The following is a 72089-nucleotide window of genomic DNA, read 5'->3' as shown; positions in this document are numbered from 1 at the left end:
CTATATTGGAACATAATTGTAAATAGTGAGCTAAATATAACACAAACTCAATTTTTGTGTTAAACTTAACATAGAGTTTACATTTTACATTAGAGATGACCTTATGTGCTATATTTTGACATTTGTACCATTTTATATGTTATTTTTGTGCAAAGATATTTATTATGTGAATTCTAAATATATTTACTTTTTAATATTCATCCCCATATTTAAAATTTCTAGGTTATCAATGGTAATATGATGCATTTAGATGGTGTTGATTATTAGCTAGGCACCATATATGTTATAAGTGATAATATGAATTGCACTTATAATAATACAGTATGTTATGATACTGACACCTTAAGAGTACAATTGTCAGGTGGGACATAGATTTTATAGATAAACTTGAACCAGAATATTTGAAGACATATTATAAAGCAATGTTGACTTCTTATGAAGAATTTGAAAAAGAGTTTACAAAGGAAGAATTATACAAACATCAATATGCAAAAGAAGAGGTATATATATATATATATGTCAATTAATTCTCTATATTAATTCAGCCAATTATTAATTAATGTGACATTATTCTTCATATATAAAATTTAATTTGTAATTAATGCATATATAAATATTAAATTCGATTTATTTTCTTTTGTTTAAAATTATAAAAATAAAAACAGATAAAAAAATTGATTCGAGCTTATTTAGAAGAAGCTCGATGGTTGAACGATGGATACTTGCCAAGCTTCGATGAGCATTTGAAAGTTTCTTATGTTTCTTGTGCTTACACAACATTAATCGCCACAAGTTATGTAGGAATGCATGATATTGTAACACATGAAACTCTAAATTGGCTCTCCAAAGACCCTAAAATTGTTTCAGCTTCCACTCTCCTTGCTAGGTTCATGGATGATATTGGTTCTCGCAAGGTATATATAATATTTATTAATAATTAAATTAAGCAACATAACTGCGCTTTGTGCGGTGATTATTATACTAATTGATATATATTTTTTTTTAGGTTAATTTATGATTTTTTTGTTTTATAATTTATGATCACTACATCAAGTTATGTCGCAATTATTATTTTATTGTCTTATAAAAAAAATATTAATTGTTGTGTTAATTTTTAAAGTAGTGACGGACAATGATTAATTTGGCCGGATTTAACAATTTTATTAATAATTTTAATTTTTACATTTTTGTCATAAATAGACAAATTAATTTATAAAACTAATGATATTATAATTTTTTGAAATTTAAATAATGAAAAAAAAAATAACAAAAAAAATTATAACTATTCGAAAATAGAAAAGAAGGTATCAATATACTTAGGGGTGCACTATATGACATCTCTGTGGCCTATTATGTTGAGAAGAGATAAAGTATCCAAGATAAATTATACATTTTATTTAGTTAGAGTAATTATTATTTATATATATTAATGATATAACTCATATGTATATATATTTATTTAACAATCATGAAATGATATTTTTGTTGCATTTATGTATAGTTTGAGCAAGAGAGAAATCACATACCATCTACAGTGGAATGTTACATGAAACAATATGGGGTATCAGAAAAAGAGGCAATTGAAGAACTGAATAAAAGAGTGGTCAATTATTGGAAAGAAATTAATGAAGACTTCATTAGGCCAACTGTTATGCCTTTCCCTATCTTAGTTCGTGTTCTTAATGTTACAAAAGTATTGGATCTTCTTTACAAAAATGGTGATGATCAATATACACATGTTGGAAAAGTGTTTAAAGAAAGCATTGCTGCTTTACTTGTAGATCCAATCCCTGTACTATAAAAACCTCATGATGATCAAACTCAACAACCAACTAATCGATGATCGATGGTGGTGATCGTGTCGTGGTGAAGTATTATTGATTTGGTTAGGGATTGCAATGTTTGAGTTTCTATTTAGTGTTTTTTTTTCTTCATGATGTATTATTTTTTTGTTGTTTATTTGTGTTTGTTTGTTTTTTTTTTGTAATAATAATAATGATTAGGACCTTGTCCTATGAGAACCATATTGGTGTGCTTTGTTTTGTGTATCATTTGGGTGGTGTAATTTAAATATTTGATGATTTGTTATGCAATTGTACAATTTTTTTTTACCTTCAATAATCCAAGACCCTATGTTACAACAACGATAAATTGGTAACTCATTTTAATCCGTTTTAGGACTTAAACTCAAAATCGAAAATTTCCCTATCGATAAAACAAGGCAATAACCCAAATATCGAAAAAATACAAAAGCTAAGTGCCCAAAATTAACCTCATCTGAGTAGCCGGATCCCCATCCAATTAACCGGTTTACACTATAGAACAAGAATTCGAGTTTTTGAAACTCATAACTCAACCCACATGCTCCAAACCCAAAACACCATTCCAATTCAACTCAAATAACCAAACTTAACTTATCCAACAACTCAGAACGCACAATTAAGCAATAATCACAAAATCACTGTTAAAGACGATGAAGGTAACTTTAAGAGAAGCTTGATAACCGATGTTTCGGGTTTACTTAGCTTGTATGAGGCTTCACACTTGAGTTATGTTGGAGAAGGCATACTAGATGAAGCACTTGCTTTCACAACCACTCACCTTAAGGCTATTGTGGCAAATAATAAAGATCATCCATTATCACATCAAATATCCATAGCGTTGCATAGGCCTCTAAGAAAGACCATAGAGAGGCTTCATGCTAGGTTTTACATCTCAATCTATGAAAAGGATGCCTCTCATAACAAAGTATTGCTAGAGCTTGCAAAGTTAGACTTCAATCTACTTCAATGTTTCCACAAAAAGGAACTTAGTGAAATTATGAGGTATTTATATATATATATATTTGTTTAATTTTTGTTATATTAGTATATTTTAATTCAATTGATTAAAAAAAAAAGACTAATTAGAATTTAAAAATTTAAAAATTAATCTAATAAATTTTTAACAATATAAAAAAAATCTTATTAGAATTTTAATATCATAACATATATACTAATCATTAAGTCATTATATTAAATTGTCTCTAAAAAATAATGTAATATACTCATATATTATATATATGTGTCCTTATATGAAAGAAAAAAATAGAGATCATATTATAAAAATTTGTAACTTTGTAATATATATACGGTTTGAACCACAATTATTAAATTTAAAACTGCAAACCGCACCGTACCATGCGGTTTGACAAAAATACAAATTACAACTGCATCGCAAAGGATTTCAAATCGCATTTTTTATACGGTACAGGCGGTTTGATGAAACACTCCAAAGATGGATCTCTTTTATTTGTATATCGGTTGTTATTAACTTAAATTGTTCTTAATTAATATATTAGGTGGTGGAAAGAACATGACTTTGCAAACAAATTCCCTTTTGCAAGGGATAGAATGGTGGAATTGTATTTTTGGATATTGGGTGTATATTTTGAGCTGAAATACTCTCGAGCAAGAAAACTTTTAGCCAAAGTCATTGCCTTCGCCTCAATCATTGATGATATTTATGATGCATATGGTACAATTGATGAGCTTGAGCTTCTTACCAAAGCAATTGAAAGGTCTGATCATCTCATCCATCTTTTTCTAATATAATTTTTATTGTCTTTTAAATATTACTTATAATTGATAATAAATATTCCTATTAGCCATTAATACATATAGTACCCAGTAGAAGCTTACAGAGGCTTTATGCATCTAGGGGTGTTCATAAATCGACCCAATCAAATTACAGCTAATAGTCAAACATTAGATATTGATCGGATTAATGGATCGGATGTTAGATGAGCTGTTCAAAAATTCAATAAAATCCAACATTCAATTGAACTAATTAGTATTTTCATTTAATTTGAATAAGTAATTAGATTTTATGTTATTAATTTTACTTAAAATATGTATGTATATATGACAATCACCATTAAAATTTTACTTATATTATGGTCAATTAACACCTATCAAAAATCAAATAAAACAAGAACTGAAGAACTAGAATCCCAATAATGACATTAACTAGAAATAATTACAAAATAAACTAAATGAAATAGAAACAAGATATAACGAGGTTCATTACCCTTTTTATGGTGACTAATCCCTGGGAAGAGATGCCCTTTGGCTGAGCTTTATTCGATCTTCAATAATAGAGGAATACAGAGGAGAATACAAAGTTAATCTCATCAATAATGGTGTCTTGCACCTTACAAATCAACCCACTTGAGAGAGAGATGTGATCAAACACACACATCCACTTTTACAATCCCTTCACTCATTACAAGCATAATTATCATCCAAATTCCTCTCTATATCATCGCCTAAAGAAGTAGTACACAAAACCTTATATAGGTAACTCAATATGAGGGGTACTTTAATTAAAAAAACTAACTTAGGAGCTGACTAGACAAACCTATTCCATCTAACAGGTCACTAGATGACAGTACACCTAGTTACTAAATTCTCCCACAAATTCCACCTATTTTAGTCACGTGGTAAAATATATCATTATATTCATTTAAAACTTTGACTGTTCCACCTGTTGTGCCTCTAAAAAATAGAGGACTTTTAGTGCTCTTCAATATTCAGAAAGTTTAGGCAAATGCTTAAACTTTCTCTTGTTACACTCTTGGTGAACATATTAGTCAGTTTCTCATTGGTGTGAAGCTTATAGACTGAAATATCTTTACTACTAATGATATCTCTTATAAAATGTAGCTTGATGTCTATGTTCTTTAACCGTTCATGAAACATGAGATTCTTCATAAGGTGAATAGTACTTTGATTGTCACAATGAACAATCAGCTCATCTATCTTAATATCAAGTACATTTGTGAATCCTTTAAGCCAAATGACTTCCTTTATGGCCTTTGTTGCTGCCATATTCAATTTCAGTTGATGATAGAGCAACAAATTTTTGAAGGTTAGATTTTTAGCTCACACAATCTCTAAACACTATAAACAGATATCCTGTTAAGGATCTTCTAGTGTCTAGATTAGCAACATAACATTGTCCATCTTTCTTCAATTTGTCTCAGTCTTGGGGGATTGCTCTTCAAACAATTTAAAGGGCTGAGCTAGAGGAGTTTCAACTAGTTTAACATCAGTCATGACAAATGTATCCATTACCTTATTGAGGTTGCTGCCTTGGCTTAACATGATTGTACGGGGTATGTCCCACTTTATCTCAATCCCCAACATATTCTTAGCCTCACCTAGATCATTCATCTCAAACTCACTCTTAAGTTGAGACTTAAACTTATCAATGTTTGTTCTATCTTTACCAACAATTAGTATGTCATCAACATACAATAAGAGGAAAATATGATTATTGAAATACACACAAGTGTCATAATTACTTTAGCCAACTTTCATCATGAATTCATCCAACCTCAGGTTCTATTTTCTTGGAGTCTGCTTCAAACCATACAGAGACTTATTTAAAAGGTAAACATTATATGGATCATCATACTCATAGCCTTCTAGAGTCTCCATGTAGATCTTTTCTTCCGAATTCCCATGAATGAATTTCTTACATCCATTTGATCCACCTCAAGATCAAATTCTGTAGCTAAGGAAAGAATTACTCTTATCGATGTTTGCTTAACCACTAGTGAAAAAATATCGTTGTAGCCAATGCCCTCCTTTTGTATAAATCCTTTTGCAACTAACCTTGCCTTGTACCTTGTTCCTTCCACTCCTGCAATTCCATATTTTTACTTGAAAATCCATTTACATCTTATAAGTCTCTTGTTTGATGGTCTCTTGACTATAATCTAGGTTTTGTGTAAATCTTCTTGAATAACTTGCAGTCATTTTGCACCATCTTTTCTTGTTATGGCTTCTAGGTTATTTTTTAGGTTCTGCACTCTCAAGATTTTCAACTACTGATAGTGAAAATGATGTGAAATCAGCATATCCATACTTATCTAGTGCTTTGGTGATCCATTCTTTTTTTGTCACTAGCCAATTGATAGCCTCTCAGGGCTGTTTGAGCATCTTCTATGGTTGTAGATTCATCTAAATCGTCTTCGGTTTCATCAATTACAGATTTGGACATTAAGTCCACCTCAATCTGAGGTTTGCTACTCCCTACTTCTTGAGCTGAAGTAATATATGTCTTCTTTACCATGATCATTTGTTCTTCATTGATGACGACATCTCTGCTAATAATGCACTTCTTGTAACCAGGTTCTAAACACCACAATTTATACCCCTTCCCACCATCAAGATAGCCTAAAAACAAGCACTTGAGTGCTCTTGTCCTGCCTAATTTGTGCATAGGCAATGCATCCAAACACTCTCATGTGTTCAAGCTTAGGTACTTGACCTGTCCACAATGTGGAGTCCTGAAATTCAATGGGACAGATGGACATATATTCACCGAATAACAAGTTGTTTTTACAGCTTCTCCCTAAAATGATCGTTCAAGACATGTTCCTTTGAGCATGCACCTCACTCTCTATGAGAGTTCTATTCTTCCTCTCAACAAGTCTATTTTCCTGACGTGTGTTTCACACAGTTAAATGCCTAGCTATTCCATGCTCTTTGCAAGATTCATCAAACTGGTTTGAGTAATATTCCCGACTGTTGTCTGTTCTCAACTTCTTAATTAATCTTGCATTTGGTCTGATATTCAATCAGTTTCTTCCATGTGACAAATGTGTTAAAACGCTCATCTTTTCTTATCAACAGAAACACCCACACTTTTCCTGATTAATCATCTATATTACTGATGAAATAGCTAGCACCACCCAAAGTTTTGACTCTGGAAGGACCCCCAAAGATCTGAGTGTATATAGGCCAACCTCTCCTTAGTTGTATGCACACAAGTATTGAATTCAACTCTACAACTCTTCCCATAAACACATTCTTCACAAAATTTAAATTTCCCTTTCAGTCCACCTTGAAACAAGCCTTGTTTTTCCATTTTTATAAGCTCTCACTAACATGTCCAAGCCTCAAATGCCTAGTCTTGATGTTTCCAACATCATCCTTACCAACTGCTGGAGCTGCATCTCCAATCACTACATTTCCAACTAGATAGTACAACCCATTTCTTAACTTCCCCTTAACAAAGATCAAAGAACCCTTTGAAATATTGAGTGTATCATCGTCAATTTTGAGTGTAACCATGATTATCAAACATGCCAATTGATAAAAGATTTCTCTTTAAGTCAGGAACATACCTTACTTGTTTGATAGTTTGACTGACACTATTAACTCCAAAAATTAGCACTCGCTAACCCTTGGGATTAGTCAAGATATACTAGGGAGATTAACAAAGCTCACTTTCAGAGTTAGCCACGACAAGGCCACCCGACATGCTCATTAGCAACCCACTTGGCATGAATGCAATAAGAGTCACTCGACGTGCATGCATCAAGAATCACTCAGCATGCATGCAAAAAGAGCCATTTAGCATGCATGCACCAAGGGTCATTTGACATGCATGCAACAACAACCACTCAGCCACAAGGCCTCTTAGCCACGCGGCCACTAGTCACTCGACATGCATGCAACAAGAGTCACTTGACATGCATGCAACAAGATTCAATAGACATGCATGCACCAAGAGTGACTCGGGACGCAAGCACCAAGAGTCACTTAGCATGCATGCAACAAGAAGCGCTCGGCATGCATGCACCGAGGGCCGCTCGACATGCATGCACCGAGAGGCACTTGGCATGCATGCACCAAGACCCACTCAGCATGCATGCAATAAGGGTCACTCGGCATGCATGCGCTAAGAGTCACTCGACCATGCTACTAGGGTCACTTAACGTGTATGCCTTAATGAAATCATAAATCCTAAAAAGGTTGAGTGTTGCCTAAGAAGCAAAAAGCTCCCTAACATCCAATGAGTAACCGAGAAGAAGTCGAGACTACTCTAAGAGTCAATACTCCCTCCATGAAAAGGTTACACTAGAGAGGAGGTTGAGAAAGCCCAAGTGGCAAAACGCTCCCCCACACAAAATGATAGCTCATAAAAGAGGTCGAGAAAGCTCAAGAGGCTAACATTCCCTCCACATGACAAGTATCTACCATGAAAAGGAATAGAGATAGCTTCTAGAGCCAACACTCTCCCATTAAGGGTCATAGAAAAAAGACCTCAAGGCATAAACACCTAAAGGGGCAGCCACGAAACAGAAAGATGGGAGGAAAGCTCATCGAACTTAGTCTACAAGAACACTTAAAAGAATTCTTATAGACTAGGGGCAAGTGTTAACCCCAAAAATTAGCACTTGCTAACCCTCAGGATCAGTCAAGATTGACTAGGAGATTAATGAATCTCACGTCTAGAGTTAGCCATAACAAGGCCACCTGACATGCTCACGAGCGACCCACTCAGCATGCATGCAACAAGAGTCACGAGTCACTCAGCATGCATGCAGTAAGAGCCACTCGACATGCATGCAACAAGGGTCACTCTCCATGCATGAAACAAGAACCACTTAGCATGAATGCACTAAGGGTCACTCAGCATGCATGCAACAATAACCACTCGACCGACCACTCTGCCATAAGGCCTCTCAGCCACTCGGCCACAACGCCACTCGTCACTTATCATGCATGCAACAAGAGTCATTCGGCATGCATGCAACAAGAGTCACTCGACATGCATGCATGCAACAAGATTCACTCGGCATGCATGCACCAAGAGTCACTCGGTACGCATGCACCAAGAGTCACTCAACATGCATGCAACAAGAAGTGCTCGATATGCATGCAACAAGAGCCACTCAGCACGCATACAATAAAAGCCACTCGACATGCATGCATCGAGAGGCACTTGACATGCTTGCATCGAGATTCGCTCGACATGCATGCACTAAGAGCCACTCGGCATGCATGCAACAAGAGTCACTTGGTATGAATGCACCAAGAGTCACTCGACATGCATTCTACGAGGGCCACTTAGTGTGCATGCCTTACGTTTGATCATTGCAACAACTCCCAAAGTCCCTAACTGAAATGAACAACACTTGGCGAGTAGTTAGACGAAGAATCAAAGGGACAAGGAAAGCATGCAGACGAGTACATATTAAGGTACGTTCACGCCACGTGCAACACCTAAGCGTGAGGAGAGGACGAGTAGTGGAGGCATCTTGCCTGCAAGCTTTGGTGTCTTGACAAGAGATACACTGTAACCATTACTCCTACCCCAAGGACCAGTTGGCACTAGAATATAGTACAAGCCGAGAGACCACATCCTACAGCTGCAACCTGCAGCTTGTAACGTCCTTCTCCTGACACTTGGGGACCACCAAGAAATCAACTTGTATTTTGGAGTCATTAGAGCTCCTTATAAATACCCTTCTCTTCCATTGAAGTGGACGTTGGAAAATCATTTTACACAGAAATACATACAAGCAATATAACATTTATCTTCTTTATAAAATCTCTAAAACTTGTTCATAATTTTTTGAGTTTTAATTTCATTTCTCTTTAAGTCTTTGATTTTCTGGCCATAGTTTTGTTGACGAGTTTTAATCGTCAACAGATGCAATCATGTAGCATCAAATCAATGGAGCCAATTCCTTGAATCTGATATGCCTTGTTGTCTCCAATTAGCCCAGTTGTACCTAGTTTTTCAATGTAGCTGCTGAACAGATTCTTGTTTACTATCATGTGAAATGAGCACCTTGAGTCCAAGATTCATTCTCCATCTAATTCTGAACTAGATGCAATTATAACCCCTACAGATTCATATCCATCTACAATATCGACGTCTCCTTAGTTTTTGTTCTTCCCTTGACTGTTGTCTCGCTTCAATTTAGCCTTCAATGTCAGACATTTATCTTAGAAGTGTCCATCTTTCTTGCAGTAATAACACTTCTTTCTAGGTGGTGCTTTTTATTTTGACATTGGCTTGTACCCATTCTTGAGTTTCTTAAATTCTTTCTTCTTTGTTCTTCCATGAACAAATAGACCATCACCACTAGATGCAAGTTTTTCAACTTTCTTCTGAATTTCCTTTGAATTCAAGGCTACCTTAACTTTAGACATTGTTAGTGTATCTTTCCCATAAAGTATAGTTTTGAAAAAATGTTTATATACCTTACGGAGTGAATTGAGTAGAAGTATGACTTAATCTTCTTCTTTAATTCTGACCCCAATATTGTTCAAGTCCAGAATTAACTTGTTGAAATCTTCTAGATGCCTTTGAAGCTCTTTAGTCTCAATCATCTTCATCGTGTAAAGTCCTTTTTTTTTTCAAATATAATTTATTGGCCAAAGATTTCTTCATGTAAATTGATCCAAGCTTGTTCCATAATTCGAGGGCAGATTCTTCATCAGCTACTTCTCTAAGAACTGCATCTCCTGGACTCAAAAGAATAGCACTATGTGCTCTCATCTCTATCTCTTGAGAAATCTTCTTAACATTTTCTTCTTCCTTAGAACTAGTCACTATGATCCCATTTGCAAGTCCTTGATATGCACAAGGGGTGTTTTCATCTTATTATTCCATAACCCCAAACTCATTAAGACACGTAAACTTATCTACTTCACATATAGTAGTAGCCATTCTAGTTCTTGAATCTTAATGAGTTCTTGAAACTACAAAACTTGATTCTTGAATCCTCAATCTAACCGTGAAGCTCTGATACTATTTGTGGTGAATTAACACCTTTTAAGAATAAAATAAAATAAGAAATGAATAACTAGAATGACAAAATTAAACAATGACATAAAACCAGAATTTATAATTGCAAAATAAAATAAATGAAATAGAATTAAGATATAACGAGATTCATCACCCCTTTTATGGTGACTAATCCTCGGGAGGAATTGCCATTTGGCCAAGCTTTATTCGATTTTCAATAATGGAGAATTATAGAGGAGAATATAGAGTTAATCTCATCAACATTGGTGTCTTGCATCTTACAAATCAACTCACTTGAGAGAGATGTAATCAAACACACACATCCCTTTTTACAACCCTTGTCACTCATTACAAATGTAATTATCATCTAAATTTCTCTCTAGATCGTCACCTAAAGAAGTAGTATACAAGCCTTATATTGGAAACTCAATATGAGAGGCACTCGAGTTAATTAAATGAAAAAACTAACTTACGAGCTGACTAGACAAACTTGCTCCATCTGACAAATCACTAAATGAGACTAGCAGTAGCAATACACCAAGTTACTAAAATCTCCCACATATTAATTATTAATTTTTTCAGGGATTAGATAGATCCAATCCAATCTAATAAATGCTAGATCTGAATTATTAGATGGATCTACTGAGTCTAAACATTAGATAAATCCAAACTAATCTAATAAATTTACATGAAATACATCTAATAGATAGAAGCGTAAATTTACATGAAATACAGCTAATAGATAGAAACGTTCCAATCTAACATCCAGCCAGCTCGGATGACTAAAATTAATTGGATCTAATTTGATTAAACTTAAGAATATTTGATGTGGTCTAATGAACACCCTTAAATTGCACACCTCAAATCAAGTTTTTTTTTTTTAAGTAGTATGTGTTTGTCAATTTAGTCCTTTATGTATATATTTTGACAATTATACCTTTTCACATGTTACAATTTAGTATTTTTCATGTAAATTAATTTTCAAATTAATTTTTGCTCATTCTAATTTTTTGTTTGTATTTATCTTCGGTGATCAAAAGTTTGGATCCACCACTAAGAGCACTCTCACGAGCTTCTCTACTCTATTCTTCAAAATATATCACCAACTCTTATTTTTTCTATTTTACCTCAAGCTTTTATATTACGCTATAGATTAGCTTCTTTAAAATACATCATCAAAACTCTATATTTTTTTTTCTTTTCAATTTTTAATATATTTTATTCATTTTAAATATAAAATATTAATATTTACACATATCCTAATATAAAAATATGTTTTAATGAATACTATTCTATTAATGTAGAGCTAGCATAAATAGTGAATTTTAAAAGAGAGGAAGTTTAGAGCTTCTAATGTTACATGTTTTTATTTTAATTCTTTAATTTTTTTTAGAGAATTATTATAAAGGATCTAATGTGAGTACTCTAATATAATATGACACATTTTGATCAAGTGTTGAAAATTATTAATACATTTTAGTATTACATAATTCATAAAAAAATATCTAACATATTATTTATGTATATTTGTCAGGTGGGATATAAGCTGTATAGATAAACTTGAGCCAGAATATGTGAAAACATATTATAAGGCAATGTTGGAATCTTATGAAGAGTTTGAAAAAGTAGAGCTTAAAAATGAAGAATTATACAAACTTCAATATGCAAAACAAGAGGTATATTTATATGTAGGAAAACTGTATAGAAGCAACATTATTTTTTCTTTTTCAGTAGAACTTCTCTATTTTTAGTATTTATAGAAATTAATTATAACTTAATTTTTTTTTTAATTTAAGCGTTTATATATTACATTATATAACCTGAGACTCGAACTCAAAACCTCCAACACACACGCACTCTTCTATGCCAACTTGAGCATAGCCTCAAGTAGTTATGTAAGATTAGGAAATGGTTGTTGTCTTGAGAAAGGAAGAAGAAAGACTTAAATTTTCTTATATAATTGTGTACTAGTTATAGTAGACATTTCACATATTTAAAAAAAATTTAGAAGAACTTATAGTGTTAAAAATGAATATGTGTGCAACTGAATATTAAAATTTTGTTTTCGACATCATAAATTATTCAAAAATTGATAAGATATATAAAAATTAAGTTATATGGAACAAAATAAGTAGTAGCTATTATGTCTTATATATATTAGTTAATACTCTATATTTCAGCTGATTATATATTGTAATTTGTAATATAAAATTTCCATGCATAATCTATTTTATATATATTTATATATATATGACAGATGAAAAGATTGATTGAATCTCATTTTGAAGAAGCTAAATGGTTGAACCAAAGATATTTCCCAAGCTTTGATGAGCATATGAGAGTATCCTATGTTTCTTGTGGTAACACAATGTTGATATCCACAAGTTTTGTTGGAATGGATAATGATATTGTAACAAATCAAACTCTTCAATGGCTTTCCAATGACCCTAAAATTGTGAAAGCTTCCACTCTCCTTTCCAGATTCATGGATGATATAGGTTCTCGAAAGGTACAAATATAATTAATTAAATTATATATTCTTTATAATTATAATTAATTTATGTAAATTTCTTTAAAAAGTAAAATAGTTTGAATATAACCCTGTTTGTTTTGAATTAATTTAGAAGTATTAAAACAAGGGTAGATACGAGAAGTATTAAAAATATAAATAACTAGGTCACTAATAAAAAAATTGCATCTCGGGCGAGCTTAATTGATCCAAAATTGACCTATCTTGCATTTAACATCATTGGAATACCATTCCGGTCGTATGACCTTTCCATCATTTTAGTGGAATGACTATTCCATTTTGAAATGAAAAGAAAAACCATTCCAATACAAGATTTGAAAATATTTATTAATTTTTTTATGCATTTTAATTTTTATTTCATTCCAATTTTCATTCTCATTCCTATATTTCTATATTTTTATTCCTCCCAACCAAATACTATATCTTGGTGGGACGTCAGTGGTCAACCTATCTGTCGGTCTTTTCAAAGCTCATCAAGATAGGTAGAATTTTAATATATATTTGTGCTCTATATCTCGACATCTTTTGACATCGCATTGAGATTGGTATACCAGATTAGCCATTTTTTGTATTGAGTCGTCCAAAATGTTAATTATTTTATTTCATTAGACTAATTAACTTTTAATATTGTATATATGTAGTTTGAACAAGAAAGAAATCACATACCATCATCAGTGGAATGTTACATTAAGCAATACGAGGTATCAGAAGAAGATGCACTTGAAGAACTCAATAAAAGAGTTGAAAATCATTGGAAAGAAATCAATGAAGATTTTATTAGGCCAACTATTGTGCCTTTTCCTATCTTAGTTCGCGTTCTTAATTTTACAAGGGTAATGGATCTTATCTACAAAGAGGGTGATGATCAATATACAAATGTTGGAAAAGTGATGAAAGAAAGCATTTCTGCTTTGCTTATAGATCCAATCCCATTATAAATTAATTAATATATAAACCATTATCTAATAGTACTTGAGGTAATTAAAATCTGCCCAGTTATATATGTCGAGACAACTTAGTACTTTGTGTGGTTTATTTCATCAATAAACTTATAATGAAATCCTTTTATTTTTAATAAACTTATTTTATTATTATAGTTTGTTTCGATCAATTTTTTTATTATGGTTCAGAAAAGCTAGTTGTGTTCGTAGTTTTCACTTTTAAAAAGTGAACAAATCATAGAAGCAAAAAAGGATTAAGAAGAAATTCTAGAAAGCCAGTCAAAGCAACCCTAATCATTTGTTTAAGGCTTGACTCTTAAAAGTTTTTAATTACCTCTTATTAATGTGTGTTTGTTTGCCCAACACTAAGTTAAAAATGGTTAATTTATTAAAGTAAAATTCAAAGACGATAAAGGTAACTCTAAGGAAAGCTTGATAAAACTTCACATTTGAGTTATGTTGGAGAACACATAGATGAGGCACTTGGCTTCAGGTTGGGCCGAAACGGTTAGAGAAGGGCAATCACTCATTCTTAAAATTAGTATTCTTAAGACCAAGTTACTTTTTTTTTTTGTCCAAGTTTTTTCCCTTTTTGTCTAACTCACTTTCTTTTTTATTTGTGAATTTCGGGAATATCCCCATTCATAGGTCCGAGATCCACATCTATGAATTGAAAGGTTCGAATGATCAACTCTGCCAACAGTTATTAGAAGCAATAGGTCTTCAAATCGTCATTTAAAAAAATGGAAACCCTTTTTATTGGATGATCATGATACTTCCCGAAAATTGAAATTCTTGATCAATGGAGGAACAATATCACAATTTTTGTTCAATAAGATACCAAAGTGGATGATTGACTCATTCCATACTAGAAATAATCACAAGAAATTTTTTGATAACCCAGATTCCTATTTATCAATGATTAACCACTCACCTTAAAGCTGTTGTGGAAAACAGTAAAGATCATCCATTATCACAAGAAATATCCAAAGCATTCGAAAGACCACTAAGAATGACCATAGAGAGGCTTCATGCTAGGTTTTACATTTCAATAACAAAGTATTTGACTAAAAAGAAATGAATGTGCATTCATTATAACAGAAGACAAGAACGATTAGATAAACTACTTTACTAGAAACATGAAACAAGTGTAAATCTCCATGATTCTCAAAATTGTCCAGGACTCCCCAAGGCTATTGAGTAAAGAGAGTTGTTATACTTTCTTCTTAATGTTCTCTATCAACCGGTTCGCCTTTCCAACAACATTTTCAGATGAACCTCTATACATAACTAATTCTCTAGGATCATTACAAGTTTTCAATATAGGTGACATTGCTTCAACTTTTCAAATAATAAAGGATTTCCGCGCACGAGATTCATCTCCATCTTTCTTGTAAGTATCCGGCAATTTCATAGAATGGGGAACAGACGACATCAGACCGCGCACTTTTCGTGCCATCTCAGTAGTTTTGCATTTTTTTAATTCATCAATCAATCTCTGGAAAGTAAGATACTGAGGAACTATTCCCCATTCTAATCATATTCTCGAATTCCAAACTCGCCTCTTCGAATTTTTGCATATCACAGAACAAATGAATTAGCATTGTGCTTGTAGCCAAGTCCATATCGAATCCCCTGCATCTCATTTCATGGATAACTTGAACTGGCAATTCAAGCTTCCCATCTTCAACAACATCAGGTCACACACTTTTCGTGCCATCTCAGTCATTCCGCGTTTCTTTAATTCATCAATCAATCTTTGGAAAGTAAGATACTGAGGAACTGTAATATCTGCTAACTCAGAAGGATATTTTTGTAAATTTTACCACTGAGAGTATTTTGTCATTTTACATATTTATGGATTTAAATATGTATGAGTTTAAATAATAGTTGATTTTATGGGCATGTGCATAATATCTAATAAATATATATATATCTAGATATTAAATAACTGTGTTATTTGTTTGATTTTGGTACATATTATTATTAGTGTGGGTATAATAATAGTAGTAATACGTGTGAGATAATAAAATTGATATTTATCATTTATTTTCAATTATTTTGTATTAATATTGGTAAATATTATTATAGTATTAAATGGTATTATTATTATTATTATTATTATTATTATTATATAATCTGCGTATATATATAATATAATATAACTTAAGTTGATTAACAACTTAACGTACGAGGGAACTGATTTATGAGGAATGAAAAACGTTCTTTTTTGGTTTAAGGCGATCTTTTTGTTCGATTTAAACACGTTAGAGATTGGTTATTGGGTTCAAAATTCGTACGCCAAAAGAGTGAAACATTGAGAGTATACGGTTGATACGATATATCGAGTTTTTCTTCTTTCTTCAAGTGGATTGCAACATGGGTGAAAGTGGATGTTTGAGATAAGTTATGTACGACCTAAGGAAGCCTTTTAACGTTGTATAAGGGTCAGAGGTCACTATTTCGAGTTTCACCATTGTTGAAGCTTCGAAGGTACGTACGACTTGAAACGGACACAAATTCGAACGTGTTTAAGCTTTTTCTTGGGTCAAGGGAGGTTAGATATGAGTGTATGCGACCCTAAGGATTGTTTTTGATGTAAGAAAACGAAACTTTAACGTTCAAAACAAAGGACTAAGATTTTGACTCCATTAAAGACGGTACACCGCCAACGAAGGAGACAACTTCGATCTGCCAACTTGGGCCTCTTTTCTTTGGTTGATCTTGATTGTTTTGAGGTCCTAAGCACCGTGGAGAGCTTCCCCAGTCGAAAGGACGCATCAATAGTAATCGGGGACAAAGTTACACTTTGTCGGCAACGAAACCGACGTGAACGCCGGCGACCACGTTCTGGACAGTTCTGAGGATCTTGTTCACAACAAGGAAATTCGTTGAGGTGCTCGAGGTAGGAAGTGTGGTCTTAGCAACTGAGGTAAGAAGAGTGGGCATCTGTGCACAGGGTGTATGTTTATGCATACAACTCTGTTTGGTTTGTTATTTAATTTGATTATGTGCTTTGATGATTTCCTTACATATTTAGCATCGTTAGCATGAGAATAGTGTTAGGGTCTTACTGCTTGTGTGAGCATAACACTTGCAGGTTATAACTTTAACATGAGTGAGTACAACTTATGGTAAGTGATTGTTAGAATTATTTTACCAGGGTTTAGATTTACTAACAAGTATGTTTCATTAACATCCTAACAGGGCCGTCTCAAGGTGAGAAGAGGCCTGGGGCAAAATTTAAAAATAGGCCTTTTTTTATATAAAAATTAAAGATAAATATTAATTACATTTTTGACACAATATCAATTTTAATTATTTTATGTAATAAATAAATTTTTGCCACATAAGTTCTCGATAAAGTAATATTTAATTAATTATTACGAACATCTCTATTAAAGTGTTATATATTTTCCCATATTTTTTTTTTAAAAAAAAAAATAATATGTCAAAAATTATATAATTTTTTTACATATTTATAAATTTTTTAAAAAGCACATAATAAATATACATTATTTATAGTACTATTAAAAAAAGCAAATATCATGAAGGTGGGAAGAATCGAACCTACAACCTCTCCACTCATAAATAACACCAATTACCAGTCGTGCTATAAGATTCTCATGCAACTAATGGAATAAAATATTTATATATTATAAGTTTTTATATATGTATATATATTATTTAAATTTTTTCGGGGCCTCGAAAATTATGGGGCCTGGGGCGTATGCCCCGGCTGCCCCACCCTCTGGCCGGCCCTGCATCCTAATATGAATTTCTAAAACAATGAAATAAACATATAAAGTTTAAGAAACCTTACAGTGGGTGCAACAGAATTAAATGACTCATTCCATTCATATCTCTAACCCTTGTATCCTTTCTGTAGCAGAGTATCACCAAGATCTAAGCCCGATTCTCCTTCTTGTTGATTAGATTCTTCACAGTCTTACATACTATGATTGAGGACCAACTTGATGTGTGTGGGCACTTACTCAATCACTAATGGCTGAATATTATTTGGTAAAGAAAGACTAAGTGTTTCGAATTGAAGAAGAAAGATGAAGGAAGAGGTATCATCAAAAGCTAGGTTATTAGCTTTGGAGGCATTAGTTTGGATAGACCATAGCCTTCCTTTTATACTATCTTCAATAGGGTTAAGGTTGAATTATTAGGAATAAAAAATTGATAAAAATAGAGTAAAATACACCCCTAATGGCCGGCCACATAGTGGGCCTTATATTAGTTTGGGCTTTGTCATTTTTCTCAACTATTTTATCTATTTTTTCACAAATACTACTCTTTGCACTTTCAATCCTATAAATGCCAAATTTTTTTATTTAATAATTAAAATAACTATCAAATAAAATTGTCATTTAATATATTTATTAATTAGACTTATCAAAGTCTCTTAATTAATAAATAAGACCTAGAATCTCTTTTCTTCACATTTAAGCCCTTGCTTAGTGAAAATTCATAAACTAGACATAGTCTAATTTTAGAATTATAATGATTAACTAAAATTAATTAACTGAGTCTTACAAGCAGTATGGTCTCAACTAGTATGGGGATCATGGGCTTATATAACTGAGCTTCCAATAAGCTGAACTAGAATTTACCAAGTAAAATCACTAACTTATTAATTCCTTGTTGCATCCACTCATAGAACTTGGAATTGCACTCTCAGTTACATAGAACGTTCTATATGTTCCACGATATAGATACGCTATTAATTATCTATTGTTATAATCCCAATAATCAATGATCCTCTATAAATGATCTACATTGCATAGGGATAAAATTACCGTTACACCATTTCAATGTATTTTATCCTCAAAATACTTGGCCACCTATAAATGATATTATAGTGAATTAATATAATCAATAAAATGAGCGCTCTATCATTTATCTCTATTTAGCAAGCTCGAAGGAAATCATCGTTTCACTTCTATGTCGGACAGAAGCTATAGATTCCATATCTATGATTAGCGCTCCCACTCAATTGTACTATCATGTTCCTAAAATGTACGTATCACCCTGACCAAAAAATAGGCTTAACTAACAAATCAAAGAACATGAATAACACTCTTGAGATCGAACTTAACCATGTCAGGATTAAGATCATTTGATCTAGGATCAACTAGGTGATATTGAATTGAATAGGTATTACGGTAAATTTATCATATCTAATCAAAGTTCAATATCGGTCCCTTCCAATTTATACTCCATACATCCAATACTGGTCAACTTTACCAATGCCCTGGAAAGGACATAACACTTATCCAAGGTGTAAGTATACCAATCGCTGATTATCATGCTAGTCTAAATCCAGTGAACTGACAAATCAAAGAATTAAACTCTTTGAACATACAATCATGATTATATTCCACTGTGCTGACAACATTATAATCACGAAGAAATACATATGTTCTGGACTTAATAGAATTTATACATTAAATACAATCATGAAATAAATCATGTGAACCATGCAACACAGAATGTGATTTCTGATCTTTATTAATCAGTAAATCTGATTATATTAAAATGGGTTTTATTTAGGGTACAAAACCCAACAGTTACCTCATGTTTGATAAACATGAGTGTATAGTTGATTATTATATGTAAGTATAATGTGCGGTATGAGACTTTGATTTATGCATGTGAGAACAACATGCATTGTGAATATATTTTATGGAATGTAAATTATTGTTAATTAGTATTAAGAGTAACTTATGTGAAGTATCTAGTTAGAAGGGTTATGTCCTACATAGCTCTTTTTACTAGGCGTTAGCTCACGGGTACTCTGTGTCCAAGTAAGGATAAGGCTAAGCAATGAGATTGAAGAGCTCGAGGCGTGGACTGCATGTTAGGGGGTTGGCGCAGTACTTTAATTTTAATGTTATTAAATGTTAAACATTGTGGAGGTTCCTATTTGTACTATTTTAGAAAATACATGTCTATTTTATCATTTAACAAAACAGAGGATCCAATTGATAACTTTTACAAAACACAGGATCCAAAATAGTATTTATCCTTAATTGCCATTACCATACCCATTCTATTACCATTACTATTATTTTTCCATTACACCTGTAATGCCCATACTTTTTCATAAATTACTAATTTAGTTACAAGTGTTAAAATGTGGAAAAACTGTAATGTCGCTTTTATTTATAAACATAAAATATTTCATATTTGAGCTCAGTTTGGACTTAAAAGACATAATAATTAATAAATAAAAATAACCGCGACATTAATTTAATAACACTTAATATAATAAATGGAGCTTGCCCTAGACCACCCTCAATTATATGGTCCTCAACGAGTACACACACAAGCCTCTAAGGTCTCACTTGCCAGTGGCTTTTTAAGTTTTACAACCTTAATCTGCACATGGTAAGTTTGATGAGGGTGAGCTACTAAACTCAGTAAGAAAATACTTGTCAGTCACATAAAATAAAAGAAAACATATAATTAAAACTTAGATGCACATACTTAGACAAATAGCAATATATATAAGCTTAATCTTGTCACTAGTAATTAATCACTAGTTTCTAAGCTAAGTCACATAATAATGATTACGTCCGAGTCCGACTTTGGCAAATAAACCCGAGCTATTGGACTAAATTGCGCAGGGCTGGGTTCAGTAAAATCGTACCCACTACTAAATGGCCCCCTATCTAACATATAGACCCAAATAGTCAAGTATTTAACCATTATCTTCTCGGTCAAACCATGTCACATAAACTATAATCTATCTAATTTAAATAATGTCAGAAAACTATACATTATTTAAATAACATAACAATCATAACTAAATAATGTGAATCTTAAAAACACACTATTTACATACATACTTAAATAACATGAATTTTATAAACATATTATTCAAATATATATCTTTAGCAATAGCCATGCTCTAATACTGTAAACATATACATAAATAACATGAATCCTATAAACATATTATTTACATATTTATTATACAGTACATTAAATAACAAACAACAAAGAGTCAGGCAGACTTCAGTTAACTTTTCCTTTACTATTCCCACTCTTTCTATGAATGCTATTACATAGAGAACACTTATGTTTTTCTACTTATTTTCCTAATCTCAAATGTGAAGATTAACCTAGCTTGATTGCGATGAAGTGATCCTTGAGAAATAATAATTGTCAAATAGATTTCATACTTAGTAATTAGAATACATAGTAATAGTAATGATATATGTGACTTTGGGTTTGATGTTGACAAAGTGAGAGGGTGATGTGACTGTGGTTATAGATGAGAGTGTAAATGATGAAATAACTAAGATAACAAAATTGCATGAAGGTTTTAGTACGTGACTTTAGAATTGAGAAGAAAGGCCTCCTATTTATAGACTTTAATTATTGGAATTTGAAACTTATTCTAGTTAGTTTAACCATACACCACTCTTGAATTTAAACTAGAATAATACTATTGAACTAATTACTATAATACTTAAATAAATTCCACCTGGCAGCCCTATACATGTTTATACTCAATATACCACTCTTATTATATATAAGATACTTTGAATTTAGTCAAAGTGGAGGGATAAGAAAACCACCTAATAGCTTCAACGATTATCCTATTAATCCTCTAACAATTTCTCAAACATATCTCAACAATTATGTGTTATTCCTATATATTCTTATCCCATTATAATCTTAATTATTTGATGCCACGTGAATAAGACTACTTTTAGCAACCACTAGCTAATCTTCCAATTTAAAAAATAAAAAAATAAAAAAATCAGTTACTACTAATATTCAATATTACCCTTAATTATTTCTTAATAATTAGCTAACTTAATCATACTAACTAACTATAAAACTCCTACTATAAGTGTATAAGTAATTTTCAGCGGATGGAGAAAGAGGATCGGGAGCTGCTGGTGGCCGTTACTTGGGCAATTTGGAATGCTCGAAATGACCGTGTTTGGCAAAATAAATTCAAGTCTCCCGAAAACATTGTTACGTCAGCAAAAAGTTACCTTTCTCAATGGAAACATGCTCACTTTTCTGGTTTTGAGCTCCTGGCTGCTGGTTTAAACCAAGGTGATGGAGCCGAGCATTGGGTGCCTCCAAGTGAAAATAATGTAAAGGTTAACGTTGACGCAGCGATCTTCGAAGGTTCTCAACAGTTTGGAGTTGGTTGGGTAGCAAGAGATCATCGGGGCCTATTCATCCATGGCCATACAAGGTTATTCAATGTTCAATCTACACCAGAACTGGCAGAGGCTGTAGGAATTAGGGAGGCTTTAAGCTGGATTAAAGACAGCGGAATGCAGCAAGTGGTGCTCGAGACGGACTGCTTATCAGTTGTTCAAGCCTTAAGAAGTTCAATTGTTATGATTTCCACGTTTGGTCAAGTGGTTAATGAGTGTAAGGCGTTGCTTAATGTTTTAAAAAATGTTTCTATTTATTTTATTCGTCGATCAGCAAATATGGTGGCTCATGAGTTCGCTCGAGCCTCTGTATCCTTCCCTGATTGTAATTTCAGTATGGACACTGTTCCAACTGTTTTGTTACCTGTTTTGGTAACTGATATGGTTATCTAATAAAGTTAAATTTCCATTCAAAAAAAAAAAAAAAAAAAAAACTCCTACTATTATTTCTTTTATTATCAAATAATACTATACAATTGCACAAGTTTAAGGAATTCTACTATAATGCTACTATTATTTTATAAAACAAGTCAACCCCATATCATACCTAAAAATGTTACTATACCACCATTATTTAAATACTATAATTATGGTACCGTATATAACATCAAGCAGTATCTCATTTACCAAATAAATAACTATCACTAATAGCAATAGTATTACTTCCTAACCCAATATATCTTTAGGCCAAAAAGGACATAACTTTGGGAGCTTTAAAAAAAAGTCTAATATATTCTATGAAATTACTATCTCCACATCGAAATTACTAAAACTATGTACTATATAGCATAATAGTCAATATTTTAGTTATTACAACACCAAACCAAACATCACCTAAATTAAAGAGAGAGAGAGAGTCTTTAGTAGGTATTGTTTTTTACTTGTAACTAAATTTTGATGGAATTTTAATAATTGTATAAATACTGTGTACATTATTGTAATTAAAGGGTAAGTCTGTAATACATCGTCTTAAAAAATATTTTAGTAGACTCTTTATTTATTTCGGTATTTAGGAGAGCTTTTAATTTTTCATGATCGCGTACATTATAATTATTTACTACTACTTGTAAATTTTTAAAAAATTCTGAATAATTTACATTGTTGAAAATAATGTTTAAATATTTTGTTGTATGCGTGACTATTTTTTTATACGCGTGGTAAGTAATTGTTTAAACCTTATTTTCGACATTGTAAACTATTTAAAATTTTCTGAAAAATTTACATGTGGTCCAAAATAGCTACAGCATATACTGAGTATAAGGTTCAAATATTTTGTTTCATATGTGATTTGTTTTATTATCATGGTAAATAATTGTTTAAACTTTATTTTCTACACTGTAAACTATTTAGAATTTTCTAAAAATTGATAACTAGTCTTAAATAACTATAACGTATATGATTATGATAAAAAAATTAGACTCACAAGCTTTGTTAGATGCCAAAACAGATAATAACAAGTATAAAAATGATATTTTTAGAGCCTACAAATTTGTTCTAAAAGATAAATACAATTTTTTTCAAAAATATTAATCTTCCAATTTTTTTGTTATATATATTTTTCCAAATAATGTTTTGCTGATTTTTTTTATACTTTATAAATTTGGGCAAGTTTTCCTTTTATAAGGTATAAGATTATAATACACTTTATAAAATGACTATTTCGGTACACTCTTATTATGGTTCGAAATTCTATAAAGCTTTTTAGTCTAATACTTTTTTTTTATGATTATATACATACTTGTAGTTCTTTAGGACAAAGTAAATTTTTCGAAAATTCTAAATAGTTTATAATGTCGAAAATAAGATTCAAACAATTACATATGTAGGAATTTTACTATTTTAACCTACACCAACAAAATATATATGTTACCAATATTCAAGGTCAAAAATGACCTTTCCTCAGTCTAAGTGAAATAAGACCAAACGACAAAGATTTGAACCCACACGACAACAATCTTTATTTCGTTTAACCCAAGGCTTAAAGACTTTTCAAGAAAAGTCTAGAAGTCCTAACAATCAAACACAACACACACACAACACTCTAATTCGAAAAATAAAAACCCTAGCAGAAGAACTTGCTCGAAGAACTGGCTCGATCCTAAGTAGAAACCTTAGGATCTTCACCTTTACACACAAAACATGTTAGATAAATAAAAAAAATCAGGAGAGAAAAGGAGAGAAAACACCAAAAATATTTTAGAGTTCATCCAAAAATTAGGGCTACGTCTCTGTCAAGCTCATCTTAGAGATCTAGCTTGATATCCACTATCGATAATGGTTATTTACAACTTTGTGGAGCTTTCTGTCACAAAATCGACCAGGTAAGACTCGATTCTTCCTTTTTACAATTTTTGATTTGTTTTTCCTTCTCTATTTATCTCTCGATCAAACTCATCTGTTTCCTGTTTTTGTGCATGTACTTCCTTCCCTTCTATCTCCTCACCACGAGAGCTAACTCTCTGCTTGGTTTTCTTCACTGGATCTTGGAGCAGAAGTCTCGATCTAGGGTTTACTCTTCTCTCTTATCACTTTTTCTGTCCAACTCTATGTTTTGCTTTTAATTTCCTGTGCTTTATAATGCTTGAGTCGGTTGATCAGAGCTGGAAGTTAGTTACAAGAATTAGTTGTAACTAACTCCTGGTTCTTGGTCTTGTAGAGGCAAAGCCACCTAGGATATTGAGTCTTATTTCGTGTTATGTAATTGTTGTTGTGTGCTGATGTGGATATTATGTAAAGGGAATGATTATAAGTGGAATTTATTCAACAACATACTACACATATAAAGAAAAAAATACAACAAAATATTTAAACTTCATTTTAGTACTTTAACTTTTTCGATTTTTCTAAAAAAAAATTATAAGTAGTATGTATTAAATAACAACAACGATCACAAATAATTATGAAAAAAAAAATTAAAAAATTATCTTAGATGTTGCTACAAATAAGATGTGTATTAAACTATAAATTTTTTCTTACTTATATTTTTTAGTACAGTTTATGTTTTTCACTTAGTATATTAATTTTTTTTTTGAATAAACACTTAGTATATTAATAATTATTTACATTTAAGAAACTTATGAGGTCTTTTTTTTTTATTTTGTATTGTTCTTCTTCCTCCATTGGAAAGATACAACATATATGGGGGGTAGATCAACAAATACAAGAACTTAAATTTTTTGTGACCTCAAAACATTTGAAAACAAAAATAGATTCAAAATTTAATATTGTGGTTGAGATCAAAAATTTTGAAAGAAAAACAACTTTGAAAACTGATGGATGCTAGAAATAGAGGGTGAAATGCTTTATTAAACACAAAATATTGAAGAAAAACATTTTGGAAGTAATTGAAGATTTAAAAAGAAAAAAGGAAATAAAATTCTATTACTTAAGGATAGGAAGTAAACATTGGACTGTCAAAAAATATAACAAAAAAAAAATATTAAAATTAATTTCCTAAGTCACGTCGTAACTTATTCTGACACATGCATAGTATAGTTTTTATTACTTTTAGTTTTTATCCATTTAAATCTTTCAATAAAGTAAAATAATATAATAATAAAAAAGAGAATTGCTAAAAGATGTTGGTGTTTAGTATCATTCTCGGTGTTATACTGCTATTGATATAATTAAGTATATCGAATCTCATATAACTTAAGAAAATAACTTTTGACGAATATCGTTAACCAATCGCAACATCTATATAAGGTGCTTGGCACCACTCATGTCCAATAGCAATACTTTAAAAAAAATACAAGTCATTTTTATGAATGAGATGACATAAGCTGCAAATGACATGTGGATAGTTAAAAATTCCATCCACATGGCTCGGGATTAATAGCATTTTTCTTTTTGGAGGGTATTCGATCTTTAATCGGGTTGGAACGACCCAACCCGACCTGAACCAACTGCTGGAAGCTGAAATAAAATAGGGAAAGACTATCTTGTTCTCTGCCTCCATTTTGCGACCAACGATCTCTGTCCTCGACATACCTGTAACTTTTATTGTGAAATTTCTTACCTTTTTCTTATTCAAACGCAACTAACCAAACACCATCGCACATCAAAACCATCCGCCTCTGTAACGCCCTAATGCTAAGGCAAACTACAGTGCTTTTTCAATTATAGTGCAATCTTTGCTAATCAAAGAATCTTCTTGAAAAACGTGTCAAATTAAAACTTTTATATTAATTATTAAACTTTATAATATATTAAAATATTTACAAGTGTCGGGATCCCGTTTTCAAACTTTTAAAAGTTAAAAGTTCCAAAATACACATATTACAGGTCGCACAACGACTACCAAAATATCATCCCCAGATGTCCCGAGACCGAACACTCCAGGTCACGCTGCTTGACATGTACAATCCCATCCGAGCTCAGGTTCACTCCTGTTCAGCTTTCGCCTTTCCTTTACCTACATATGGAAGCAGAACTGTGAGTCGACAAGCTCAGTAAGAAATGCATATAACATATCATATAATTTCCGACTTGTAATTAGCCGCCCATACACCTATTTACAAGGCTTAACAGATGAGCATGAACATTCAATACTAGGGTGCAGCCACTATACCACATATACGTACCTTACTGTACGAGTGTTGGTAGGGTTTGTTTCGTACCCTGAGTACCACTGAGTGATATACCACACACCTTAGTACTTTCCCGAACTTGTGTTGTTATCACTGTGCTGTACTCACAAATAATATTTACTATACCAATGCACTCCATACCATAACCGTACAAGTGTTGGTAGTGCATTTAACAGCTTAAGCATGCATATACACATAACATGTACATACACTCAGATAATCATATCACACATTATATTCAGTTCTTACCTTATTTCCGAATTCAATTGTGCTGGCCGACCTGAACGGAAATCTTGTGCTAGATGGATGCCCTAATCACATTTTAAAACCGGGTAAGTTACATGCTTAAAACCCTAATCCCGGGAAACCCAAAACAAAAACCCTAGGTTCTGTTATACTTTCTATAGGTTATTCTATCTCTGGAAATGGGGAAACACCCAACCAAGGCAACGCAAAGATGAAAATTGAGAAAATGAAAGGCCCGGGGAACCCTGCCAAAACCGGCTAGCCGGTTTTTGATAGCCGGTTTGCATCAGTTTCCCCAAAGCTTTTCACTCTTTGCTCAATTCTCCACCAAATGCAATGAAACCTTCCAGAGTACCTAATAAGGGTATACACAATATATTCCAGCCAGGAAATCACAGAACAAACCATTGAAACTCAACTTGCCATTAATGATCAAAGCTTTGAACTCAAAGCTTAAACTTGCATAAAACCAACATCAAACACTAAAACCAGCTGCTAGGAGCTAAAATCAATCCAAACTAACCCTAAAATTCGAAATCCAAACAACTCTAACCGTAACAGCCCCTAATTTACAATTTCACATACACAAACTAAAGAAAAAGCTAAAAATATAAAACCAATGATCTAGGGTTTACCTCCACTTGAATCTTGCTTGAATCCCTAGCTGAAAACACAGAAATTCAGCAACAAAACCCCCTTGATTCAGTTGGTTTCGAAGAGAGAGAGAAGGAAGGAGAGAGCTTCTTGATTTTTTGGGTATTTCCTCTTTTTTTTTTTTTTTTTTTTTTTAAATGTTACAAAATGAAATAAAACAATTAGGGAAAACCAATTTCCCTTGGCTGAAGCTATAGGCCACGTGCCACACACCTAGGCAGCCACCCAACCCTTATTTAAAATTACAAATTTACCCTTTAGGTTATAACTTAGGTGTTTCTAAAGCTAGGGGTAAAAGGGTCAAGTTCCATAACCCCGCTCAATCTCGATATTTTAATTTCTCTAAAATATTTCCCACTAAGAAATAAGGTTCTAAACTTACCCATGTGATCAAACTAGCCATCCATCGCATTTTTTGTTGTCGCCGAGCAAAAATTACAAAAATTGCATATTTCACATATAAGCTAAATAATACCCCTAGAGTTTAATAAAATTTCCGGAATTGAGAAATTATAACTCTAATATTTATTTCTAAATATTGGGGTCCACAAATAATTAATTACATAAATAATCATAAAATAATAGAAATTAGTGCTAATTGCCTTTACTAACCCAAATTAGTAAAGCTGTCATTACAGCCTCCTCCCCATCCACCAATCTCCTCATCTTCTAAGACAAACCCCACACACTCCTCCTCCAAATCCTTAATAGTACCACTAGACGAAGCCATAGAAGGCAAACTTCCAAGAACAGACAAACGAAAAACACTACTCACCACTCACCATGACTCACCATGTCAAAGGATAAGACAAGATTAAAACAAATATTCATATATATATATATTTTTCTTCTTTCCTATATAATATAATTATTTAGCATGTATGATGTACTCTAATTGTTAATTAATTAACAATTATTTAATGAAATATTATTATAGTAGAACATCTATTTAAGAATACTCTATTCAAGAATAACCTCTAATTTGTTATAAAAAAATGAAGTCCAAATTTGGGTCAGTTATAAATAAGAATAACCTCTATATTGTAATTAATTATACATTTTTTAAGTCCCGTATTAATAAAATATAACTCTATATAAGAATAATTACATCTTAAAAAAATATATACATATATTTTATAAATTTACTTATGTAGAATTAATAATTTTATTTCAAATTATAGTACATGTATAAATATTATATGTACTCAAAAATAATTTTAATATGATATAGTATTAAGAATTGTTTATTGGTATTTTTGTTACATTGATATTTTTTGATATTTTGATTTTTTTTTTTTCAAGTGTAACTCTATTTAGTTATAACCTCTCAATTAGAATATTATTTTCTTAGTCCCAAGTGTATTCTTGGATAGAGGTTCTACTGTATTATTATTAGTTGGCAGATGAAAATATTCATTAAAGGTTATGTTCAGGAAGCTAGATGGTTGAACGAATACTTCCCAAGCTTTGATGGACAGTTAAAAGTTTCTTATTTGACTTCTAGTAATTAATTCTATGTTCATAGCCACAAGTTTGGTTGGACAACATCATATTGTAACAAATCAAACCTATGAGTAGGGATGTTGGTTGTAATTTTTTTTTTCAAACCAAACCATATATGTCAGTTTTTGTAATTTGTCAAATTGCAACATGTACCGCGAGACCTTAAAACTGTAAAAACCACAATGTGAAAATACGGTGTGAGAGGTACAGTTTGAGCGATTTATACTATTATCATTATCAAATATTATAATAATAATTCAAAAATCAATCTAATAAAGTTTTAACAATGTGAAAAAAAATATTAAAATTTTAACATCATAATATTAATATATATACTAATCATCAAGTCATTATATTGATTTGTCTTTAAAAAATAATATAATATACACATATATTACATATATTTGTTCTTATATAAAAAAAAACAAAAATCATATTGTAAAATTAGTAACTTTATAATATACAGTGGGTTGCGGTTTAAATTGCAAACCGCACCGCACCCCATGGTTTGACAAAAATACAAACCACAACCGCACCACACCGGACCGTGATTTAGCTTCTCCCAAAAGAACTTTTAAATTTATTTATTTTTTTTTTAAAAAAAAAAAGACTTTTCATTTTTTTATCCAAACACCTCTAGAGAACTTTTTTAATTTTAAAAGCTTGGAAAAGAGCTTATAGAAGCTAAGTCAAATGAGACCAATTTATTCAGTCCAACAATGAGTACTAAATGAGGTGAAATGAAAATATAGAACTTCGATTCATTGGAAGATTGACACTATCTCGAAAAGTGTATTTTAGAGATTTTTCATGCTTCGAAAAGAAGACCCGTTACCTAGGATACTTGAGCAATATTATTAGACACTAGTGGTACCTAGCACTTCTAAACATGTCTAGATCTATCTATATAACTTTTAGTTTGATATAATAACACTTTTAGCAATTAATATTACTTAATTAATTGCTAAAAGTTATATAGATATTCTACATATATCGTTTTATGATTGACTAGTAATACTCAGAGGCAGACGTATAATATGACATATAGAGGCCATGGACCCCCTAGATATATGCTATGTAGTTAAGTTTATATAAGTTATTTGGTTCTTCTTTTTTGCTTGGTTATGTAATTTAGTTTGTTTTGATAATTAAGTAGTACATGGTGATATCCTTTGACAAAGTCAAACTAAAATTATAAATATGATATGTTTTATATTTACTTTTATTTATTTAATTTTACAAAAATCTATTTTTGTTTTTTTATCTTTTAAGACATTTATTTTTCTTTAATAATATTAGTTTACTTTGCAAGATATGTCATTTTAGATTTTCTCAATTATATATAAAGTGATAATTCTTACTTTTACCCTTTCAGTTTTTATAGCTACCACACAGTCATCTTTTTCAACTACAAATGTAGTGAAGACTACCTTCTCCAACAAGATAGAATAAATTTTTAAGTAATTATTTGCTAATATATATTGAAAGAAAAATTGCCAAAAATTTTAGTATAAATTCACTTATCGGTAACGTTTGTGATATGCAAGAAAGACGTTCTGTATTTTAATTTTAATTATGAATTTAGTTAAGATATTTGCAATGAAACTCCCATAACATTTGCAGTACACATATGATCCTATTAAAAAATAGTGACAAAACTATCTTATCTTACGATATCATTTTGCTATAGTTATACCCTTAATTAAATGCTAACTCAAAAACACATATCGACATATTATTAGACCATGTATTAAATAACTATTACTTATCATTTTTTTAATTAAAAATATATAAATTTGAATAGAAAAATGAAATAAGTTTTTCTTTAGTTAAATAAATAAAAGCTTTTTTTAGTGAAGAAATCGTAAGGTAAATTATTTTTGCTACTACTTTTTTTATTAGGATCATGTGTAATACAAATGTTAAGAAATTTTACCGCAAATATCTCATTTAATAAAGTATTTCTCAAATATTTATTACCTAAATTTATAATATAGTTTGACTCCTCCTAATTTCTCATCCTGGCTTCGCCCTTGACGATACTCTCTAAAAGTTATTACACATCAAACTATATGAGACTCGACATTTAGTTGAACCAATAACGATATTAACATATAAAAAGATACTAGGTAGGTACGCCTTTTAGCATGTTTGAGTTTGGTGTACTCAAACAAAGACACAAAATTACAGTATGTGCATTCTTTAGTTGACAAAATTTTGGCTAGTTTATATAGATGATCTAGAGTAATTAAGTAATATTAATTGCTAAACCCATAATATATAAAACCAGACTATTGGGGAAATAGGGGAGTAACTCTATTTCATTTAGATTACAAAGCTAAAATTACTCCTAACAACTTCACCTAAATTTTTACCTATAGTTATTTTACATTAGCTATTAGAAGTGCTCCCGGTGGTAATATGATATCTAAATAAAATTTGACCTTTTTAAAAAGGTTAAGTAGCATTTATTTATATGAAGTTCAAATCTAAACTGGTATTGATAATTAAATAAAAAAACCTATGAAGTTAATTGAAAATTTACTAAAATCTTATGTTGAATTACATCAAATTTTTCCTGATAGAAAAAGTATAATTAGTATTTTATTCTATTAAACTTTTGGCTAATTAGTAATTCCTCCCCTGAATTTTGACATGTACTAAATCATGCTCTTTGAATTTTTTTTGGCCATTAAAAATTCTCCCTGAACTATTAAGATTGTTAAATTTAAGGACTTTTGTTTAATTTTAGTAAAAAAAATCTAACATGAATGAAAATTCAGGGGGCATAATTTAGTACATATCAAAATTTGAGGGGCATAATTTAGAGATATCAAAGTCTGGGGAGCATGATTTGGTACATAAACAATCACTGAAATAGTAAAATTGAATGAAATTAGACAAAAGTCCATAAAATTTAACAATCTCAATAGTTCAGGGGGAATTTTTAACGGCCAAAAAAGTTCAGGAGAAATTTTTAACGGCCAAAAAAGTTCAAGGAGTATGATTTAGTATATATGTCAAAGTTTGGGGAAAAAAATTGCTAATTAGCCTATATTAGAATATTTTATATATGGAAATTATTTTCTAATTAAGGAAATAATTTTCTATTTAAGGAAATAAATAAATAATTGATTTTCTGATAAATGAATATTTTATATTCATTGAATTTGGACAAAATCAATTATGTAATATTCTATATATGGTCAGATTTCTATATTCATTACCTGATTTGATTTCCTGAATTAATTGTCAAAATATTCTGACAATTAATGTGGCGCGAATCGATGGAGTATCTCACCTATAAATATAGGGTCTCGGTCCCCGAGCTCCTCACTCATTCTGAATCCATTCAGCAAATTCCATCTAAAGAGAGTTGAGAGAGCGAGGAAGCCCGAACTCCAATACCGAAGCTATCGCAGGGATTGAAGCTCAAAGATCAATGGCTGGAGGTACATCGATCCTTTCATTGCATATATTATTGATATGATTAAAGTTTATTTTCCGCATTTCATATCATTGTATATGCTATATTATATACACTATATATATAGTCTAACAGTTGGTATCAGAGCGGATTTATCTCTGCCTTGATTTTATTTGAGTTTCATATATATATATACATACATATACTGTTCATATATACATATTTGTTTCGGTTCTGTATATATATATTTATATTCATACCATTTATATTATATATACATTTTCATCAGTACATATATATATATATATCTTTCATATTGTTCATATATACATATATATTATATACTCATTCATAATTTCATACTCGTACGTGTATATATATATATTTTATATGTATATATGTTTATATATATATATCGTATATTATATATATGTTTTGTCACATAATAATAATCATAATATTCATTTTTTTATTATGTGATATATACATGCATATATATATATACATGCGTATATATAATCACGATCGGTCCATGGTTTTGTTTTTTCCTTTTTTCATTTTTCGGTGTTTATTTTGAATTCTATATACATTACTATATATTCGTATAGTATTATAGATCGATCTAAGCACTGAAAATCCATTGAAAAACTTAAAGATGGAAAAAAAAATTTTCAGTTAAAACTTTTTCGGACCCGATTAGTTTCGTGATATTAAAGTATATATTTTTTCGTGTTTTCGTGCATAAAATCTATGTGGATCTCTTTATTATTTGATTTAGAACATTTTAGATTTGAAAACACGCAATTTGGTCGTCGGAAACGCAATTTCCGATCGGGTTTGGGTCGGGTTCGACGGACCCGCGTGCAGAAAAACGGGTCAAATTCGACCGGTTTGGGTGAAGAAGACGACGCAAACGACATGTCGTTTGCCAAAAAACGACGTGTCGTTTGCCCAAAAACGACGTGTAGTTTTCCAAAAACGACGTGTCGTTTTCCCAAAAACTACGTGTCGTTTGCCCCAAAACGACGTGTCGTTTGTCAAAAACGACGTGTCGTTTGAAAGCCTTCAGTTTAGCTGTCGTTGTTGAAAAACGACATGTCGTTTTTCACATTGTGGAAAACGACATGTCGTTTATAGTTTATGCCTCAAATTTTGCATTGAGTAAAACGACGTGTCGTTTTTCTGTTAGGGAAAACGACGTGTCGTTTTCTTGCATTCATTTTCAGCCCTTCAAATTTTGGAAAAACGACGTGTCGTTTTGCTTTTTGCAAAAACGACATGTCGTTTGGCGGTATGGATTTTTCAAAAAAAAAAAAAAAAAAAAAAAAAGGGAAAAAATTCCGAATTTTTTTTATAAATTTTTATTTATTTGGAATATTAATTATTTTCCCATTTCAGTGTTAATTTAGTCAATAAATTGCATTTAGTTAATTTTCCATTTTTGTTTAATACATATATATAGTATAAATTGAAAATGGAAATTTGTTTAAATTTGGTAATTTATTACATGATTTATTTAGGCATGTAAAAATTGTGCTAATTTGTGCATTTAATTATATATTACCAAATTTATGCAATTTATTGTCTAAATTAATTTTGAAAAATCTGCCATTAATTTCATATTAAGGAATTTGCATTTAATTAATTATCATACATTAATTGTATTATTTTGTAATTATTTGATAAATTTATGTTTAATGCAATTACTTTAGATATGTATGATTTAAATGCTATTCATAAATTCCTTTTATAGTGCTAGATATATATAGAAATATTCAAACATTAAGATAGGTTGAATATTTTATTTAGCAATTAAGTTTCATAAAACTTCACAAAATTATTCATAAAATATTCATAAAACTTTATAAAATGAATAAAATATGAATAAAACGTAAGTAGTTTTGTGGTTTGACATAAGAAAACATGAACTTGGGACAAATGCTCATATCTAGAACGGTTTTTAATGATCTTCGGACGACCACACTAGGAGCACTAATCTCAGTGATTGTCTATTATGTTAATAACGAAATTACTTTTAGGTAGAGCCCAATACCTAATGTCTAAAGTGAAAATATAATTTTTTATAATTAGGGAGTAGCCACAGCATCTTTAATTATATAAAATTATATATTAATTAAAAGTCACCTTAATGGACAAAACTTGTAATTAATTATTTGGATATAATAATTTTACCCCACAGGGATTTTATTATATTTTTATAATTAATTAGGATAATATATTAAGTTAAATTCTCTTAATTTACCCCACAGGGAGTTATGAGGATTTGAATTAATAGTGTTATCACAAATTTCATTAAAGATAGATTTCATTCCTCCATTATTTCTAAATTAAATACTTCATTAAATCTATCATAAAGTTCATCTAATTTTATTAGATTTAAAATTTAGCCCACAGGCAATTTTAGATTTAATAAAATTTTCATCTTCATCATGTTTCTACATTGGTAAAACATGAATTCATTAAAGCCTCAATTCTTTTAACATCTAAATTTTTGTAATCCTATTCTTGCAGCTATTTCATCCACCTCTAAATATGCTGAAATCACTAGTGAAATCCCTGAGCTTAGGAGTGACAACTTCAAAATCTGGAAGGAACGAGTTCTTCTCCACCTTGCTTGCCTTTGACATGGATTATGCAATAAGGAAAGATGAACCATTTGCTATCATCGATACTAGCACCTGCTGCCGAGATTGCACTACGTGAAAAGTGGGAGCAATCTAATCGTCTTTGCATCATGTTCATTATGTCCAGAATTCCTATGGGAATGCGTGGATCGGTGGAGCCACCTGAGAAGGTGAAAGACTTTATCAAAGTTATGGATGAGCAGTTTGACACTTCAGATAAATCCTTGTTCATCAACCTCATTCAAGAGTTCTCGTCCACAAAACTCACCGGTGTTAAAGGAGTTCGAGAACACATTTCTAAAATGAGGGACATCACTGCTCATTTGAAGAAACTCGACGTTATCATTCCTGATACCTTCCTGGTTCATTACATCCTTCACAATCTTCCTCCACAGTATGGGCCTTTCAAAATTTCCTACAACACACATAAAGAAAAATGGACTATCAATGAATTGATGACCATGTGTGTTCAAGAGGAAGCCAGGCTCCTACAGGAGCAAGGAGAAAGTGTTCACCTGACCACTCAACCTAAGAAACGCAAGCCATTCAAGAAGAACAAAGGGAAAAAGCCCATGGCTCCCAAGGTTGCCATAAAGAAAGATTCCATCAAATGTTTCTTTTGTAAACAAAAGGGACATGCTAAAAGGGAGTGCAGCCAGTTCAAGAAATGGATGGATGACAAAGGTAATCCAATTTCCTTAGTATGTTATGAATCTAATATGGCTAATGTTAATCTTAACACATGGTGGATTGATTCGGTTCAACAATTCACATAACAAATTCCTTGCAGGATATTCAAAATCTAAGGAAGCCAGTGGCAAGTGAGCAAAGCATCTTATCTGGAAACAAGATGGGCTCACATGTGGAAGCTATTGGAACATGCAATTTAGTTTTAAGTAATGGTTTTGTTTTAAAGTTAGAAAAGACCTTTTATGTACCAAGTTTCTCTAGAAACTTGATTTCAGTTTCAAGACTTATACCCTTTGGTTTTTCCTTTACATTTTCAGACAAATATTTCAATTTATATTATAAATCTGAATGTGTTGGAAATGGTATTTTGTCTGATGGTCTTTACTGCCTTAATTTACAAAATAATACCACTAATAATGTTATGCATGTTCACGCTGGCACTAAGAGATGTGTTATGAAAGAGGATTCTGTACATTGTGGCACGGAGATTGGGACATATCTCCATTGATAGAATTAAAAGGTTGGTAAAAGATGGGGTACTCAATACCTTAGATTTTGCGACTTTGATACTTGTGTGGATTGCATTAAGGGAAAGCAAACCTCCAAGTCTGTCAAAACTGGGTGTCCATAGGAGTTCTGAAATATTAGAAATCATACATACTGATATATGTAGTCCAGATATGGAGTCACATGGTCAGAAATACTTCATCTCATTCATAGATGATTACTCACGCTACATGTATATCTACTTACTTCATAATAAAAGTGAAGCATTAGATGTCTTTAAGATATTTAAAGCTGAAGTAGAGAAACAATGCAACAAGCAAATTAAGATAGTGAGATCAGATAGAGGAGGTGAGTATTATGGTAGATACACAGAAGATGGACAAGCACCTGGTGCATTTGCGAAGTTTCTTGAAGAAAATGGGATTGTTGCCCATTACACCTTGCCTGGTACACCCGAGCAAAATGGTGTTGCAGAAAGAAGAAACCGAACATTAATGGACATGGTGCGGAGTATGCTTAGTAGCAACTCTAACCTTCCTAAATCCTTGTGGACTGAAGCATTAAAGACATCCGTGTACATATTAAACCGAGTTCCAACAAAGGCAGTCTCAAAAACTCCTTTTGAATTATGGAAAGGTTGGAAACCAAGTTTGAATCATGTACGCATTTGGGGATGTCCATGCGAAGTCGAATATATAATCCACAAGAGAAGAAATTGGACCCAAGGACCATAAGCGGATTCTTTATAGGGTACGTATTTGAAAAGTCTAAAGGTTACAAGTTTTATTGTCCATCTCATAGCACAAGAATTGTGGAATCAAGGAATGCAAAATTTCTTGAGAATGCCTTGATCAGTGGGAGTGATCAATCAAAGGACTTAGGTCCTGAGAAAGATCCTTCAGAACCTTCCACTTCAAAAGCAAGATTGATAATGGTTAACACTCCTATAGTTCAAACGAATGTTGAACAACCATTACCAATCACTGAAGATCCACAAGTTGGTAATGATAATCCAGTAGATCAAAATGTTCAAGAGTTGCACCGCAACCGTTGAACAACCCGCTTGAACTCCGCTTCCGCTCCACAAGAGCCCGTTGGTGAAGTCTTAAGAAGATCTACTAGACCTATCAAACCAAGGATTTATAAAGACTATGTTGTGTATTTATTAGAATCTGATATTGGAATTGGAAATGATCCAGAAACGTTTTTACAAGCTATGAACAGTAGAGAATCAAAATTGTGGTACAATGCTATGGATGATGAAATGAATTCTATGAGGTGCAACAGAGTACGGGAACTTGTAAAGTTGCCTAATGGGGCGAGAGCCATTGGCTGTAAATGGGTCTATAAAACTAAGAAAGACTCATTAGGCAACACTGAGAGGTACAAAGCGAGACTTGTTGCTAAAGGATTCACTCAAGAGGAAGGAATTGACTATACGGAGACTTTTTCTCTGTATCAAAGAAAGATTTCCTCAGAGTCATCTTGGCATTAGTTGCTCAGTTTGATTTAGAGCTGGAGCGAGATGGATGTAAAAGCTTGCTTTTCGAATGGTGATCTAGAGGAGGAGGTATACATGAAACAACCGAAGGATTCTCCTCTAGTGAAGGTCGGGATTTGGTATGCAAGCTCGAAGTCCATCTATGGATTAAAACAAGCATCCCGCCAATGGTATTTAAAATTTCATGATGTCATCTCTTCCTTTGGATTTGAAGAGAATGTCATGGATCAATGCATATACCTGAAGGAAAGTGGGAGTAAAATTTGTTTTCTTGTTTTATATGTGGACGATATTCTTCTTGCATCCAATGATAAAGGGTTGCTACGTGAAGTGAAACAATTTCTTTCAAAGAACTTTGAGATGAAAGACATGGGTGAAGCATCCTATGTCATAGGCATTAAGATTCATAGAGATAGATACCGAGGTATCTTAGGTTTATCTCAAGAAGCCTACATCAACAGAGTTTTAGAAAGATTTCATATGAAAGATTGTTCACCGAGCGTTGCACCAATTATGAAGGGTGATAAATTAAATTTGAGCCAGTGCCCAAAGAATGATTTTGAAAGAGAACAAATGAAGAACATTCCTTATGCTTCTGCTGTTGGAAGCCTAATGTATGCTCAGGTGTGCACAAGACCCGACATTGCTTATTCTGTCGGAATGTTAGGAAGATTTCAGAGTAACCCGGGGATAGACCACTGGAAAGCTGCAAAGAAAGTAATGAGGTATCTTCAGGGTACTAAGGATTACAAACTGATGTTCAAACGAACTGACAATCTAGAAGTAGTTGGCTACTCGGACTCGCATTTATTTGGTTGCACTTTGATTCACGTAAATCTACATCTGGTTACGTGTTTATGTTTGCTGGTGGAGCTGTGTCCTGGAGGAGTAACAAACAAACTTTGACTGCTACTTCTACTATGGAGGCTGAGTTCGTTTCTTGTTTTGAGGCTACATCACATGGTGTATGGCTAAAGAGTTTCATTTCAGGCCTTAGAGTGGTTGATTCCATTGCAAGGCCGCTAAAGATGTTCTGTGACAATTCAGCTGCTGTTTTCATGGCTAAGAACAACAAAAGTGGAAGTCGAAGCAAGCACATCGACATTAAGTACTTAGCTATTAGAGAACGTGTTAAGGAAAATAAAGTGGTCATTCAACACATTAGCATTGAATTGATGATTGCCGATCCTATGACAAAAGGCTTGCCACCTCATAAATTCAAGGATCATGTAGAGAACATGGGACTTGGTTCCCTTATGTAATTTGTACAAATAAAGTTATTATTAATGAAACTCTTATTTTTATTTTCTCATATTTATGCGCATCTTAATTTTACATTTGAGAAAAATTTCAGAGGACCTGAATAAACATAAGGTTTAGGGTTTATTCACTTAAGTACATTGCCACATAAAGTACATTGTTATATAATAAATGTATTGTAATACATGGAAGATAATACTCGATTCATAATGAGGACATGTCGCTATGATTCGTATGTTTATTATATAATGAGGAACGTTGGGTTTGAATATTTTAGTTTAAATGCTGACCAAGTGGGAGAATATTAGAATATTTTATATATGGAAATTATTTTCTAATTAAGGAAATAATTTTCTATTTAAGGAAATAAATAAATAATTGATTTTCTGATAAATGAATATTTTATATTCATTGAATTTGGACAAAATCAATTATGTAATATTCTATATATGGTCAGATTTCTATATTCATTACCTGATTTGATTTCCTGAATTAATTGTCAAAATATTCTGACAATTAATGTGGCGCAGATACTGATGGAGTATCTCACCTATAAATATAGGGTCTCGGTCCCCGAGCTCCTCACTCATTCTGAATCCATTCAGCAAATTCCATCTAAAGAGAGTTGAGAGAGCGAGGAAGCCCGAACTCCAATACCGAAGCTATCGCAGGGATTGAAGCTCAAAGATCAATGGCTGGAGGTACATCGATCCTTTCATTGCATATATTATTGATATGATTAAAGTTTATTTTCCGCATTTCATATCATTGTATATGCTATATTATATACACTATATATATAGTCTAACAGCCTAAACTTTTTACACTATTAATGTACCCCTTATTATATAGGACTTGTAAATATAATATATAATATTTTTAAAAAATATAAGCAACATAATTTTTCAATCATATTGTATTGAATTTATCATAAAATAAGTAAAGTAGTAGATAATTATTTGAATGGGTGATTTTGGAATCTATGCAAAGATAGACACTAATTTTAGAGGGTGTGAAACTTTAATTTATTTTTTAATTATGGGCCAATTGTAAGTATGAAAAATCAAAATTTTCTTCTATTTTTTTAATTTTTTCGTCAAACGATCTGGGAATTAAGCGATTAATTATTTTTGTTCTTTTAATTCCAATTCCAGTCGTGTCTCCAAGGAAAATTACCCATTTGGATTGCAAGTTATTATTTTAACTGATTGTTATTGATAAAAATTTGTCTCTTTGCTAATAATTGCATAAACTTACCACCTCAACTACTTCTTATATTGGTACTATATATATAAATATCATTTTGCTTCCACAAACAAACTATTTTCTTGATCACCCAAAACCAAACCTAAATATTTTGTTCAAAAAAAAAAAAAAAAAGAAAGAATGAAAAAAGAAAAAAACCTAAATATATTAATAATGTCAAATATTCAAGTCTTAGCTTCATCTCAATTAAGTGACAAAATTATTGCTCGTCCAACAACAAATTTTCACCCTTCTATTTGGGGCGATCGATTCCTCCATTACAATGTTTCAGAACAAGACTTGGTACGTAACATCAAATACTACATATATATATATATATTATAATCATAATAAATATGTGCATATGCATGTTTTAATTAATAATAACAATATTTAATTGGTTAACTACTTTATGCAAATTATTAACTTAGGTTTGCAAACAAGAAAGAATTGAAGAATTAATACAAGTTGTAAAGAAAGAGATATTATCTTCAAATCATGATCAATTGAAGTTGATTGACAATCTCCAACGTTTGGGATTATCACATCATTTTGAAAGTAAAATCGAGAAATTATTGGAACAATTAAGTATCGGCACTCATCATCAAAATCATCATGATCTACATGATGCTTCTCTTTGCTTTAGATTATTAAGACAACATGGATTTAATGTTTCATCAAGTAAGCTAATTATTAATTTCAAATATATATTACATTCTATATGTTGTGATGACAATATTTTATATATTATATTAAATATGCAGGTATATTTGAAAAATTCAAAGACGAGAAAGGTAACTTTAAAGGAAGCCTAATAACTGATGTTCCAGGTTTGCTTAGCTTGTATGAGGCTTCGCACTTGAGTTATGTTGGAGAAAGCATACTAGATGAAGCACTTGCTTTCACAACCACTCACCTTAAGGCTATTGTGGCAAATAGTAAAGATCATCCATTATCACATCAAATATCCATAGCCTTGCATAGGCCTCTAAGAAAGACCATAGAGAGGCTTCATGCTAGGTTTTACATCTCAATCTATGAAAAGGATGCCTCTCATAACAAAGTATTGCTAGAGCTTGCAAAGTTAGATTTCAATCTACTTCAATGTTTCCACAAAAAGGAACTTAGTGAAATTATGAGGTACATATATACATAAATATATATATTTGTTTAATTTTGGTTATATTAGCATATTTTAATTCAATTGATTAAAAAAAACTAATTAGAATTTTTACCTTGTGAACTTTGACATATACTAAATTATCCTTCCTGAATTTTTTTAACCGTTAAAAATTCTCCCTAAATTATTATGATTGGTTGATTTAAGGACTTTTGTCCAATTTCATTCAATTTTACTAATTATATAATTGTCCATGTATTAAATTATGCTCCCCAAAGTTTGATATCTACCAAATCACCGCTTCAAATTTTGACATGTATCAAATCATGTCTATTAAACTTTCATCTATGTTAGACTTTCCTTACCAAAATTACACAGAAATCCTTAAATTCAATAATCTCAATAATTCAATGAGATTTTTAACATTTAAGAAGCATAATGTCAAAGTTTGAGGGGCAAAAATTCTAATTAACCTAAAAAAATTTGTCACATATATAATTGTGCGTGGAATTTGTAAATGATTCAGGATATCATTACTTTTGTACTTTTTGTTATTAATTTAATTAGATTGTTGTTAATTAATTATTAGGTGGTGGAAAGAGCATGAGTTTGCAAAGAAATTTCCTTTTGCAAGAGATAGGATGGTGGAACAGTATTTTTGGATATTGGGTGTATATTATGAACCCAAATACTCTCGAGCAAGAAAACTTCTAACCAAAGTCATTGCATTAGCCTCAATCACTGATGATATTTATGATGCATATGGTACTATTGATGAGCTTGAGCTTCTTACAAAAGCAATGCAAAGGTCTGATCAACTCATCATCCATCATATATATTATTTCTAATAATGAAATATTATAATCTTTTTAAATATTAATTCCATTGCTATTTTATAGGAAATTTTTAGAAAGAAGTTAAAAGATATGGAAAAAAAAACAGCATAAGTTATCTGGTTATTCTTTTATGGTAATTACTTACTCTTTTGGTTACTATAAGGGTATTTTTTTTTTTTTTTGAAAAAGTGTTCTTTATTAAATCGAGCAATCGCTCGTAAGAATAGACATCAATTCCGTAGGAACACTATTAATAGAAAACATACGTTCAGCTAAAGAAATAGAGTGCCGGGCAACAAAGTGCGCAGCACAATTCGCAGAACGCTTAACAAACAAAAGCGAAACATTAAACAAACTCTCAAGGATCTTCTTGCAATCTTGCACCACTGAACCGAAAGAAGAAACAAACACCTCTGCACTACGAATGGCTTCTGCACTGTAACGCCCGTATTTTATAATAGTAAAATCCGAAGTCTAATTTTTATAATTAATATATTAATAATTATATGGATCGGGATCCCGAGTATCAAAATACTTGTTAAAAGTGTTTTACTAATATGTACATATACATATTTTTTTTTAAATTTAGCGGACAAGCATTCTCAAAATACAGACTCCAAAATACTAATAAACCGAAACCCTCCAGGTTGCACTGCCGCGATATGTACAATCATGCCGAGTTCCACCTCACTGTTCCTCCAGCTTTGCTTTTCCTTTACCTCGTTCCTTGCTCAAGTGTGCCGGTCAGCCTGAGTGGAAGTGCAGCTCGACGTTTTATAGGGCCCTTAAACAAAGCTTTCAATCACAACTAATTTCCTCTGATTCAATTACACAAATCAAATTCCCAGCTGCTGCCCAAGAGAATCGAAAGAGAGAGAGAGAGAGAGAGATTTCTATCTTTCCTTCCTTTCTTCAAGCTTAAGCAAAGCTTTCTTTCTTCTTCTTTTTTTTCTTTTTCTTATTTTAATTCCTTCACTAACCTATTCACAGCCAAATAATAAGTAGAATAAGACAAAAGAAGTCTTGTAAAAGACCTTCTTGCCCCTCTCCAATAAAAGAAATAACTAAAACATCCCAAGGGTAAATTAGTCATTTTCCAAACCCCGAAAATACCAACACCGCTAAGACTTAACAATGATATCCCGAAAAATATTCTAAACCATATAAAATGCGACTCTCTATAGGCCCAACGTCGCTTCCACAGCTTCCGTACACAATCACAGAAATTAAGAAATTACATAAATAACATAATAAATATATATGAACTCAAATAAATTCCCATAATCGTATTATTTATTAATAATAATATAATCTCATACATGAACCCTAATTATTTAATAATTTAAGGTATTAATCATATGCGGTCTTTACAATTATCCCCCGTTAAAAGGATTTCGCCCCCGAAATCTACCTGAACAATTCAGGATGCTGAGTCCTCATATCAGATTCAAGTTCCCAAGTGGCTTCTTCCACTTTACTATTTCTCCAGAGTACCTTGACTAATGATATGGTTTTGGTTCGGAGAACCTTTTCCTTTTATCCGAATTTGCCTTTGGTTGTTCGTCATATGATAAGTCAGGTTGCAATTCCAATGATTCGAAACTCAGAACGTGCATTGGATCAGACACGTACTTCCTCAGCATGGAAACATGAAACACATTGTGCACTGTTGATAATGCTGGAGGTAAGGCTAACCTATAAGCAACTTGCCCAACTTTTTCCAAAATTTCAAAAGGGCCAATAAACCTAGGGCTCAATTTACCTTTCTTCCCAAAGCGTCTGATTCCCTTCATCGGGGATACTCGTAGAAAAACATGATCACTAGGTTGGAATGTAACATCCCGTCGCTTGGGATCTGCATAACTTTTCTGCCTGCTTTGAGAAGCAAGCATTCGGGCTTTGATCTTGTCTATTGCTTCATTTGTCTTCTGGACTAATTCAGGGCCCAAGTATTTCCGTTCTCCTGTTTCGTCCCAATGAATTGGGGAACGACATTTTCTTCCATAGAGCAGCTCATAGGGAGCCATTCCTATGGTACTTTGATAGCTATTATTATAGGAGAATTCAATCAGAGGCAAATACTTACTCCATGACCCTCCAAAATCCATAACACAAGCTCGTAACAAGTCTTCAAGTATCTGGATGGTTCGTTCAGATTGCCCATCTGTTTGAGGATGAAAGGCGTCTTGAATTTCAAATTAGTTCCCATAGCCTTTTGCAAACTCATCCAAAACTTTGAGGTAAATTTAGGATCCCTATCTGAAACAATTGACTTCGGTACTCCATGAAGACGGACAATTTCTTTCACGTACAAATCAGCATACTGATCCACTGAATAGGTTACCTTAACAGGTAAGAAATGTGCTGACTTTGTAAAACGATCCACCACAACCCAAACTGAGTCATACATTCCTGTGGTTCTAGGCAAGCCAACCACAAAGTCCATGGCAATGTCTTCCCACTTCCATTCTGGAAGTGTTAATGGCTGAAGTAACCCCGCCGGTCGTTGATGCTCAGCTTTGATTTGCTGACAGGTTAAGCATTTAGTGACATAGTCCACTACATCCCTCTTCATCCCATACCACCAGAAAAAGGGCTTCAAATCCTGATACATTTTGGTGGTTCCTGGATGTAATGAGTAAGGGGTAGTATGAGCTTCTTCTAAAATTTCCTTTTTAAGCTCACTGAAATCAGGGACACACACCCGTGCTTTAAACAACAGCATCCCATTGTCAGAAATGGAGAAGTCCTTAGCTTTGCCTGCTAAGACATCTTCTCGAATTTTTACCAATTCTGAATCTTCTAACTGAGCCATTCTGATTCTTTCCAACAAATCTGACTGAAGTGTCAGATTAAATAATTTCTCAGTCACCAACTCAATGTTCGCCCTAGTCATTTCCGAGGCTAGCTGAGAGGAAATCATGACCATATTAGCTATCTGATCAGGTCCTTTTCTACTTAAGGCATCTGCCACAACATTTGCCTTTCCAGGATGATACAAGATTTCACAGTCATAGTCTTTCACCAATTCTAACCACCTTCTCTGTCTCATATTCAAATCTTTCTGAGTAAAGAAATACTTGAGACTCTTGTGGTCAGTATAGATCTCACACCTTTCACCATACAAGTAATGTCGCAAAATTTTCAAGGCGAACACCACTGCTGCAAGTTCTAGGTCGTGAGTTGGGTAGCGCTGCTCATAATCTTTCAATTGTCGAGAAGCATAAGCTATGACTTTATCTGCTTGCATTAACACACAGCCTAAACCCTGCCTTGAAGCGTCCCAATACACCACAAACTTTTCTTGATCAGATGGCAAGGCCAGGACAGGAGCTGTAATCAATCGTTGCTTCAGCTCTTGAAAACTCTTTTCACACTTATCTGACCATATAAATCGCTGATTTTTCCTAGTTAACTCGGATAACGGCATCACAATTTTGGAAAATCCTTCCACAAAACGCCGATAATAACCCGCTAAACCGAGAAAGCTTCGAATTTCAGTGACTGTTTTAGGTCTAGGCCAATTCTTCACCGCTTCAATCTTCCCTGGATCAACCATAATTCTGTCTTTTCCAACAATATGCCCTAGAAAAGACACTTGTGACAGCCAGAACTCACACTTTTTGAACTTTGCATAAAGTTTATGATCTCTAAGCCGCTGCAGAACCATTCGAAGATGTTGTTCATGCTCTGCTTCTGACCGAGAGTACACAAGAATATCATCGATAAATACTATTACAAAATTATCGAGGAAATCCTTGAATACCCTATTCATGAGATCCATAAAAGCTGCCGGTGCATTTGTTAACCCAAAAGACATAACCAGGAATTCATAGTGACCGTATCTGGTTCGGAAAGCTGTCTTCGGGATATCCTCTTCTCGAATTCTCAATTGGTGATATCCAGACCTCAAGTCAATCTTTGAGAATACTGTCTTCCCCTGGAGTTGGTCAAATAAATCATCAATTCTGGGCAGAGGATATTTATTCTTAATGGTTAACTTATTCAGCTCCCGATAATCAATACACATCCGAAGAGTTCCATCTTTCTTTTTCACAAAAAGCACAGGGGCTCCCCAAGGTGACACACTAGGCCGAGTGAACCCTAGATCCAACATCTCTTGGAGTTGTATCTTCAGTTCTTTTAATTCAGCAGGTGCCATTCGATAGGGTGCCTTTGAAACAGGTTCTGCTCCAGGAATTAGATCAATAATAAAATCTATTTCCCGCTGAGGTGGTAATCCGGGCAATTCCTCTGGAAACACATCCAGGAATTCCTTAACCACTTTAACTTCTTCAGGTCCAAGTAACACAGATTTACTGGAATCTACTACCACTGCCAGGAATCCAACACATCCATCTCGTAACAAATCCCTAGCTTTCAACGCTGAGATTCTTGGAACACGAGAACCTTGGACCGAACCAACAAAAACAAAAGGTTCCTCATTTTCCGGTTCAAAAGTCACCATTTTCCGTTTACAATCAATACTAGCAGAGTATTTGGACAAAAAGTCCATACCAAGTATAATATCGAATTCGGCCAATGGTAACTCCACGAGATCAGCACTCAATTCTCTATCTTCAATTCTAATTATTACTGACCTAATCCATTTTCTTGAAATAAATAGTTCTCCATTAGGCAACAGGGTTCCAAACCCCGTCTCAAGAATATCGCTAGGTCTATCAAACTGATCAAGGAGTCTTGATGACACATAAGACCGAGTAGCACCCGAATCAAATAAAACAGTATAAGCAAAACCATTGATTAGAAGGCGACTGTAACTGCGAAGGACCGGCGCGGCATCTGCCTGAGTTATAGCAAAGACACGAGCAGGTGCAGGTACAGGTTTGACCTCGGGCTTCGGTTCCTCTTTCCTCAACTGAGGACAGTCTTTCCTGAGATGTCCCACCGAACCACACTGAAAACAGGCTCTCCGGTTACAAACCCCGGGATGATGCTTCTTGCAACGCGGGCACTCAGGATAAGAATAAGTCTGACGTCCTCCTCTATTCTGGTTTCCTCGAAACCTTTTTCCTTGCCCTGAACTTCCCGAAGATGGAAAAGTTCTTTTCCTCTGTTCAAGGGTAGAACCCCCACTCTCTTTTTCAGGACCCGACATAGGGAGAGTAGTAATCCCACCAACACCAGAAGACTCTCGGGTTTCTTGTAAGAATTTAACTGCTCCTTCAGCTCGAAGAGCCTTATCAACCATTTCTGCATAGGTTGTGGTATCATTTGTTGTAATAACCAGGTCATGTCTGATTTTGGCATTCAGCCCAGCCAAATACTTTTCTTTCTTGCTGAAATCTGTTGGTACGATTCCGGAGGCCAACTTGGCCAAGCGATCAAACTTGGTGGTATATTCGGTCACTGACATACCCTCGCCTTGTACCAACTCAACAAATTCCTTCCGCTCTGCACTGCGGACCGCCTCGTTGTAATACTTGGCATTGAACAATTCCCGGAACTCTTCCCAGGTCATTCTGGTCACATCTCTGGTGAGGGATACCATTTCCCACCAAATCAGGGCATCCTCCTGAAATTGGAACGTGGCACATGCCACCCTATCATTTCCAGCTACTCCCATAAAATTCAATATTTTCTCAATAACAGTCAACCACAGGGGCTGCGGGAACTGCAGGAGCCACAGCAGGCGGTTGCGGGGGAGGCTCAACAGGAGCATCCCGTTGCCTGAGTCGTCGGATCTCTTCTTCTTGTTGCTCAATTCTAGTTTGCATCTCAGCAAACCTTTGTTCCCAATCAACAGGGGCCTGAGGTGGATTCTCCTGTCCACCTCTCGGGACTCGACCGCGGCCTCTACCGCGCCCACGGGGGTTTTGGGGATTTCTACCACCCCGACCACCTCCGGTCTCAACCAATTCACCCTGCCTTCTAACGTTTCGCTGGTCGTCCATTATTTAGGACTTAGCCTGCGAACCCACAAGGCACGTAGGTCAGACAGTGGTCAAAATACTTTCAAGACCGCGATTAAAATTTAAAACATCTTATTTAATCATATATACAACACAACATATCTTAAAATAGTTTGCAAAAGAAATAAAGCTTACGGAACCGTGAGTTAAACTCAACACTGGCCTTAATTGTACATATCTTGACGGTCTTCAGTGGACAACCCAGTGGCTCTGATACCAAACTGTAACGCCCGTATTTTATAATAGTAAAATCCGAAGTCTAATTTTTATAATTAATATATTAATAATTATATGGATCGGGATCCCAAGTATCAAAATACTTGTTAAAAGTGTTTTACTAATATGTACATATACATATTTTTTTTTAAAATTTAGCGGACAAGCATTCTCAAAATACAGACTCCAAAATACTAATAAACCGAAACCCTCCAGGTTGCACTGCCGCGATATGTACAATCATGCCGAGTTCCACCTCACTGTTCCTCCAGCTTTGCTTTTCCTTTACCTCGTTCCTTGCTCAAGTGTGCCGGTCAGCCTGAGTGGAAGTGCAGCTCGACGTTTTATAGGGCCCTTAAACAAAGCTTTCAATCACAACTAATATCCTCTGATTCAATTACACAAATCAAATTCCCAGCTGCTGCCCAAGAGAATCGAAAGAGAGAGAGAGAGAGAGATTTCTATCTTTCCTTCCTTTCTTCAAGCTTAAGCAAAGCTTTCTTTCTTCTTCTTTTTTTTCTTTTTCTTATTTTAATTCCTTCACTAACCTATTCACAGCCAAATAATAACTAGAATAAGACAAAAGAAGTCTTGTAAAAGACCTTCTTGCCCCTCTCCAATAAAAGAAATAACTAAAACATCCCAAGGGTAAATTAGTCATTTTCCAAACCCCGAAAATACCAACACCGCTAAGACTTAACAATGATATCCCGAAAAATATTCTAAACCATATAAAATGCGACTCTCTATAGGCCCAACGTCGCTTCCACAGCTTCCGTACACAATCACAGAAATTAAGAAATTACATAAATAACATAATAAATATATATGAACTCAAATAAATTCCCATAATCGTATTATTTATTAATAATAATATAATCTCATACATGAACCCTAATTATTTAATAATTTAAGGTATTAATCATATGTGGTCTTTACATGCACAAACGAGGCTATCTGTCTCAACAATGGCCTGGGTGTAGGAGTGATTTTTCAGCCAACTCAAAGCTTCCCTTATGCCCATTATTTCGGCCAATTCAGGAGAAACTTTGCCAGGTTTCACACCAGCAAAGGCAGCAATCAAAGTACCATCTGCATTTCGGACAACACACCCGAAACCATGCTTGGAAGAGCGTTCGAAAATGGCTGCATCGACATTGAGTTTGATACCTACACTCGGCTTTAACCAAAGCTCCGAACCATCTCCATCTTTGAGAGGAGACAACGAGGGGATATTACCCTTACCTTGAGCTTTGAACCATTGATCAAGACTCAAATTAGCAAATGTAACCATGTCCTTCACGCTACGGGATCGCTGCTGCCATATGAGGTCATTTCTAGCACACCAAAGGGCCCAACACAACATCACGATGCTGTCGTGGAGATCAGCTTGCAGACGACTAAACATATCGACCAGCCAATGTCCGAGAGAAGAGGCTTCTCGACTTGCAGCAGCCAAACCAGCAAACTCCCAGCAAGCCCAGGCAAAATTGCAGGAAACCAATATGTGCAATTCGGTTTCAGCAAACACTCCACACAAAGGACATGTATTTTCAACCAAAGCCTTCTTAATACAGAGATTGACTTTGGTGGCAAGACAGTTAGAAGCCGCCCTCCAAACAAGATCTTTAGCTTTGGGAAGCACTTTTAGTGACCATAAAGTCTTCCAAATTTCATTAGTTTCTGACAAAATCGAAGGATGCTTCAAACTTTGGAGCAGATTATATGCACTTCGTACTGAGTAGAAGTCATTTTTCTCTGCAACCCAATACCATGTACTATAAGGGTACTTAGTTACCTTTATTTGATTTTCTTATATTTTTCAACTTTTTTTTTTAATTTTTTCATAAGATAACCTTTTTGAAAAAAAAAAAGAAGCCATTTTTACACAAAAAAAAAATATAAAACCCGTAATATTTATAATTTCCTCAAAAAGTTAATTATTTGGCCTTAGTGTTTAAGAATATGTAATATTTTTTAAAAGGAAAATTTTTTTAAGAGCCTCCTCAGCTGAGTGGGTCCTAGGCGTAGGCCTAGCTCATCTTAGCACAAGGTAGGCCTTGGAGTTAATGCATGACACTTGAATGTGTTTTTTTAGGGAAGTTTACAATAATATACATTTCGCATTTAATTTACAATAATAACGTTACTACTATTACTACGTTAGCCAAATCTGACGTTTTTCATATTTTTTTTTTCTTTTCTTGCATTTTTAAAAGTAGTTTTTTGGTTACTAATAGTGTTGATAAAAAACAAATAAGTTATTTTTATATCATATAATTTGAGATATATTTTGGTTACCTTTAAAATTTATTTGTATATATCTTAGTAATTAGTTAATTATTTTTCAGTTATATTATGGTAGATTATAATTTAAAACACATTTAGGTAACCTTAAAAATTATTTTTTGAAACTAATGAGTTACCATTTAATATAACAATTGCTACCATTTTATATACTTTTTTGTTATTTTGAAAGCTAATTAGTTATCATAAAATATAATATAATTCAATTAATATAATTCTAAAATTCATGTTAACTGATTAAGATTTAAAAAATTATAAAACAGTAACTAATCACTATATTAATAATCGAATGGTTTTTTCTGAAAAATAACGAAAAAATATATACTTTTTTACATTTTAAAATGTTCACATTGAAGATCTAGTAGATCACAATTATATTATGTTCACATTGAAGATCTAGTAGATCACAATTATATTTTTTTAAGAGAGAGAGAGAGAGAGAGAGAGAGAGAGAGAGAGAGAAATGTATAAATGAGGGTATATTGAAACATACTTAAACAAATAAAATATTATTGATACTTGAACAAGTCATTTTTAACAATTAGATCAAAAATAAGGTATCAAGTGCAAAATTCTCTTTTTATTATTTACTTAGTGTATATTTTTCAATTCAGTCCTTTATACGCTAATTTTAATATTTATCTCGTTTTATATGTTGCAATTTAGTACTTTTTTTTATACCAATTTGATAATTATGCCCTTTGAAAATTTTGTTCTTAATATTCGGCCCCCTAAATAAAATTTATGGGTTGACAATATGATGCATTTAGATGATATTGAACACTATTAGTATTTTTTTTAGTAATAATACTTGTTATAATATATATCTAGCATATGCATATATGTATAAATATATTTATATATGTATTTGTCAGGTGGGACATAACTTGTATGGATAAACTTGAGCCAGAATATTTAAAGACATATTATAAGGCAATGTTGGATTCTTATGAAGAATTTGAAAAGGAGCTTAAAAAGGAAGAATTATACAAACTTGAGTATGCAAAAGAAGAGGTATATATATATTCATATATACATATATATACCTTATTCACAAAATTTTATAATATAAATATAGAATTATGCATGGTTAATTACTAATTGTACAGATGAAAAGAATTATTGGAGCTTATTTTGAAGAAGCTCGATGGTTGAGTGAAGGATATTTGCCAAGGTTGGATGAGCATTTGAGAGTTTCATATGTTTCTTGTGGTTACGTTTTGTTGATAGCCACAAGTTATGTAGGAATGCATGATATTGTAACACATGAAACTCTAAATTGGCTCTCCAAAGACCCTAAAATTGTTTCAGCTTCCACTCTCCTTGCTAGGTTCATGGATGATATTGGTTCTCGCAAGGTATATATATATATAATTTATTAAAGAGTGATTTGCGGTTAAATCTTCCGAACTCTCAATTCACTTGTAATTAATCCTTGAACCTCAAATTTCGGTAGAAAAACCCTTTAAAGTATTATTATGTTAGCATTTTTAAGGTATTGTCTACAAAACTCCGTTATACCCTTATTTTACCTACGCAACAATGATCACTCAAACATTGGCCAATGTAGTTATATTTACCAAAACTTAAAAACTTATTAATCATTTTCAAATTAAATAAAATTAATAAATTAATATAACATATACAAAAATCATTACAAAAAAACATTTTTATCTTCTTATAACCCGCCACCAACACCATCACCCACCACCACCACCACCACCACCACCATATCCCCCAATCTGTTTTCCATATTCAAATTACACCAGAAAAAAATTAAAACAAAAATCACAATAAATGTTATGCTTTTATATTAACCAGTATGTCATTTTTAGTATTTTATTATTTTATTTTAGTTAACGTGCTCATTTGCATATTAAATGACTTGTATTATTATTATTATTATTATTATTATTATTATTATTATTATTATTATTTTATTATTAAATTTTATATTTATTTTTGTATTATTATTATTTTATATTCTTAATAAATTATTAAGTGAACATTAAATGACATATTAAATTTTGCATCAAGATTTACAATTATGCATTAAAGCATATTAGTAAAAGTTGATTTAAAACTACTTTTTGTGCTAAATATAACTCAAATTTTACATATATTATTGGAGATGGTCTAAGGACTATTGAGATAGGTTGGGAAATTTCAATGGATTTTTTATTTTTTATTCAAAAAAAAAAGTCCATTGAAATTTCCCAACCTATCTCAATAGTCCTTTTGAAATCAGTTGAGACAGGTCAAATTCTTGACATGTTTTAACCACTGAGATTGTATGTCCAATCTCAACGTGCCTAACAAGATCAATATCTTTTAAAATGACTATTATTTAATTTAATTAGAGTAAATGATTTTTTATATGATGATAACTCACATGTCTATATATTTTCTAAAATAATAAACATGAAATAATATTGTGTCTTTTTTTTATGTATATAGTTTGAGCAAAAGAGAAATCACATACCATCTACAGTGGATTGTTACATGAAACAATATGGGGTATCAGAGGAAGAGGCAATTAAAGAACTTAATAAAAGAGTGGACACCCACTGGAAAGAAATTAATGAAGACTTTATTAGGCCAACTGTTGTGCCTTTTCCTATCTTAGTTCGTGTTCTTAATTTTACAAAAACAGTAGATCTTCTTTACAAAGAGGGCGATGATCAATACACAAATGTTGGAAAAGTGCTCAAAGAAAGCATTGCTGCTTTGCTTATAGATTCAATCCCATTATAAATTAAAAACCATTATATAATACTTAACTAAATTACTTAATCTGTCCATTATATTGTGACAACTGAATACTATTATGTTTTTTAATGAATCAGTACTTTTATGGTTTAATAAACTTGTATCTTCTCTTTACTATTGATAAAATTAGTTAATTATTACAATTTGTTTTTAAATTTTTTATTATGGTGATCAAATCTTTATGTAGTTGTTGGGACTAAACTAAATTATTATTGTAAATATTATCTGGTTAAGTATAATTTTAATAAATGTGTTTAATTCAGCTGTTATATCCTGAAGAAAATAAATCTAAAATAGGAGACAATATTTGATATTTCATATAAAGAAAATGTTGATATATGGTATTATTTAATGATTCGATATTTATATTGTGTATATGTATATAGTACGTACTAAGTACTACGTTGATAATGAGTGTAATTTTTGTTGGATTAAAATTCTATGTGGACACATATGTATAATATATATATACTATTATAAAGTGTGATACAAAATTAAGTGCCAATTATGTTATGGGTATCAAAAGGGTATTAAATTGTCATAGAAATAATGTATAGATACCATAAATTAATTTATAATTTGTTGAGGGGCCGAATTAGAAATACCAAAATTACACATTATTTAATGAGCCTATAAAATAGGTAGTAGTCGCTAAGAAATACTAGGGTTTCTGTATTCTCTCCTTCTCCCATCAGAGAAAATACCTAAGAAACAGCGTATTCTTGGAAGATTGGCTTCAAGTTAGTTTTTCCGCTCATCTTTTATCATCATCTTCTTCTTTAATTTAGCAAAAGATTTATGATTTAGGATTTTTTATATTGAAGCACTAAATATGATTAGATCTATGATTATTTATATTTTTGAGTGTTTTATAAATCTTAACAATTTCTATCTTTAAGCTTAAGTGCATATGAGCGTGTTGGACTTCTCTCATTTGAGAGTGTTGGACTTCCAACGGGGCGAGTCTCATATAAAAGCTTGATTCTCTTTTCATATACTGTGAGGTTGCTCCCTCGCTCTGGAATAAACTTTGGAACAGTAAAGTGTTGGAGCACCATAAGATTATGTGGTGGTGTATTCTCTCCAGTTCCCTCCCTGTCAGGTCTATGATCAGGAAAATATTTCATATTAAGGATGTGAGTTGCCCTTCGTGCGGGAGGGAGGATGAATCTTTAGAAAACCTTTTTCTTATTTGTGATGTGGCTTTCCATGCCTGCAATCATCTCCTTGGGGTATTTATCCGGTCTGTGACACCGGAATCCGTATGTGGGAATGGGTCGAATTCATTTGGGACCTTTAACACAAGGAGATTGGTGCGGAGGAGGTTTTCCTATATGCATCTGTTGTGCTTGATACCATCTGGCGCACTCAAAATGACAAGGTACATAATAACTATATTGTTGATGTGAAGAAGTGTATTGACTATATATGTTCTTCCTATGCAGATTTACATGGTACAATTTTCCCTAACCTTAGCCCTTGTTCGAAGGTGAGCTGGTCTCCTCCACCTCAGGATTGGATCAAGCTAAATTGCGATGTTAAAGTGGGGCTTGATAGCATGTGCTCAGCAGTTGTTGTCAAGAACCTTCTTGGTAGGGTGGTTTGGGTTCAGACGTCCTGTGTTGACTTTTCTGATGCTCTTTGTGGAGAAGCGGAGGCCTGCTGTTTGGCCATTTCGACTGCTAAGGATATTGGTGCCAAGTTTGTAATTGTGGAGAGTGACTTGAGGGTAGTTATCAATGCGCTTAATGGGAAGGAGTCTCACTGGGTTATTGGAAACTATGTCTCATTTTGTAATAGTTACTCTCATTTGTTTTCTAGTTGTATTTTCTCTTATATTAGCAGGGACTGTAATTATGCTGCCCAGAATGTGGCTAAGTGGGCGTTTACCCACAAGAGGTTTGGGGTTATCCCGTTAACTTCCATTCCGACAAATACTTTATGTATATAATGACCGTGAGGTCTAACCAGTTATAGCTATTAGAGTACGCTTTTTCTTCAAAAAAAAAAAAGGAGCAGAGAGTCTTTATTGCTTTCATTGTCTCAAGCTTACTCATTTATGATGGAGATAATATGGAGCAAGCAATCATGGATTGGAAAACGTGATTTCAATGGTTGGAACCGATCCAATCCAATACATCTATTGGATCGGATCAGATGATTTAATTCGTTTGGATTGGATCAGATTGCCAAATTCAATATCCATTAAATGATTGGATTGAATCAGTTGGGTCAAAATTCATTATATGTGATCCAATGAACACTCCTTTAGCCTATTGCATTGATATTTCTTGATTTTTGAAGACACGTTCTATCGAAATTGAACGTAAGCAAAAAAGCTTAAAAAAGAAATTCTCGAAAGCCATCCAAAGAAATTCACCAATTGCTTAACCACTCTGTCTATGCCAATTGGGATGTCTCAACTAGAGGCCCTTCTCTTTACTAAGAGCACTCCTAACAGTTTCATTATTTTACCATTTAAAATACATCATCAAAACTCTACTTTTTTTTATTTCACAACACACTTTTACATCATACCATACATCAATTTCTTTATATTTTTTTTTCCATCCATCAATTACTTTATATTTTTTTAATCATTAAATTAATATTATTTTTATTTTCTACACTATTAAAATAATAATTTTTAAACATATATATACACCATACATAAATAAAAATATTATTTATATATTATTAAAATAAGTTTAGAGAATGAATTATTCATTCTACATGTAGAGCAAGTTACATTGGTTTGAGCGCATCATTATTATAAGTATATGTTATAAAGGAGTTGATAGAGACTTTTTTTTTATCACATTTAGCTAAAAAATTTAAAGAATCCCTATTACAAAGAGCTTATTGTGAGTGCTCTAAAGAGCGATTTTTGAGAGACGGTATGACATGTTGATTCTTTCTTAGTAAAATTTAATGTAAACATTTAATGAAACTTTACCAAAAAAAACAAACATCAAAAAAAGATGTAACGAATGAGAGTGAATCAACTAAAGGGCCTTTAGTTTGTTTTTAGAAGAGGGGTTGGAATTTATTTAAAGGATGAGCATGAAGAGAAAAACTTCTTCACTACACTGTAAAGTACTATACAATGTGTAAACCTACATAACAACTTATTCTCTGTTGAGAAAAAAAAGTAAAATATAACACTACATCGATATTTTAGCACACCAATAAAGATGCTCTAAACAGAAGGTTTTGTTACTAATTGTGGTAACATTATGTTGATATAGCCACAAGTTTTGTTGGAATGGATAATTATATTGTAACAAATCAAACTCTTCAATGGCTCTCCGAACACCCTAAAATTGTGAAAGCTTCCACTCTCCTTTCTAGACACATGAATGATATAGCTTCTCGAAAGGTACATACCATAATTTATATTCTTTATTGTAATTTTTTTTTTATGAGCTCGAAGAAGTATTTAGTAAAAGTAGGGTCATTATACTAATGGTTACCCGAGATGAACTTTTTTTTGGCGGTCAATGACCCTGAGATTAAAAAAAAGTACACCAAAATTGCTCAACCTATCTCGAAAGATCTTTTTGAGTCTCGTCAAGATAAGTCAAATTCTGACTCTTTTTTGTCTTATTTCGACAACTTTTCACCGTTGAGATTGTGTCTAATCTCGATGGCCACAAACAAGCTTGCCAAGAAAGGTTCCCCAACCCTTTTTTAATGGTTGTCCAAAATGGTATTTATTATTAGATAACTTATTTTTTTATAAGAAAATTTTCAGTTTTGTGAAAATTATAGTTTTTTTCTCATAAAAAGTTGTTTTATGTAAAAAAAATCAAAAGGAAAAAAAAAAAGAGATTAACAATTAGGAATTACATTATTCTTTACTTAACCTTCAATTAACTAGATAAATAATCAATTACCTTTTTGGGCTTATACTTTCAAAACTTTTTTTTTAAAAAAAAAAAATCCATCAAATAGTTTTTTTTGAAATAAAATTACTTTTGCAAAAGTAATATAAAAATCCACAAAATATTTGATTTTACTTTAAATATGATATATATATTATGTACATAGTTTGAGCAAGAAAGAAACTATACATATATACCATCATCAGTGGAATGTTACATAAAGAAATATGGAGTATCAATGAACTCAATAAAAGAGTTGTCAATTACTGGAAATAAATCAATGAAGATTTTATTAGGCCAACCGATGTGCCTTTTCCTATCTTAGTTCGTATTCTTAATTTTACTAAGGTAGCTAAACTTATTTACAAAGAAGGTGATGATCAATATACACATGTGTTGGAAAAGTGTTGAAAAAAAAGCATTATTATTTCTTTACTTATAGACCCAATCCCATATTTATATAATTAATTATTATTATTATTATTATTATTATTATTATTATTATTATTATTATTATTATTATCTAATACGTACTTAAGTTAATTAATACCTAATAACCAAATTTCTAATCTTCAAAAAAAAAAATAACCAAATTTCTATTTTATTTTTTATTTTGGTATTTAATTTTTTATTTGATTGCTCAAAAATTAAAGTTGATTTAAGCATACAATATGCATCAAATATAACAAAAAGAATCAGAAATTAAAATCAAAGAGGAAAAAAAAAAGAAACAAAGAAAATTAAAGAGATAAAAATGCAATAAAAACCATAAAAGAATAAAAAAACAGTGGAATGTGAGAAACCAGTTAGTAAAATAACTAAAATAAAAATAAATAAATAAAAACTAATTTCCTAAAATGATCAAATAAAAAAATTAAAACTTAAAACTCAATTTATGAATAACAATAAAAAAACAGTTATGAAAACTAGTTACTTAAAAAAAATCAGTTATGAAAATAATAAAATAATATGTGTGTCAGAAACTGATTATTTAAAATAAAATGAAAATTATTGTTCAAATATCATACAATAATAAAATTGATTTTATACAAATTAAAAAATATATAACATCATAAAATGGAGCAACCCCATTACAAAACAGTTAAAACCATGTGAAATGTACCGTTCCCACTTGGTCACCTATCCTGAAATTACCTCAGGTCAAGCACGCTTAACTGTGGAGTTCTTTCGTGATGGGCTACCGAAAAACAAGTTGGATCTTGTTAATATAGGGTAGTACCAATCAATCCATTTAGGACATCTTCAACTGTGTAGTCCCATACCTACACAGTCTCAGAATCAGCCCACTTGACCTTTCCCAGACGATGTGGGATTACACAGCTTACCCAGTATTTTCCCTTACGGATCACGGGACAACTGACTGTCACAATCTCCCCCTTACGGGGTCCGACGTCCTCGTCAACCCACTTTCTGGTTGGATCAAGGCTCTGATACCATGTGTAACGTTCCCATTTCAAGCCTTCAGTGGGCCTTACACCCATGGAATGATGGCTCTTATACACGGGTACGCCACTCTGGCTGCTTCATGGACTGACGACTGGCCCTATAATCTAACACGAGTGTTTTCAATGTGCTTTGTCCTCACTCGCACACTTCTTGAGAAAACTTCCTAAGAGGTCACCCATCCTGAAATTATCCAAGATCAAGCACATTAATAGTTTAGTTCTTTAGTGATGGGCTACCGAAAACCAGATGCACCTTGTTGATATAGGTAATACCAATCAATCCATTTAAGCCCTCTTTAACTGTGTAGTCTCATACCTACATAGTCTCAGAACCATCCCACTTGACCTTCCCCAGGCGATGTGGGATTCACTACAACATTTATTAGAAATAGGGGCGGACACATTACCGGCAGAGCATGTCTGCCCCTATTAATGGGCTTATTACTGGCGGAGTAGAACAAATTATTATTTTTTTAATTAAAATGAACAATAGCGGCGGACAGTAATTATTATCGGCGAAATGTCTCGCCGGTAATGGGCAATGTGGTTTGTGCGGGAAAATTCTCGCTTTTTTTCTACTTTGAAAATAATTAGCGGTGGACTTTTACCAGCGGATTCCGCCGCTAATAGAACAATAATTTTCCTATTTATACTATTACCGGCGGAAGCCACTAATACCGGCGGGTTTCCGCCGGTAATAATTTTATATGTATAAAAAAATCCTTCAAACCGATCACTTCGTCATCTTCTTCTTCTCTCCTTCATCTTTCATCTTCTCACTCCATCTCTTTCTTTCTCTCCATCTCAACTCATGTATAAAAAAAAAATTATATTTAGTTACATTTTTTTATTGGCGGGTTATATTTTTGTCGGATTTTTCGATTTGTATTTTTCGTCGGGTTATCTCGATTTGGTTTGGACGGGTTGGGTAGTTTACAAATTTTATGTACAGCCCTACCAGTTACATTACTGGCAAAAGTCCACTTAACTATATTATGGGCCGCAAAATTACACAGTTTAAAAATAAACTAAAAATTATAACTAATCAAAAGCCCACTTAGCCAAATAGAACTATTCCAATTTTTCATGTTAAAGACTAATTTGTCGAATATCGAAAAGTGTATTTTAGAGATTTACCCTGCCTGAAAAAGAAGATCCGTTACCTTAGCATATTAGAGCATTAATTATTATTGGGCACCAGTGGTGCTCAGCACTTCTAGACATGTCACCTTGTGATTGACTAGCGATATTCTCTAAAAATTGTTATGTCAAACTATATGGGATCTGATACTTAATTAGACAAATAACGATATTAACATATAAAAGGGTACTAACCACCACTAATACCTTTTAGCAGAGTTGCGTGTACTGACACAAAATTACAGTATGTACATTCTTTAGTAGACAAAATTTTGGGTAGTGTATATAAATGACCTAGAGTAATTAAGTAATAGTAATTGCTAAACCCATAAATATATAAAACCAGATTATTGGGGAAAACGTGGAGTAACTCTATTTCATTAAGATTATAAAGCTGAAAATACTTCCCAACAACTTTTTTATTTCATCTTTTAAAATATCTCACTAAAATTTAATTTTTTTTATTTTACTTCACATTTACACTCACATTAATTTACATTATATTATACATTAATTTTTTTTATATTTTCCCTACAATATTTAAATAATATAGTTATAATACAGAAATAATAAAATATTATATATTTTACATAATTTTTATTTAATTTTACACTTACAAATACATGAAAAAACATCATAAAAACAATAAAAAATTATAGCCTAAGCATAAAACTTAGAAACCTATATTTAGCTAAGCACTACTCATGAGGTAAAATTTTGAGCTATTTTAGCTCATTTATTGAATGTGTTTTTTGAAATTTTTTGAACTCTTAGCTAAGGGTGTGTTTGGTAACATTTTTTTAATCATTTTTTTTTTTTTTTAAAATTAGAAAAATTAAAATATTTTTCAAAATATATTCTATAAAACTGTTTTTACTTTCAATTTTTTAATTGAGAATCAAAATTTTGAAAAATTTGAAAACAAAAAAGAAAATCACTTTCAAAATTTTAAACAGTTTTTTATCAATATTTTAGATTCCCACCCCAACCTAGACCTTGGAACCCGAACTCCCCGACCCAGACCCACATCCGGACCCGACTTAAATAAAATTAACAAATTAAAATAAAAATAAAATTTACAGAACACACTTTTATTTAATTTTTTGTTTTTAAACTTAAAAAACAGAAGTAGTTGTTATAAAATACATTTTTTATTTTTCAAAAATAAAATTTAAAAAACAAAAAAAAAATTACTTTTATTTTTGTGATTAAAAATTTTAAAACTAAAAATATTAACAAACTTCACCTAAATTTTTACCTAAATAGTTATTTTACATTAATTATTGGGAGTGTTTCCAGTGGTTATATAATGTCTAAAATTTGACTTTTTAAAAAAGGTTAAGTAGCATTTATCTTTGAAATTAATGCTCCTGAGTTATGAAGTTGGGTAAGGATATTAAGAAACATTTTCCAATTTTTTTTCTCTTAAAAAACTTCTTATTTATGAGGTTCAAATCTAAACTGGCATTGATAATTAAATAAAAAAACCTATATATATTATAATAATGAAGTTGATTGAAAATTTACTAAAATCTTTAGTTGAATTACATCAAAATAATAGGAGTGATTTTGGAATCAATGCAAAGATACACTAATTTTAGAGGGTGCAAAAATTTAGTTTATTTTCTAATTATTGGCCAATTGTAAGCATGAAAAATAAATTTCTCTTTTATTTTTTTAGTTTTTTGGTCAAATGATTTAAGAATTTGGCAGATGATTATTTAACTCGTTCTTTTAATTTCAATTCTGATCGTGTCTCCAACAATAAAAAAAATGTCCCATTTGAATTACAAGTTATTGTGTTAACTAATTGCCATTAATGAAAGGGATTATTTCACAATTACACAAAATCAAAAAAATTACAAAAATACGATTTTACGGAATTGTAAATATTTTTACGATTTTTTAATTTTATTTACAGAAAATACGGTCTTTTTATGTTGTATTCTTATTAATTTGTTGTTGATTGTTTGTTATTTGTATGTTATTTTTTATTATTGTTTTAATAATATTTTCATGTTACTTTTATGTAGTTTTCTTGTTGTTTTCGTGTTGTTTCTAAGGAAAACCGTAAAAATGTAAAAAAAAAAAAAATATCTGTAAACGTAAAAATATATTTTTTTTACAAAAAATAGTGCCTTATGTAATTATCCCTTAATAAAAATCTTACTCTTCGCTAATTGCATAGACCTACCATCTCAACTACTTCTTATATTGGTACTATATATATAGATATCATTTTGCTCTTCATTTGTCCAAACAAGCCATTTTCTAAACCAAGCCTAGATATTTTGTTCAAAAAAGGAAAAAAACCTAAACATATTAATAATGTCAAATATTCAAGTCTTAGCTTCATCTCAATTAAGTGACAAAATTATTGCTCGTCCAACAACAAATTTTCACCCTTCTATTTGGGGCGATCGATTCCTCCATTACAATGTTTCAGAACAAGACTTGGTACGTAACATCAAATACTACATATATATTATAATCATAATAAATATGTGCATATATATATATATATATTCATGTTTTAATTAATAATAACAATATTTTATTGATTAACTACTTTTATTAACTTAGGTTTGCAAACAAGAAAGAATTGAAGAATTAATACAAGTTGTAAAGAAAGAGATATTATCTTCAAATCATGATCAATTGAAGTTGATTGACAATCTCCAACGTTTGGGATTATCACATCATTTTGAGAGTGAAATTGAGAAATTGTTGGAACAATTAAGTATCGGCACTCATCATCAAAATCATCAAGATCTACATGATGCTTCTCTTTGGTTTAGATTATTAAGACAACATGGACTTAATGTTTCATCAAGTAAGCTAATTATTAATTTCAAATATGTATTACATTCTATATGTTGTAATGACAACATTTTATATATTATATTAAATATGCAGGTATATTTGAAAAATTTAAAGACGATGAAGGTAACTTTAAGAAAAGCTTGATAACCGACGTTTCGGGTTTACTTAGTTTGTATGAGGCTTCACACTTGAGTTATGTTGGAGAAAGCATACTAGATGAAGCACTTGCTTTCACAACCACTCACCTTAAGTCTATTGTGGCAAATAGTAAAAATCATCCATTATCACATCAAATATCCAAAGCCTTGGAAAGGCCACTAAGAATGACCTTAGAGAGGCTTCATGCTAGGTTTTATATCTCAATCTATGAAAAGGATGCCTCTCATAACAAAGTATTGCTAGAGCTTGCAAAGTTAGACTTCAATCTACTTCAATGTTTCCACAAAAAGGAGCTTAGTGAAATTGTGAGGTACACATATATATTTGTTTAATTTTGGTTATATTAGTATATTTTAATTCATTTGATTAAAAAAAATACCAATTAGAATTTTTACCCCTTGAACTTTGACATATACTAAATTATATGTCCTTCTTGAATTTTTTTAACTGTTAAAAATTCTCCTTAAATTATTGTGATTGTTGGATTTAAGGACTTTTGTCCAATTTTATTCAATTTTACTAATTCTATGATTGTCCATGTACTAAATTATGTTCCCCAAATTTTGATATCTACTGAATGACCCCCTCGAATTTTGACATGTACCAAATCATGTCTATTAAATTTTCATCCATGTTAGACTTTCCTTACCAAAATTAGACAAAAATCTTTAAATCCAATAATCTCAATAGTTCAAGGGAATTTTTAACGGCCTTAAAAATTCAGGTGGCATAATATCAAAGTTCGGAGAACAAAAATTTTAATTAGCTTAAAAAAAAATTGTCACATAATTGTGCGTGTAATTTGTGAGTAATTCATGAATGGGTATATCATTACTTTTGTACTTTTTGTTATTAATTTAAATTGTTCTTATAATAATTAATTATTAGGTGGTGGAAGGAGCATGAGTTTGCAAAGAAATTCCCTTTTGCAAGAGATAGGATTGTGGAACTGTATTTTTGGATATTGGGTGTATATTATGAACCCAAATACTCTAGAGCAAGAAAACTTCTAACCAAAGTCATTGCATTGACCTCAATCACTGATGATATTTATGATGCATATGGTACTATTGATGAGCTTCAGCTTCTTACCAAAGCAATGCAGAGGTCTGATCATCTCATCTATCATATATATATGATTTCTAATAATGTAATATTATTATCTTTTAAATATTAATTGCACTTAATAATAATCATTGCTATTGTATAGGAAATTTTTAGAAAGAATTTAAAAAATATAGAAAAAAACAGCGTAAGTTACCAGGTTATTTTTTTATGGTAACTAATTACTCTTCTGGCTACCATAAGGGTATCTAGTTACCATAAAGATACCTAGTTACCCTTAATTGATTTTCTCATTAAATAATTTTTTTTGAAAAAAGTCAACTTTACACAAAAAGTATAAAAATCCATAAAATTTATAATTTCCTCAAAAAGTTAATTATTGGGCCCTAGTGTTTAAGAATATGTGATATTTTTTGAAAATATCAAAAATAAAATGGGATACTTACAAAAATATCGAAATTTGGGTTGACTTTTACAAAAATACTGTCACACGGAAAAGTTTTCAAAAATACTGTGTTTTTATAAAACACTAGTAAAACACAAAACAGAACAACTCAAAACAACAGTAAAACCACTAAAAAACACCAGTAGAACACCAGTAAAAACTTAACATAGTATACTGCAGTATGAAACTTATAAAAATACACAGTAAAAAAGTAAAAAATACCGCTTGACAGTATTTTTGTAAAAAAGTGGCAAAAATTAGTATACCATGTAAATTTCCCAATAAAATTGTATACTTTTTAAAGGAAATTTTATTAGAGACTCCTGAGCTGAGTGAGCCCTAAGCGCAGGCCTACCTCACCTTAGCACAAGGTAGGCCTAGCTTGGAGTTAATGCATGACACTTGAATGTGTTCTTTTAGAAAAGTTTACAATAATATATATTTTTTTGCATCTAATTTACAATAATAACATTATTACTATTATTACGTCAGCCAAATTTGACGCATCTGACGTTTTTCGATTTTTTTATTTATTTTCTTGCATTTTTAAAAGTAACTTTTTGGTTACTAATAGTGTTGATAAAAATCCAATTAGTTACCTATAAAAAAATTTATTTTTTTATATCATATAATACTTATTTATATATATCTTAACAATTAGTTCATTATTTTTAAGGTACATTATGGTTGATTATAATTTAAAGCACATTTAGCTAACTTTAAAAATTATTTTGGAAACTAATGAGTTGTAATTTAATATAATAAGCTAGCTACCATTTTATATACTTTTTTGTTATTTTGAAAGCTAATTAGTTATCATGTAATATAATATAATTCAATTAACATAATTCCAAAATTAATGCTAACTAATTAAGATTTAAAAAAAATTATAAAACAGTAATTAATCACTATATTAATAACGGAATGGTTTTTTTTTTCTGAAAATAACGAAAAAATATATACTTCTCACATTTTGAAATGTTCATGACATTGAAGATCTAGTAGATCACAATTATATTTTTTTTAAGAGAGAGAGATGTATAAATGAGAGTATTGAAACATACTTAAATAAATAAAAATGTTATTTGATACATGACCAAATTATTTTTGACAATTAGATCAAAGATAAGTATAAAATTCTCTTTTTATTATTTATTTAGTGTATAGTTTTCAATTTAATACTTTATACGCTTATTTTAATATTTATCTGTTTATATTTTGCTACTAGCTAGTATTTTCTAGTTATACTTGTTATAATATAGCTAGCATATTATAAATATATTTATAAATGTATTTGTTAGGTGGGACATAAATTGTATGGATAAACTTGAGCCAGAATATTTAAAGACATATTATAAGGTAATGTTGGAATCTTATGAAGAATTTGAAAAGGAGCTTAAAAAGGAAGAATTATACAAACTTGAGTATGCAAAAGAAGAGGTATATATATACATATAAATTTCAGCTCTATCTTCACAAAATTTTATAATATAAATATAATTATATTTTAATTGTACAGATGAAAAGAATTATTGGAGCTTATTTTGAAGAAGCTCGATGGTTAAATGAAGGATATTTGCCAAGCTTCGATGAGCATTTGAGAGTCTCTTATATTTCTTCTGGTTACGTTTTGTTGATAGCCACAAGTTATGTAGGAATGCATGATATTGTAACACATGAAACTCTAAATTGGCTCTCCAAAGACCCTAAGATTGTTTCAGCTTCTACTCTCCTCTCAAGATTCATGGATGACATAGGCTCTCGCAAGGTATATATATATATATAATTTATTAAAAGTGTCTTTCAAAACATGATAATGATTAAGAAGTTTTTAGTTAGTACTATACTAAAAAAAACGCCCTATATCGACGGTCTTGATCCTCCGAGAATGATTTATCTCGGTGGTCAATGCTCATCGAGATTGAAAAGGCCCCTATCTAACGAGTTTAAGAGCATCTCCAATGGAGATGAAAATACAACACAATGCAAAATTTACATCACAATAAATATTATGCTTTTATATTGACAATTATGTTATTTTTAATATTTTATTATTAAAATCTTAGTTAACATGCTCTTTTGAATTAAATAACTTGCATTATTATATTTATCTTTACACTAATATTATTATTTTATATTTTTAATAATTTATTAAATGAACATTAAATGACCTATTAAATTTTGCATCAAGATTTATAATTATACATTAGAGCACACTAGTAAACGTTGATGTAAAAATGTCATAAAACTACTTTTTGTATCAAATATAACTCACCTTTTACATCTCTTATTGGAGATGACCTAAGCCCATTAAAATTTCTCAACCCATCTCAACAGTCCTTTTGAGATCAGTTGAAACAGGTCAAATCCTCAACATGTTTTAACCACTTATTGTATGTCCAATCTCGACGGTCCTATCGAGATCGGTATTGTTCAAAGTGACAATTCACTACAAGAAATGTCACTTTTGCCAGCACATTTTTGTGCTGGCAAAAGTTGATATTGCCTTGGTAAAATAGAATTTACTTGTGATGTATTGGCAAAAGGGGGTTGGCAAATCAATGTTGGTATTAGAACTTTTGCCAGCATAAAATGAAAAGCGCTGGCAAAAATGACTTTTCCCAACGCGTAAATATGCTGGTAAAAGTTAAATTTTAGCCACTGCAAATGTACGCTGGTAGAACTTTGACCTCTTTGCCAGCGCAGTTTGCGAAATGCGCTGGTAAAAGTTTTTTTACCAGCACTGTTTTGAAAATTGTACGCAAGTGCACGTAATCAAGTAGTAAACTCACGCAAGTGAAGTCGAACCACAGGGAATTGGATTAATTACCACTAAACTGTACTTATGATTCTATTCGGCGAATCGATAATTTTCAAGACTTTAACAGAATAAAAGTAATTCAAGAAACTTAAAGAAACAAGTGAACATTAATCAAGATGAAAAGATAGGGAAGATAATCCTGTTGTTTGTTTACCCAATTGTTAATGCCTAATTGATATCCTTTTCTTGATGTGAATGACAGATTATAAATTAAACTAACTCTTTTCAGATCTTTTAGGTTCTAAAACACATGTTCTCTAATTAATCTCTTAATTAAACTCACATATAATCAGCATTAAGTAATAATCTAAGTGTCACATAGGTCATGCAAATACTCTCGTTTCACATAGAACCTCTATTATCCACTTTTAGCATTCTCAATTCTCACCTTTCAGATTTTGAATTGAGATCATAGAACATGTAGAAGGTGATCAAGCTTACACATGGAATTAAACACAAATATAGATAATTTCACAAATCAAGATTGAAGGAATGGCAATTATTCATTAACTAGGAAAAACTTTAAACAACATTCATCATCCTCCCTAAATGGGAAATTTAGCTCATAAAAATAATATAAACATCCATGATTAATTCTGAAACAAAAATAGACATAAAAGAGAAATAGAGGGTAAAAGAAAGAAACTAGATGGTGATATCGCTCTGCGTCTTCAATATTGCTTCCTCTCCTCCTTCATTCACTTTTCGGGCCAATTTCTGCTTCCCTTCGTTCTAACACACTAGCCTTTTAAATAGAAATTAGGGTTGCTACTTTTGAAAAAGTCAAAAACGTCCCAAAAATCTCGTTTTTCGACCCTAGTCGCGACTACATAAAGCCTAGTCGCGACCATAGGTAAAATACGAAAATAAAGCTCGTTGTCTGGATCCTAGTCGCGACCATGAAAAAGGGTCGCGACCATAGAAAGTGGTGGTCTCGACTACTGATTAAGCAAATTTGACAGCTTCAGCATCTTTAGTAAAATATGCATAACTTTCACATACAAACTCCAAATAAGTTGATTCAAGATACGTTGGAAAGAAGAAAAAGAAATATAAAACTTTTATGCTTTGACTTTTTCAAAAATCTAACCAGAACATAGTCAAATTTAAGCTTGAAGTTTCAGCTTTATTTTCTTGCAGAGAATTTTCTCTATTCTATAGATTGTTGTTTTCCGAAATTTGATCAATTGATATATTCCAAATGTGAAACCTGAAACCAAAGAAAACAAGCATAATTCTATTCTAAAAAGCATAACAAAGAAGGAAAACAACTATAAAAAAGTGACCCAAAACGTATGCTAAAAATAGCCTAACAAGCGCAGTAGCGAACTGTGCTGGTAAAAGTAATATTTCTTGTAGTGATTATTTTATTTAATTAGAGTAATTGATTTTTTATATGATGATATAGTACTCAAATAATATTGCTTTTTTTATGTATATAGTTTGAACAAGAGAGAAATCACATACTATCTACAGTGGAATGTTACATGAAGCAATATGAGGTTTCAGAGGAAGAAGCAATTAAAGAACTTAATAAAAGAGTGGCCAATTGTTGGAAAGAAATAAATGAAGACTTTATTAGGCCAACTAGTGTGCCTTTTCCTATTTTATTTCGTATTATTAATTTGACCAAGACAGCTGATTTTATGTACAGAGAAGGTGGTGACCAATATACACATGTTGGAAAGGTGTTGAAAGATAGCATTGCTGCTTTACTTATAGATCCAATCCCATATTAATTACCATTATGGTAATAGTACTTAAGTTAATTATAATAATCTCCCTATACATTGGGACAACTTGATAGTATTTGTATTGTAATTTATTTCACTAATAATAAACTTATCTTCTATTTATTTTTATTTGTATAATGGGAAAGGAAAATTCGAACTTGGAATATCCTCTTTTGAGAAAAAATGTAGAATCACTAAGTTATGCTTATGACGACACTTATCTTCTATTTATTAATAATAATGAAATCCTTTTGTTAGTTAATTATTATAATTTGTTTTTAAATTTTTTATTGTGGTGAAAATATTAAGTTGATGGTACTAAAATAAATTTATGAAAATTCTACAATATATTTGATGCATCTTTATCACTTTTGGTATCTGAAATAATTTTTTAGTCAATTTTTTTCTTATGGTCGCGTACGTTACAATTGTTTGAGATATCCTGTAAAATTTTCAGAAATTCGAAAAAAATTAACACGTTAAAAATATATTTCAAACAGTGTGTTGTAAGTGTGACTATTTTATTTTATACGCTTGTGAAAATATATTATTTGAACACTACTTTCTATATCGTAAATTATTCTGAATTTCTTTTGTATAACATACATGAATATGAAAAAATAAATTAGACTAAAAAATTCTTCTGGATACCGAAATTGGTAGAAGGTTCATCAACGTATCATTTTTAAGGAGGTCTATTGTAGAAGCACCCAATATTATTTAGTTTAGTAGAATTTTATTTTTAAGAAATTTTTAGTATAACTTAACAAAAAATTCTACAATGCACTCCAAAAAGGGGCTCACTGATACATTCTCTATTTGTTTCAGCATTTGAAAGAATTTATTAGTCTAATTTTTTTTTATACAGTCATCTAAGCTGTAATTATTTAGGATATATTTACACACCAAAAATAGGATTCAAACAGTCTATTTCACACGCGTAGAAAATAAAATAGTCTCACGTGCAACAGATTTATTAAACCCTATTTACAGCGTGTTAATTTTTTTTTAGAATTTCTCTAAATTTAGCAGGATGTCTTATATACAACATAGACAACCATGAAAAAAATCGAACTAAAAATTCTCTCATATGGAAAAATAGATAGAGGTGCATCGATAAACTCCTTTTAAGGAGTTATTTAAAATAATTTCGATTTTTAACAATACAACCTACTCCAAAAAAAAAAGAAATCCAAATTCGATCTGAGATAAACTCACATCCAAAATAATAATTAAAAGAAAAACCCCACAAATCTGAGATAAACCAACTGAAAAAAAAAAAAAAGAAATCAAACTCAATTTTGCGTTTTGGTCCACCCTTTGGTTTCGAGATAAAATGAAGGATGGGAGAGAAAGAGAGAACGCGAAAGAGACTGTACTGTGGAGTAGGAGTGTCAATGATGAGTTGGGTTGATTGGGTTAGAGGTATTTTAATGGACTATTGTGAAAATTTCAACATGCAAGTAAATGTATTATTTTCTAAGTAATTTCTCACGTAAGTAAAGTCAATCTACTAAAATTGTAACTAATTACTAATTACTGATTAATTGAATCTAATTTAGTTTTATTTAGTAAATAAATACTTGAAGTTTTGAATCACTAACAAATACCAAAAATTAATCACTTAAACAAATTAAAAATAACAATGATTTAGAAAATTAGGGATTCAATTTCAATTTTTTAACTCAATAATATAAGTAATCTTCTTCTTTTAATCTAGTGTGATAGATGATTATAAATTAATCTCTACATTAAGACATAAAATAACACTATCCTAATATAATACACACATATAATACGTTAAGCAATTGAACCATCCACATACATACAATCAAAGAAACAGAAAAGAATTAATTCCTCCTTAAGATCAACCAAAAAAATTTAAAAAATGAAAAACCGTGTTTTTGCAAATGTCAGTTGTATATAAGAAAATATAAAAACTGTACGCGTTTGCGAGCGAGAAAGTAATTCGCTACAAAGAAAACCGAACGAGCGAGAATATAAAATATTTGCAGAAAAATAAATAACTTGACACAAGAGATTTATACGTGGTATCAGTGTTCTCCCGAACACTCCTAGTCTACGGGGCCACGCCCAGAGAATGAAATCAATTAATAAAGTATCAAAATTACAAAGACAATTGACTTAAACAAGTTTAGACTCCCTCTAAAGTATTGCCGCAATCCTTTGTAATCCACTTTATGAATCTGACTTCTTGAAACACTTTCAAGCCCGAACTCCCTTCGTCTTTGAAGTGTGAGTGCTTACTTCCTCCCGAAGTAAGGCTTCAACAAGTCTTCTCCCGAAGACCAAGTGCTTACTTCCTCCCGAAGTAAGGCTTCAACAAGTCTTCTCCCGAAGACCAAGTGCTTACTTCCTCCCGAAGTAAGGCTTTATCAAGTCTTCTCTCGAAGACCAATCTCTTGTTCAGTCAAGTAGTTCTTCACAACCTCTAGGATAGAGTAAGAACAGAAATAGAACAACTAGAACCTAGATGAACAACTAGGCTCTCACAAAACAAAGAAAGACTCTCTTCTCTCAAAAGATAAATGTAGAAAATGAATAATGGAAGAGGTAATCCGAATGGTTGCTCTCTAGGCTCTATTTATAGATCATAGAAACCAAAGAGGCAACCACAAGTTCGAATTAGCAGCTGTACAAAAACTTTCCAAAAGAAACACGATCTGCTACATCAGATTCGGATGCTGACGAAGCAGATCTGCCCAGGAACGGGAAACTTACTAAAATCGGGTCCGATATTCTTTCAATGCTTGATTCCTGCCAAAAACAGATTAGATATTCTAATTGTATCAAGATACAATCGAAATCAATAAGGAAAAGGCAATAAA

The 72089-nt window shown here is 31.7% G+C and overlaps 6 protein-coding genes across 6 annotated transcripts in view; 5 read left to right on the top strand and 1 right to left on the bottom strand.

Annotated features, from left to right (window-relative positions):
* The window catches only part of LOC133038935 (alpha-humulene synthase-like), a 5072-nt gene extending 3218 nt beyond the window's left edge, over window positions 1–1854 (top strand). Inside the window, exons 5-7 of the mRNA XM_061117608.1 lie at window positions 362–500; window positions 666–914; window positions 1502–1854. Of these exons, the coding sequence (XP_060973591.1) occupies window positions 362–500; window positions 666–914; window positions 1502–1801 (688 nt within the window). The 3' untranslated portion in view covers window positions 1802–1854. The remainder of the gene's footprint in view (window positions 1–361; window positions 501–665; window positions 915–1501) is intronic.
* A 160-nt stretch (window positions 1855–2014) lies between these two features.
* Window positions 2015–14076, top strand: LOC133039417 (alpha-humulene synthase-like). The gene is made up of 6 exons (XM_061118315.1): window positions 2015–2029; window positions 2431–2825; window positions 3341–3559; window positions 12128–12269; window positions 12851–13102; window positions 13765–14076. Exons 1-6 carry the CDS (start codon window positions 2015–2017, stop codon window positions 14059–14061), a joined length of 1320 nt encoding a protein of 439 aa, XP_060974298.1. The 3' UTR covers window positions 14062–14076.
* A 7880-nt stretch (window positions 14077–21956) lies between these two features.
* Window positions 21957–22690, top strand: LOC133039416 (uncharacterized). The gene has a single exon (XM_061118314.1). It carries the CDS (start codon window positions 21957–21959, stop codon window positions 22647–22649), a length of 693 nt encoding a protein of 230 aa, XP_060974297.1. The 3' UTR covers window positions 22650–22690.
* Window positions 22691–40590: 17900 nt separating this feature from the next.
* Window positions 40591–53847, top strand: LOC115695866 (alpha-humulene synthase). Its single transcript, XM_061117606.1, has 7 exons — window positions 40591–40826; window positions 40955–41204; window positions 41288–41663; window positions 42233–42451; window positions 51811–51949; window positions 52045–52293; window positions 53393–53847. Exons 1-7 carry the CDS (start codon window positions 40665–40667, stop codon window positions 53687–53689), a joined length of 1692 nt encoding a protein of 563 aa, XP_060973589.1. The 5' UTR covers window positions 40591–40664; the 3' UTR covers window positions 53690–53847.
* On the bottom strand, window positions 42647–50519 carry LOC133038936 (uncharacterized). The gene is made up of 2 exons (XM_061117609.1): window positions 49568–50519; window positions 42647–42910 (listed from the first exon to the last, which is right to left on the bottom strand). Coding segments are annotated over exons 1-2 (471 nt in total). The 5' UTR covers window positions 50037–50519; the 3' UTR covers window positions 42647–42908.
* An 8598-nt stretch (window positions 53848–62445) lies between the features above and the next one.
* LOC133038934 (alpha-humulene synthase-like) lies at window positions 62446–69363 on the top strand. The gene is made up of 7 exons (XM_061117607.1): window positions 62446–62651; window positions 62778–63027; window positions 63111–63486; window positions 64065–64283; window positions 65988–66126; window positions 66206–66454; window positions 68950–69363. Exons 1-7 carry the CDS (start codon window positions 62523–62525, stop codon window positions 69244–69246), a joined length of 1659 nt encoding a protein of 552 aa, XP_060973590.1. The 5' UTR covers window positions 62446–62522; the 3' UTR covers window positions 69247–69363.
* Window positions 69364–72089: the final 2726 nt, after the last annotated feature.

This window comes from Cannabis sativa, chromosome 6 (assembly GCF_029168945.1).
Source record: "Cannabis sativa cultivar Pink pepper isolate KNU-18-1 chromosome 6, ASM2916894v1, whole genome shotgun sequence".
In the NCBI taxonomy this organism is placed as follows: Eukaryota; Viridiplantae; Streptophyta; class Magnoliopsida; order Rosales; family Cannabaceae; genus Cannabis; species Cannabis sativa.
The sequence above is the reverse complement of the archived record's forward strand: the minus strand, read 5'-3'. Positions and strand labels throughout refer to the sequence as shown.

Bases quoted from the DNA above. Each gene is read 5' to 3' on its own strand.
- LOC133039416 (XM_061118314.1), top strand. From the start codon at position 21,957: ATGGAGAAAGAGGATCGGGAGCTGCTGGTGGCCGTTACTTGGGCAATT.
- LOC133038934 (XM_061117607.1), top strand. From the start codon at position 62,523: ATGTCAAATATTCAAGTCTTAGCTTCATCTCAATTAAGTGACAAAATT. The intron at 63,487-64,064 runs GTACACATATAT...ATTAATTATTAG, and splicing joins GAGCTTAGTGAAATTGTGAG to GTGGTGGAAGGAGCATGAGT. The intron at 64,284-65,987 runs GTCTGATCATCT...TGTATTTGTTAG, and splicing joins CTTACCAAAGCAATGCAGAG to GTGGGACATAAATTGTATGG.
- LOC133039417 (XM_061118315.1), top strand. The intron at 3,560-12,127 runs GTCTGATCATCT...TATATTTGTCAG, and splicing joins CTTACCAAAGCAATTGAAAG to GTGGGATATAAGCTGTATAG. The intron at 12,270-12,850 runs GTATATTTATAT...TATATATGACAG, and splicing joins TTCAATATGCAAAACAAGAG to ATGAAAAGATTGATTGAATC.
- LOC115695866 (XM_061117606.1), top strand. From the start codon at position 40,665: ATGAAAAAAGAAAAAAACCTAAATATATTAATAATGTCAAATATTCAA. The intron at 41,205-41,287 runs GTAAGCTAATTA...TTAAATATGCAG, and splicing joins TGGATTTAATGTTTCATCAA to GTATATTTGAAAAATTCAAA. The intron at 41,664-42,232 runs GTACATATATAC...ATTAATTATTAG, and splicing joins GAACTTAGTGAAATTATGAG to GTGGTGGAAAGAGCATGAGT.
- LOC133038936 (XM_061117609.1), bottom strand. From the start codon at position 50,036: ATGTTTAGTCGTCTGCAAGCTGATCTCCACGACAGCATCGTGATGTTG.